This window comes from Heloderma suspectum, chromosome 2 (assembly GCF_057233095.1).
Source record: "Heloderma suspectum isolate Gila_16-S chromosome 2, 16-S_ref, whole genome shotgun sequence".
In the NCBI taxonomy this organism is placed as follows: domain Eukaryota; kingdom Metazoa; phylum Chordata; class Lepidosauria; order Squamata; family Helodermatidae; genus Heloderma; species Heloderma suspectum.
The window spans coordinates 350,396,231-350,468,087 of record NC_139459.1 but is presented as its reverse complement, the minus strand read 5'-3'; the positions used below and the strand labels follow the sequence as shown (position 1 = coordinate 350,468,087).

The 71,857-nt window shown below is 47.3% G+C and overlaps 2 protein-coding genes across 2 annotated transcripts in view; one reads left to right on the top strand and one right to left on the bottom strand.

The window, feature by feature from the left end:
- The first annotated feature begins 14,631 nt into the window (after window positions 1-14,631).
- On the top strand, window positions 14,632-37,076 carry LOC146355487 (vomeronasal type-2 receptor 26-like). The gene is made up of 2 exons (XM_084829901.1): window positions 14,632-14,785; window positions 36,106-37,076. The coding sequence occupies exons 1-2, from the start codon at window positions 14,632-14,634 to the stop codon at window positions 37,074-37,076; spliced, it is 1,125 nt and encodes a 374-aa protein (XP_084686027.1).
- A 28,033-nt stretch (window positions 37,077-65,109) lies between these two features.
- The window catches only part of LOC146355486 (vomeronasal type-2 receptor 26-like), an 11,112-nt gene continuing 4,364 nt past the window's right edge, over window positions 65,110-71,857 (bottom strand). Inside the window, exons 2-4 of the mRNA XM_084829900.1 lie at window positions 70,227-70,448; window positions 69,572-69,635; window positions 65,110-66,020 (exon numbers count right to left, since the gene is read on the bottom strand). Of these exons, the coding sequence (XP_084686026.1) occupies window positions 65,110-66,020; window positions 69,572-69,635; window positions 70,227-70,448 (1,197 nt within the window). The remainder of the gene's footprint in view (window positions 66,021-69,571; window positions 69,636-70,226; window positions 70,449-71,857) is intronic.

Sequence of the window (71,857 nt, the reverse complement as noted above, 5' to 3'; positions counted from 1 at the left end):
GGTCATTTGGCGGGCAACCTGCTCATAAATTCCTATGTTTCTGTGGCTGGAGGGAAGCTGTGCCTGGACCTTCTGCTCCCCCCAAATGTTAAGTAGATCCATCACTTCCTCGTACTTCCATGATACCCCATGCCCCTTTCAGGCAGACTTTGCTCAAGCCATGAAACCCTGGGTCACTTACATAAGCCCAGGAAGGGGCGGGGGGGGGGAGTGGCACAGTTATACTCAGTAACTGCAGGTCTGTGTAGTCTTTGGGCAGGCACTATTAATGCGGGAAATGCCTTCTGGAGAGGAATTCCCCTGCTCCAGCTTGCTAATGCAGTGGAAACTTCTGAGCAGAATTTGGGCGGTGCAAAGCCCAACTTTACACCCCTGCCATTGTGACTGTGGAGGTCCAAAGGCTCATGCGCTTGAACTTTCCAGCCCCTCAGCACTAGGGTTGGTGGAGAATTTCTCCCCGAAACTTCGGGGGGCCAAGCGCCAACGTGTTTGGCCCCCCAAACAAGTTTCGGGGAGAAATCCTCCAAACCCGCCCCCCGCACCACCCCCGGGACGGGACTTACCTTCGCCGAATGTCCCTCCCGGCGGCGGGTCTGGCTGGCGGTTCGGCGGGTGTTCGAGCGGGGCGGGAGCGGCAGCTGGTCTTTTGAATGGCTGCCGCCGCCGCCATTGCAATAAAAGAAAAAAACAAAACTCCCCCTGATAGGCTACGTAACGATTAACGTAGCCTATCACGGCTAGATTTGCAAAGTCAGCCGTGATAGGCTACGTCAATCGTCACGTAGCCTATCACGGGTGACTTTAAAAAAAAAAAAGTGTGTACGGATAATGGCGGCCCCCATAGGGAGCCACCATTCCCGTTCCTTATTTGGTCGCTGTAGTCTACGTAAAGATTTACGTAGACTACAGCGACTAAATAAGGAACGCGAATGGCGGCTCCCTATGGGGGCCGCCATTAGCGTACGCGCTTTTTTTTTTTTTTAAGTCACCCGTGATAGGCTACGTGACGACTGACGTAGCCTATCACGGCTGACTTTGCAGATCTAGCCATGATAGGCTACGTGAATCGTCACGTAGCCTATCAGGGAGGTTTTTTTAAAAAAACTTTCGCGTTCGCGGCCGGGCGAGGCGGGAAGCCTCCTCCCCGGCCTGAATTTCAGCTGGGCTGAGGCGGGAAGCCTCCCCCCCCGGCCGGAACTTCGCGGGGGGAGCAGCGAAGCGCCTCCCCCCCACCGCGAACGTCCTTCGAGGACAGGTAAGGGACTTTCGTCCACCCCTACTCAGCACACAGCAATCCAAGCTCTAATTTGGGATCATGTGAATGCACAGATGCGATATCCCAACAAAGCATTTTAGCACATGAATGATGGGCAGGGAGATCATACCAAACCAAGTGCAGGGGATGGAATATACCCCAAGAGGAGTGCAGCCAAGCCAAAGTAAGAAGAAAACTTGGGCTACAACAAGTCTCAGAAAACCCAGTTTTTTTGCAATAAGCTACAGGGTGGCTGCAGGATGGCCACGTTGTTGCGTATCTCTAATGACCCCCATGCACAGCCACCTCGGTGTTAATGGATTGTGGAGACGCCCCTGGGAGAAAGGTGAGGAGAGGAAAACTAACAGGGTTTAGGACCCTGGGGACTTCTTTCCTACAGCTCGCAACTCAGCTCACAGCTCTTCAGAGAAGACAGGAAAAAGGAACAGGAGTCCGAAGCGGGGGGGGGGGATTTCACTCTGCTTCTGAATCCCTCTTCCCTCCTGGAGGAGCAGTTAGCAGTGCCACAGCCCCAAGCAGTGTCACAAGGACAGTGCAAAGCTGGTGCTTGGGGCAGGAGGGCGGTGGATCAATGGCGAGCCAGAGAACATGTGAGAAAGGAAAAAAGGGCAGGCAGAACAATCAGCAGCTGGCACCGAGCTCTGGTCCGGAGAATCCCCCCACCCTATTTGTTCCTGGCTGGAAACAATGCACCAGAAGCAGAGATCTGGCAACCCTATCTAGGGAACTGTGGGAAATTTCAGTTGTTGGCTCTGAGATCCAGATCTCTTTTTTAAAAGGAGGGGCAGCAGTGCAGGAGAGACATGAGGGCAGAGTGGTCTCTGCATTCCTCAAACACTCCACTACCTGCATGGGGCAGCAAGGCACACCATCCACTAATATAGGAGGGCAGTTGCATGTTGCCACAGACAGGCATGTGGGAATAGGTCTAACTGCCAACCCAGCCACACGCCAGTGACGCTAACCTTGGCAGCCTTGAACTTCTCCTTTCCAGAAGATGGGAGAAGATCTTGTGGCAGGTTCCTCAGTGGTTTGGCAAGATCAGATAAGGTCTCCCTGACGTTGGCACTCTGTGGCATCAGCTCTGAGCTTAGGAGCATGAAGGCCTCATCCACATCAAGAGCACAACCTCCACTACATTGAATGTGTTTCTTCACCAACGGTCAGTCGAAATGTGCCACCAAACACATGAGTAATAACTCTTATATCCTAGATGGAGAGAATAGTGACTTTTATTAATAGGAAAGGATGCCCTCCTTTCCCCAAGATCCCTTTCAAATTCCTTGAAAATTATGTTAGTGCATGCAAAGCTTTGCAGGCATGAGTAAGACCTACCTCAGGTGAGGCCAAAGAATTAAATCAGCTCAATTTTCCAGTTGAGTATATTTATTCAAGAACCAAGCAGATGAATTCAGAAATGGTTGGCTATTTCAAGATAAAACTATACATAAAATGAACTCCAGAGATAATTCAAACTTTGTTGAACTACTCCATGCTGACCAATGAAACAGCTACACTACTGAGTTGTGCAAACATGATTTTCTCTGGATGCAAATCTACCCAGTCAGCCACACAGAGAGTCAACAAAGCTGAAGGACTGATTTTTGCTCCCTTATAATTAAACATATTTTATCGACATATTGTAACACTCAATACATGAAGAATCCGTTCCTTCCCTGAAGATCAGTTGAATTTTGCCACCAAACATGTAGGAACTCCTATATCCTGGAAACATGGGAATCCAGACTTTAGGGTTGTATTTATGGAGAAGGATATGTCCTTTGTCGAATACCTCCAACACCTTAAAAACCAGGTTAGTGCCTGCCAAGTGGTCCACGTGTGAGTAAGACCACGGTCAAGCTAAGCCAAAGAACTAAATCAACTCCAGTGTCCAATTGTGTATATTTATTCATGAATTAAGCAGAAAAAAGTTCAGAAATGGTCAGGTGCTTTAAAAATGTAATGAAATTTAAAGTTAACTTGCTAATATTTGTCAAAGTTTGCGGAACTGCTCACTCATTGAATCATGAAAGAGACTTACACTGGTGAATTGTACAAACATGTTTTCTCCAGATGGGCACTTGCCCATGGAGCCAGAGGGAGAGTAAACAAGTTTGCAGAAGTGATTTTTGCTCTCATAATTATAAAAATCATGGTTATTTGTTCTACTTCTGACCAAAGCTTGAGGGATTTTCATTTCCAAAGGCCACTTTTGAAACGGATGCAAGGAACCTCAAATCAAGAGCAATACTTGGTGACTCTTCATATCTGAACCCTGAAACACTGGCGCATAAATTGCTCCTGAGCCTCTGAGAGATTTGGGGGAGATGCAGGGAAGGCAGGGACTGGGCCCGTGTGAGGTTTCATATCATCCCCTTCTAGGGTAGCCAAGTGTTTTCCATTACAGAGGACAATCCTCTATTTTGGAGAGCTAGCAGAGGACAGTCCTTCATTTAAAGGTGAACTGTCCAGATTAAGCCCAGTTTAAAAATAAAGAACCACAAGGAGGGAGAGGACACAGGGGCCTTGATGCTCCCTAGCAATAGAACTAGCAAACTGAGCAGGCACACAGGTCACGGGGTCCATCTCTCCACTATGGTGGGATGTCTTATATTTCCACTTAAGCAATAGTTATTATTTCCGCATTTGCACCTATACCTCTAAAATTGCATATGCAAATGTTATAGAAATTGGTGTCCTCATTGGTCCTCTTTTTGGGCAGTGTGTATTTGGCCACCCTATGATGCTTTCAGAACTGAAGCCAAGCCAGACTACATCTTTATTAGTCAAGGTACTGCAGCTGTGAGAAAGGTTGGCTTCCAATTAGTTCTTCCTGAGCCCAGTTGCAGGCGTGTATGTGTCTATGTATGCATGCGCACATGAGAAACGGAAGGAGACTGTAGATGTCTTTTCCAGCATGCTGCTGCTGCTGTTGTTTATTCTGCTGGCCCACATTCCCTGTGGGATGCTGAAGACAAAATGCCCATTTGATGTGATAAGTGAACAGAACGACCCATTCAATTTTTACAGGCCAGGAGAGTACCTGATTGGCGTGATTGCATCTACGGCAAGTGCTGAATTTCAGCCATATGTTTTCGTGGAGCCTCCTGCTACCAGATTTGCCTCGTAAGTGATGAGGTTCTGAATTCCCATTCCCCAGATTTTCCTTTTTAGGAGAGGGGACACCGTGAATCTCTCCTTCCTGGTAACTCCCCTTTTCAGCAGGGTCTGTGAGCCTGGTAGTTCTCATCCCTGTTTTGTCCTTCTTTCCTTCGAGGGAAAGATTCTTGGGGGAAGATAAATGCTCAGGTACCATCTAGTTAACACACAGCCTGCCATTTCAAATGCTGGAAAAACTCTTCCCTGGAACACTGGAGAACTGCTTCCAGTCATTGTTGACAATACAGGGTTAGATGGACCCGTGGTCTGACTTAGGAAGCTTCCTATGTTTATAGCATTTTTTATCTTGTGCTGTCTCTCAGTGTTACTTCTGCAAAGACATGCAAAGGGATTGGGCGGAGGGGAGTTTTGCGGTGGGAAGTGCGAAGTGCAAAGGAGAAGATGTTTGTGTAGTAGTAGTAGTAGTAACTGTTATTATCATTGTGGGGGGGGGGTCCAAAAGAGTGTTTTTGTGTGGCTGTGTGAATCCCTGCTTCCCTCCCCCTCAGCATGATCTTAAAGTTCATGAGCTGCAGTTCCCCCTTTTTGTGGCATGGGGTGTTGGCTACCTGCCGGGGATTTAAGAGACTGCTCCATCTCTGGTGGCCCTGCTCTCTGGGACACTAGATCTAGTTAGCAACAGCTGCCACTCAGGAGTAATAATATGAGTACTTTATTGTACTGGAAGTGCCAGGAGAGAAATGAAGGGATTCCCCCCATATTTGGTGTAGCTACCGTGTAATATTCTGCTACATTTTATGAGAAAGAATGTGTTACACTCCGTTTACTGATGCACCTGCTTCAGAAGGAAGTATAGGAAGGTTATTGAGGAATAAATGAAGATGATATGGCAGATACGCAAGGAAGAGGTGAGTCTTCCGTATTGTTTATAGGGATGTACGAATCACTTACCTGGTTCCAGTCGGGGCATCTGCCGGGGGGGGGGGAGAGGCACTCCATTCCTCCCCCTGGAATCCTTGACGGCGGGGGAGGCGATCCAGTCCTCCCCCCCGGAATCCTGCCTTGCTGGCTCTGCTTCGCGGCGGCTCCGCAGAGCAGCCGGCCAGGGCCGTCAGCAGCCGGACTTCCGCCATTTGCAGAAACTTCCGCCGTTTGCGTCCTTCCAGGCTGCCGTGATAGGCTAGGTAAGTATTTACGTAGCCTATCACAGCATGCCCCCCCAAAAAACACGGCACATGCAAATGGCGGCGGCTACAGCAGCTGCCATTTGCGTTCTCTATTTTTCGCCATTCTAGCCTACATAAATACATGTAGGCAATTATGGCAAAAAAAAGGGAACCGCAAATAGTGTAGTGGGCGCTATTTGTGTTTCTTTTTTTTTACCGTAAAAGCCTACATAAATATTTACATAGGATAAAACAGCAAAAAAGAAGAAGAATGCAAATAGTGCCCAGTACGCTATTTGTGGTTCCCTTTTTTTTCTGCTGTAATTGCCTACGTAAATATTTACATAGGCTAGAACAGCGAAAAATAGGGAACCACAAATAGCCGCCGTAGCCGCCACCATTTGTGTATGCTGGTTTTTTTTGGGGGGGGTTGTTAGCCATGATAGGCTACATAAATTCTTACGTAGCCTATCACAGCTCGAAGGACGGCAATGGCGGCCGCAGCAGCCCGGCCGCAGCTGTCCAGGAGACCAGCCGCCACCGCTGCTGCTGCCGCAGGAACCGCCGCCAAATCCACTGCCAAATCTGCCGCATCTGCCCCAGGTAAGTTCCAACCTGGGGGCAGGGGGGCAGGAGGCTGTTCCGCCATGGATTCTGGGGGGCCAGATTCTCACTGGTATCCATGGCGGAATTCTCTGCCATCCCTAGTATTGTATCAATAGTTGGAGTAGGAGAGGGTCCGTGTTCGGGCAGTGATCTCTGTTCAAGAAATACTGGTGTTTTATGTATTTAGCTGTGTGACCAATTGCCTGTGAGCCGGTTGGGGAGTTGAGGGGTTTCTTTTTCAAATGCTTCCTTGACTCTGCTGAACCATTCTTTATCTATCTTTGGAGATTGGGTCTAATGCAGTTGTTAGGTTAGAGTGCTGGGACCAAGACCCACTAGACCCAGGCAGAAATCTTCACTCAGCTATCAATTTCACTGGGTCATCATGGGCCAGTCACCCTCTCCCAGTTTAATCATCCCCACATGGTTGTTGTGTTGATCAAAAAAAATTCAAAGTCTTTTTTTAAAAAAGGGGGGAGGTGTTGGGAGCCAGGGAATGGCCATTATGGTTCTACAGGGCAGAGGGAGATACAGAGCGGGAAGACAGTCACACTCTAAAGGCAGAGTGTGTAACAATAGGGTGCTGACTGTCCCTAAACTGTCCCCCAACTCAAATAACCTGGATGGCCCTGGCAACAGATCCCCTGGGCTGAAACTGCTGCTGCTGAATGCCAGGTCAGTGAATGGTAAAACAACTGCCATCCAGGACTTGATCCTGGATGAGCACAGTGACCTGGCCTGTATTACAGAGACCTGGCTGGATGAAGCTGGGGGCATTAATCTCTCTCAGCTCTGCCCTCCAGGGTCCTCTGACCAGCAGCAGGCAAGACCTGGGGGGCAGGGAGGTGGAGTGGCAGTGGTCTATCAGGATTCGATCCCCCTAACCAGGTGCCCTATCCCACAGTCTGCTGGGTTCGAGTGTGTGTATTTGAAGGTGGGTGCCCAGGACAGAATAGGGATTCTGTTGGTGTACCGTCCACCCCACTGCTCAACAGTCTCCCTTCCTGACTTAGCTGGGGTAGTCTCAGGGTTGGTGTTGGAGACCTTTCAGCTTGTTGTGCTGGGGGATTTCCATGCTCAACAGCCACGCTGAGGCTGCCCTGTCAGGAGCAGCTCAGGACTTCATGTCTGCCATGACAACCATGGGTCTGTCCCAGAAGGTATCTGGCCCCACCCATGCTGCTGGGCATACTCTGGATCTTGCTTTCTGTGCTGGATGGGGTGATAGTGATCTGAGACTGGAGGAACTTTCTATAGTTCAGTTGTCATGGACAGATCACTACCTGGTGGGGTTTAGACTTGCTGGCACTCGGAACCTCTGCAGGGGTGGATGGTCCACCCCAGAAGGCTGATGGATCTGAATGGTTTCCTGATGGCTCTTGGGAATTTTCCTATTGCCTCAGCAAGTGATTCTGTCAAAGCCCTGGTTGATCTCTGGAATGGAGAAATGACCAAGGCCCTGGACACAATCGCTCCTGAGAGTCCTCTCTCACAAAGTGGAGCCGCACCGTGGCACCCTGGTTTTCTAGGGAGCTGGTGGTGATGAAACGAGTGAGAAGATTACTAGAGCGTTGTTGGCAGAAAACTACCAATGGACTACCCCCCCGCCACCCGCCAAAATCCTCCCCAGAAAGGACCTACCTGGCGGCAGCAGCGGCAGCAGTGGCAGTGGCAGCTCCGGGTTATCTTTCAGCCACTGCTGGGCTGTGGCCGCAAATGGTGGCCACTATGCAGGCCGCCTTTTGTGTCCCTGCCAAGCCGTGATAGGCTACGTAAGTATCTACATACATTTGCGTCCCTGTCTTTTGCCGTGATAGGCTACGTAGATACTAACATAGCCTATTACGGCAAAAAGCAGGGGCACAAATGGCATAGCAGCCACCATTTGCATCCCTGCCTTTTGCCGTGATAGGCTACGTAGATACTTACATAGCCTATCACGGCTTGGCAGGAACGCAAATGGTGGCTGGCATAGCGGAAGTCCGGTTGCGGCCGGGGAGAATTCCAGGGGGGAGGGACAGATCGCCTCCCCCCCCACCGTGGACTGCCAGCTGGAATGGGGTAAGTGTTTCACACACCCCTAGATTGAACATGGGCTAGACCCTATTTGAAGGCCTACTCTGTGGCAATATGGCAGCAAAGAAAATATTTTTTCTGCTACTATTGCGTCTGCAAAGAGCTGTCCAGAGGAGCTGTTTTGAGTGCTTAGGGGTATTTTACACACCAGCCCGCAAGAGGATAATTTAAACTTCTTGACAGCCCACTGTGCACAATTTGTTCAGCACTTTGCAGACAAAATCGCTCAGATCTGCTCTGACTTGGACGCTATAGTTAATACAGACCTAGTGGATGTAACTTTGGCCCCTGCTTGTCCAGTGTTGTTGGATACTTTTCAATTTGTACAGCCTGAGGATGTAGACAGGATCCTGGGAGAGGTGAGAGCCAGCCACCCTGTGTGTTCTAGATCCTTGCCCTTCCTGGCTCATAAAAGCAGCCAGAGGTGGGCTGGCCAAGTGAGTAAGGGGAGTGGTTAATGCCTCACTTGGTCAAGGCAGAGTTCCAGCCTGCTTGAAGGAGGTGGTGGTAAGACGGTTGTTTAAAAAGCCCTCCCTGAATCCCACCATATTGGATAATTATTGGTCAGTCTCCAATATTCCATTTCTGGACCAGATATTGGAATGTGTGGTGGCCTCCCAACTCCAGGGATTCCTGGATGAGACAGATTAACTAGATCCATTTCAATCTGGATTCAGACCCAGTTATGGGACAGAAACAGCTTTGGTCGCCTTGGTGGATGACCTATGCCGGGAACTTGACAGGGGGCATGTGTCCCTGTTGGTTCTGCTGGACCTCTCAGTGGCTTTCAGTACCATTGACCATGGTATCCTTCTGGGCTGCCTCGCTGGGATGGGACTTGGAGGCATTGTTTTGCAGTGGCTCCATTCCTTCTTGGAAGGGCAGACCCAGAAACTGGTGCTGGGGAACTTCTGTTCGACCCCCTGGCCATTGGCCTGTGGGGCTCCTTAGGGTTCTGTTTTATCCCCCATGCTAGTTAACATATACATGAAACCATTGGGAGAGGTTGTCTGGAGTTTTGGGGTTTGGTGTCACCAGTATGCTGATGACACCCAACTTTCCATCTAATTCCAAGGAAGCTGTTGGGGTGCTAAACCGATGTCGGTCGGCGGTAATGGACTGGATGAGGGTAAACAAACTGAAGAGTAATCCAGGCAAGACAGAGGTGCTCCTGGTCAGTCGAAGGGTAGATCAGGGGATAGGGATTCAGCTTGTGCTGGATGGGGTTACGATCCCCCTGAACACACAGGTTCGCAGCTTGGGTGCACTTCTGGATTCAGCCCTGGGCCTGGATGCCCAGATTTCAGCAGTGGCCAGGAGTGCATTTGCACAGTTGAAGCGAGTGTGCCAGCTGCGCCCATTCCTTGAGATGTCTGACTTGGCCACAGTGACACACATCTTAGTTACATCCTTTTTGGATTACTGTAACGCGCTGTACGTGGGGCTGCCTCAGAAGAGCGTTCGGAAACTTCAGCTATTCAAAGAGCTGCTGCCAGACTGTGGACTGGGGCTGGCTACAGGGGGCATACAACTCCCCTGCTAAAACAGCTTCACGGGCTCCCAGTCTGTTTCAGGGCACAATTCAAAGTGCTGGTCATGACCTATAAAGCCCTATATGGCTCGGGTCCAAGTTATCTGAAAGACGGTATTCTACCCTATGAGCCTACTCATGCCCTGAGATCTTCAGGGGAAGCCCTTCTCACCGACCCGCCACCATTGCAGGCACACCTGGTGGGAACACAGGAGAGGGCCTTCTCAGTGGCTGCCCCAAGGCTCTGGAACGCCCTTCACAGGGAGGCAAGAGTGGCACCCTCCTTGATATGCTTTTGTAGGCATGTAAAAACTTTTTTGTTCCAGTAGGCCTTTGCGGATAACTAGTCTGGACCTGTGAAAATATGATGGATAGATACTATTGTTCCTGTTGTCTTTTAATGTTTTGATATTTTTACAATTTTAATATTGAGAATTTAATTATATTTTAAACTTTTGTACACTTGTATTTTTATTTCTATTTATAGGTTTTAACTGTATAAGTTTTAATGTTGTAAAGCCACCTTGAGTCCCAGTATTGGGGGAAAAGGTGGAATATAACAATAACAATAACAATAACAATAACAATGGGAAGAGGGACCATGGGCACCACCTTGAACTCCTATGAAATAAAATAGAGAAATGGTTGTCGCCATAACCTGATTTTATTTATTTATTTATTTATTTATTTATTTATTTTATTTGTAATTCACCATTCTCCCCATAAAATGCCACTCAATTTTACTGACAATCATTGGTAAATAAAACTTGATTAAAACAATGATACAACAAATACATTCAAGCAAAATTAAAAATGCAAGCATAATGGAATAAAAACAGCATCCAACTGAAGAGACCTGCAGACATGCCGAACGCCTATTCGAATGAAGATGTGTTTGCCTCCCACGATAAGGACAGCAAAGAGGGAGCCAGCCTGGGGCCTCTTGGCAGGGAGTTCCACAGCCTGATTTTGGAATTGACTTACCAGTGTCAATGTGTCTGGGAAGAACACAGGTTGCGCATGAGGAGAAACAACTTGCCTGGCTACTCTTCTTCTAGATTGGAAACTGATTGCTCCCTTTCATATATGTTCCCGAGAAATACCACCTACAGTAAAGCAGCACCACTTCCTAGAACAGCACCCCATCTTCTCATAAACTAGTTCAACATATATTTTGATCAAATCTACAGTGCAATTGTTATGCATCCTTACTCAGACATTCATCTCACTTTGCACAATGGGGCTTACTCCCAGGGAAGGATCTTTATGATTTCAGTCTAAGATCTTTGATGCTTCTGCACGGCCTTCTCCAGCACTTGACTGGACATCTACCCTGGCATTGTTATTAAGGGCCTCTTGTTTGCAAATGGTTATGTGCCTTGTCATTAGGAGAACTCCTTTCTACAAACCCAATAATGCTGGGGTCATCACGTATGTTGCATGAGGCTTAAGGCTGGAATTAGCATGTAGGCCAAACTTATGTAAAATGAAATGCAATTTTTTGCATCTCACATCCACATTTTTAGGAAGATCAATAAATGCCAGGGAAGGGAGACTAGTTGGTACATGACTCCAAAGGGAGAGGGAGGGAGAGTGCAAACATTACCCTCTCTGTCATGGTCCTAACAGAAACTATACTCCCCCCCCCCCAATAAGGCCCTCTGCATTGGAAGGGAAGTTCCCATTGGTGTTATCAGGAATCTAGTTCCAAGAGTAAAAAGTAGAGATTCCTATTGCCTAAATCATGTAAGAATTGTTAAATGTTTTAAAGGAATAAAGGTTACAAATCTGATGACATCTGTATTTGTTACAGTATGAGAGAAATGAGGTACAGGTCCGTCCTGCCCTTCTTGTTTGCCATTCATGAAATCAACCAGAATCTGAGGCTCTTGCCCAATGTCACCCTGGGATACAATGTGTATGAGAACTATTTCAGTGGAAGAATGACTTACGAGGCCATGGTAGACCTGCTGTCTGTTGGGGAGCAAAGTGTTCCAAACTTCAGCTGTGGAAGACAGGATAACCTGCTGGCGGTCCTTGAAGGGGCCGACTCCGAAATCTCCACCAAGATTTCAACCCTGCTGGACATCTACAAGATCCCCCAGGTATGTGAATGGGGGCGAGGGATGTAGGCTGCATCTGCTTCTGCTTTGCCGGAGGAACCCAGATGGTGGCATTTTGGGTTTTAAGTTTGGGAGATAGGCAGTACCTTCAAAAGAACTCAACATGGTTTGAAAGAGGTTTTACTATCCTTATTTCTTTTGTTCCCCTGTCACCTCTGCACAGGGGAGTTTGAAACAGTACAATGAGTGCAGTGAGCTTTCAGTGTTTGATAATGGGTTGAATCCGAACTAAGGGTGCTTCCAGATGGAGGGCTCCTAACAGTAGCACTCCAAAGTCATTCTGCAGCTATTTGGACTGTTTTTTACTTAACATATATCATGTAGTTCAAAAATAATAAAAACGAGAAGAGTTAGGGAAACATGGGAGGGTTACAAAATGAAGGCATTCATCACTGACAAAGCTGGCCCCATTCTGTTTGGACTGATTTGGAGCCAGTCTGCTATGAGTAATTACAGAATCCTCATCCAGGCTGGGGAATCTGAGGCTTCCTGCTCCCACTGACTATCATGGATATTTGTAGACATAATAGCACCTCAGGAGATGTTTATGCCTGTCAAGTGCGAGAAAAATTGGTGCAGGATTTTCTGTGCTCCTCGTCTCTCTCTCTCTCTCTCTCTCTCTCTCTGTGACTTTTGGTATTTCTTTCTATCAAATGGGAACTGCCAGAATTGGTTTATTCCTTGGCAGATATAGATGAGTTTTGCAGGGATAGTTGCTGCTTCAGAAAGGATTGAACACATTTGGACATTGTGCAAAAGTAGCCTTGACATTTTGAGGTTAGCCCTATGATATCCACCGATGAGAAAAACAGGACAGCTATGCTGAATCACAGCAAAGGCCTATCTAGTCCAGAAAAGGCCTTTCCAGTCCAGGCCAACCAGCTGTCTGTGGGAAGCTGACAAGAAAGTTGTGATCACAACACTCTGCGCTCATATTCCCAAGCAACACATATGCACAAGCAGCCTGCCTCACTACTGGAGGTCATAACTAGGGATGTACGGACAGTGTAAAATTTGCTCCTTATGTGTTTCGCAGATTGCCAGGTACCTTTTGCTCCATCGTCTGCCCACAGACAAATGTGGATTATTTTTGTTTTGTCATGCAGAAAAATCTGCAAATAATTACGTAAGCATTTACATAAGTATTTACATAATTTACCTCAGTACATAACATTTTGCGTATTGTCCCCCATTCCATTCAACATTTTCCTGTGAATATATATGTGTAAATTTTGAGAAAGTTAAAAAAAATCATCCGAACGTCCATGGACTCCATGTGGCCTGAGGGGGGTTGCTCTGCAGCAGATTCCGCAGGATGGATTCTTAGAAATCTAAGCTCATTTTAGTCGGTCTCATATTTCTCCAGCATCCCTAGTCATAACTAGATGTCATGATTAGTAGCCATTGATAAGTTATCAGCCATTAATTCATTTAATCCCCTTTTAAATCCATCTAAGCTCCTGACCAACACAACATCTTGTGGTAGTGACATCCATAGTAAAAGTACATTGTGTGAAAAAGTAGTTTCTTTAATCTGTCCTGAATCTCCCAGCATTCGGCTTCATGGCATGACCCTCAGTTTCAGCAATATGGGACAATTTTTCTCCCTATCCATTTCCTCCACAACATGCATAACTTTTTACACCCCTCTCACCTCACTCTATAAACACCTTTTATTCTAGGCATATGTAAGGCCTTGGGCCTGAACCAAGCTATCAGTAGTTTTAGAGGGGCTTAGATGATCCATAATGCTCTCTGACTTTGGTTCAGTTGGCTGCTGTTTTCCCTAACAGGCCTCTTGATTAACCAGGATGAGTCAAAAGTCGATAGTGCAGCCTCAGCACATTCCATACTGATGAGCTGGAGTGTCTTATCAGGATGTGCTTGGGAAGTGAAGCTTGTTTGCCCTAAAGCTGCAGGTGTCTATGCTGGGAAAGTTGTAGATGAATGCTAAATAATGCTTGCTGTTGTCATGCTGCCTCACTGCTAACATGTATGGTATGAAACCCATTTTACCCCATGGCTCTGGGTTCAGAGAAGCTGTCTGATCCAACCATTGGGTACACTTGTGTGCTGATTGTACTCAGTAAAGTACTCCTTGTAAGTAAACCTGGATGTGATTTATCACTATCTTCGCACCTCTAAATGAAGAGGCTTACTGCAGGAACATACAATTGGCACAGCAAGCAGGGTGCCAAGAATATTGCTATGTTCAGATTCAAAGGGAAGGGGGATGCATTCGTTGGCATGTTAAACTGACTCCCAGGCTGTCCATAGTTGGAGCTGTGGAGTCCGGTCGCAAAGCCATCGGCCGTCCTGAGCGGACTGGGAGCATGCCCAGAGGTCAAGAAGGACTGCATGCCAGTGGCTCTGGAAACTGCGTTCAAATCTCTGCAGCTGGAAAAGTGGTCAGCTAAGGAGGTGCAGAGTGCAGGAGCTCTGTCATGGCTTGTGCTAACAGCATTGCAAACTGTCAGGCAGAAGGAGTTGGAATGGAGAGAGGAAGCAGAAAAGCTCAAGGACGAGCTGGAGAAAGAACAAGATTTGAAGATGTTAATTAGAGAAATGTTGAAAGACAGTCTGGCCTCCAATGAGGCATGGGAGTGTGAGGCTGAAGATTTAGCCATTAGACTGATACGCTGAGCTCAGAAGAATTGCCCAAAGACTGCTGCAGTGTGCAACATCATCACCTCACCTGATCGGGATGAAATCCCTAAGAAGTGGAAATGGAAGATGAAGACCTGGGAGATGAGGTCGAGGAACAGGATGAAGATGAAGAAGCAGCATCAAGGGCATGGGCTAGACCCCTCTTACAGTGGAAAGCACACCAGAGGACGGTCCCAAAGCAGAATGAAGCAGAGCAACCATGCTGAAGATCTCAGTCAAGGTAACAGTGTTTAGCTTTGCACCATTCTAGACTTTCATAGAGCCTGTAGCTGCTGAGCATCAGCTATATGATTTCTGAGCAGTGTAACCAATAAGCTTTTGCCATGGGATTCCCTGCAATAAAGAAATCTCATGGATTTGGGTGTCCAGTGTTGGACTGCCTGAGTGTGTTCGGTGCACTGAAGAGATCAAGAAACTGCACAGCGTATTCCTGGCAAGCCAAAAACGCTACTACAATGCTCCTGCAAGCTACAACAAACCGTGTAAGCTGGGAGACCTAACCTGTTTGAGAAGAAAAGAAACTATTGTAATAGCTGTCCTCAAAAAAACAGCGAGATCTGCATAGCTGTCTGGCTGATGCTGTGAATTATGTTACAACTGCAAAACGAAGACTGTTTTCCTGTTTGAGACCCCAGCGGAAAAAAGCTTTTCCTGAGTCATTTGTTGCCCCTGACAAGGCAGAGATTTGGTTGCCCTGTACCTCACCGTGTCTTGTGTCAAACCTGGGATTTACAAATACAAACGAACTGTGAAGCTCCACTTTCAAGTCCTGCAAATCTTCCTGCTGCCTCCCAAAGAAGATGGAGGGCTGCATGAAGAATGCAAGTATGAGGCGACCCCCATCTCCCTGCAGCATCCTGAGTTTGGGCACTTTGTTTCTGTGTGCCAAGTTGAGGGAGAGGGAGAAGAAGGGGGGTGCCATGTTGTGAATCCCTGGCTAGCCTATTTAGTGATGGATAGCCGCAAGAGTTTTCCCCTCACTCAAGCCTCAGTTTTCTTGGTCCTCGTTTGAGAAGCATTAAAAGTACAATTGTTCCCTGGCTGTTAAGAGCCTGGCAGTTCAGAACTGCCCTTTAACTGTAAGTTTACTTTTGCAAAGGGGAGGGGATCATAGCCGATTATAGTGTGTAAAGCCACCTGAACAGCTTTAAGAATGAGAGCCGATATAGATCTCTGCTTTTCTCCTTGCAAAAGAGATGGTTTTGTTGTTTTTAATGTGTGAAATAGCTTAGATTTAGATTTCCAAGGAGACCCATTGAAAGCTCAGAAGCACTGGCAATGTCTTTGCAAGCTCCCTAGTTTAGACAGTCACTTCCCCTCAGCGATCTCCGAGCAACCACACTGAGAAAGTGTGAGGGGAGGGGAGTACATTTTTAGAGTAAAGAGGCACTATGAGAGCAAAAATTAGGGGTGGACGAAAGTCACTTACCTGTCCTCGAAGCTTGTTCGCGGTGGGGGAGAGGCGCTTCGCTGCTCCCCCCGCGAAGTTCAGGCTGGGGGGGGAGGCTTCCCGCCTCGCCCGGCCAACATTCAGGCCAGGGGGGAGGCTTCCCGCCTTGCCCGGCCAAAATTCAGGCCGGGGAGGAGGCTTCCCGCCTCACCCGGCCGCGAACTCAAAAGTTGTTTTTTTTTTTTTTAAACGCCCCCTGATAGGCTACGTGATGATTAACGTAGCCTATCACGGCTAGATCTGCAAAGTCAGCCATGATAGGCTATGTTAATCGTCACGTAGCCTATCACGGGTGACTTAAAAAAAAAAAAAGCGCGTACACAAATGGCGGCCCCCATAGGGAGCCGCCATTCGCATTCCTTATTTGGTCGCCGTAGTCTACGTAAATCTTTACGTAGACTACAGCGACCAAATAAGGAACGGGAATGGCGGCTCCCTATGGGGGCCGCCATTACCCGTACGTGCTTTTTTTTTTTTTTTAAGTCACCCGTGATAGGCTACGTGACGATTAACGTAGCCTATCACGGCTGACTTTGCAGATCTAGCCATGATAGGCTACGTTAATCATCACGTAGCCTATCAGGGGGCATTTTTTTTTTCTTTTATTGCAATGGTGGCAGCGGCAGCCGGTCGAAAGACCGGCTGCCGCTCCCGCCCCGCACGAACACCCACCGAACCTCCGGCCGGACCCGCCACCGGGAGGGACATTCGGCAAAGGTAAGTCCCGTCCCGGGGGGGGGGCGGGGGGCGGAGAATTTCTCCCCAAAATGTGTTCGTGGGGCCGAACACGTTGGCGCTCGGCCCCCTGAAGTTTCAGGGAGAAATTCTCCGCCATCCCTAGCAAAAATAATGTCAAGGCCCAGCTTCAGTAATGCAGTGAGGCCTTGTAAGTTATAGCCATGATTTGATTAGAAGTAGCCTGGAAAGGCTTAAGCGTATTCAGTTTTTAGAATGTCAGAGTCTGTGTGAGCTTATCTCTGTTAGTGTTCTCAGAGCGGAGCCAGGGGGAGTCACCAAACTCCCTGTCTGCTGCTGGTCTAGCCTTGGCAGGAAGGGAGGCTGGAAGATGTCTGTGTGAACCTGACAGAGGCAGAGTGGGATTTGTGAAAAGTTGCCCAGGTTGAAGCGTCACTGCTGGAGAGCTGAGCAGTGCTGCTCTGTTTAGACAGAAGCTTTGCTGAAAGGCTAAAGGCCCTTGTCTGTCAAAGGATATGGAAGGGATGTACAGACACATTTTCTCTGTTAACCTGACGCAGACGCATGGAGCCTTTGCTGGAAACTAGGGATGGACGGAACACTTACCTTCCGTTCCATTCTGTTTCCGCTGGGGGGGGGAGGTGCTCCGTCCCTCCCCCTGGAATCCTCAATGGGGGGGTGGTGCTTCATCCCTCCCCCCCAGAATCCTGCCTGGCCAGGTCTGCTCCGCGGCCAAGCCGCGGAGCCACTGCCCGGCTCCCGCAGCCTGCAGCTGGACATCCAGCCGCTGGGCAGCCTGCAGGGACACAAATGACAGCTGTCGTAGCCGCCACCATTTGCGTCCTTGTACTTAACCATGATAGGCTACGTAAATATTTACGTAGCCTATCACAGCAAAGTAAAAAACAAAACAAAACGCGTACGCAAATGGCGGCGGCTACAGCGGCCGCCATTTGTGTTTGCTATTTTTCGCCATTCTAGCCTACGTAAATATTTATGTAGGCTAGAATGGCTAAAAATAGCGAACGCAAATGGCGGCCGCCATAGCTGCCGCCATTTGCGTACGCTGCGCCCAGTCGGGAACTTTGGACTGTTAAAGACTTGCCATGAAAGTACTGTAGGGCTTTTCATAGACTTGAACACTCGTTGCTGTGGATTGTGCGTCTGTGTTTGTAGTCAGCTCAGCGTATGGCAGGCTGGGTTCGATCTATGACTTTTGGACTTCCCTCTTCCAGAACTCATGCACCGTGGAGTTGCCGATGCGAAAGTGGTGGCCTAGAATTCTTTGCATGTGTGAGCATGCCCTTCCTCTGATCTTGATGGGCCCAGCCGGAGGAGCAATACGATTGCTGGATCTGCTCCATCATGCCTCACCATGCAAGAAGTGTTTTCCAGTCATAGTGTCACATGTCCATAAAAGTTTGTTGTGTGCATTTTATGATTTCTTAAATACTACATGTTATTTGCAAACGTCTTTACTGTCAGTTGCAACCCCAAATGACACTGAGTGTGGTTCCCAGTAGTTTTGATGTTAGTGCGACCCATGGACAGAGCCTTCAGAGTTAACACACAGAAGGCAAACTAATCCATGAGGATCAGAGAGGGGTTTGAGCAACTACATGGTAGGATGGCTTACCCCCTTAAAGGTGTATGCCCCAACATGGCCATTAGTGTGTTGGGAACAAATGAGACACAACAGAGTAGCACCATGCTTTCAACAACAAGTGGGGTTCAGTAGCGGGTGCCAGACCATACATGCATGCCCTGGTGACAATGCCCATGGATGGGTATGCACAAAATGGGAATGAGCGCATTACCTGGCATTAACTGGGCTGCCCTGAAAAGAAAAAGCATGGCCGTGGTTGGTCCCAGGGTGGATTGGAAGATGCTCCCTGGGACTGCTGTGGGGTCCCTATGGGTTTGTGAATACCTTGCAGAGCCCTGCAGTAGGTAATTACAGAGCTTGGAGGGTGAAATGGCAACAAGACCCCTTCAGTCCAGCTGATTATGCCTGGAGCTTATTACCTGGGGGTGGAGTAACCACAATAATGTACAAAGTGAACATTTTTGGAAGGGTGATGAACAACACTGCTGAGGCACTAGAAGCCGTTGAGTAGGGATGGTGGAGAATTCCACCATGGATTTCAGTGAGGCCGAATGCACTGGCATTTGGCCCCCCAACACCCATGTCGGAACGGCCTCCCACCCCTCACCCCCCCCACGGAATCCCCCCGCTTACCTGGGGCGGATGTTCCGGCAGCGGGAGCTCTGGCGGCGGCTCCGGCAGCAGCAGCAGCGGCAGCTGGTCTCTCAGCTGGCTACTGCGGACCAAAATGGCGGCCACCACGCCATTTGTTTAGCTGCCTTTGCCATGATAGGCTACATAAATACTTACGTAGCCTATCACAGCAAGCAAAAACAAAAAACCGCATACGCAAATGGCGGCGGTTACGGTGGCCGCCATTTGCATTCCCTTTTTTCCCGCTGTTTTAGCCTACATAAATATTTACGTAAGCTATTACGGTGAAAAAAGGGGAACGCAAATAGTGCAGTGGGTGCTATTTGCGTTCCTTTTTTCCCCGCCATAATAGCTTACGTAAATATTTATGTAGGCTAAAACGGCGGGAAAAAGAGGAACGCAAATGGCGCCCACTACACTATTTGTGTTCCCCTTTTTTCCTCCATAATAGCTTACATAAATATTTATGTAGGCTAAAACAGCAAAAAAAAAAGGGAACGCAAATGGCGGTGGCCATAGCCGCCGCCATTTGCATACTCGGGTTGTTTTTTTTCCGGAAGGCTGCCCAGCGGCCGGATGTCCGGCTACGGGCAGCCCCGGCTGGCGGCTCTGTGGAATCTCTGCAGAGCAGAGCTGGCCGGATCAGGATTTCGGGGGGAGGTGTAGAGCGCCTTCCCCCCACCGCGAATCATCCCGTCAAAAAGGTAAGTGACTTTCGTACATCCCTACCATTGGGATGGAGATGACAAGCATGAGGACTGCTGTTTTGCAGAACTGTTTGGCCTTAGACATGATTACAGTGGCCCAGGGCGGTGTTTGTGCCATGCTGCAGCAGCAATGTTGCCTGTATATTCCAGGACAAGGAAAGTGTGATAAATCACAGTGTCAGGGCTTTGTATGCACAAAGTGAGAAGATGCGTCACCTATATGGGGAGTCACTCTTTGACCCGATTTCAGACTAGTTTCAAGGAATCGGGGGAGGGGGGAAATGGGTGGTTGCAATAATTCTGACTGTTATTGGCTGCTTTATACATTCAAGTAGATATCAACCCCCTGGTGATCAAACGGCAGGGCAAAGAAGATCCGGCTCTCTGGGTAAGAAGAGATTGTGACATGCAGATTTAATTGCCCTTTAATCAGCTGGAGTGGTGGAATGTAACTCCTCAGGCCTGAACCGAGCTATCAGTAGTTTTAGAGGGTTTTAGATGTAGGGGTGTACAAACCCCACTCACCATTCCAGGTGGGGGTGTCTGCAGGGGGGGGATGTGATCCGTCCATGACCCCAGAATCCTGCGCAGCCGGCTCCACTCTGCAGTGAGTATGCAGAGCCGCCAGCAGGGCCCATCCGCAGCCAGACTGCCATCCACTGCCGGGCTGCTGCAGCTGCAAATGGCGGCCGGAATAGCAGCTGCCATTTGTGTCCCTGTGTTAGGCTGTGAAAGGCTACATATATATTTACATAGCCTATCACAGCAAAGACCAGGGATGCAAATGGCATAGCGGCCACCATTTGCGTCCCTGCGTTAGGCCGTGATAGGCTACATATATATTTATGTAGCTTATCATGGCAAAGAGCAGGGACAAAAATGGCACCTGCTACGCCATTTGCGTCCCTGCTCTTTTCGTGATAGGCTACGTAAATATTTACATAGCCAATCGTGGCCAAGGGCAGGAACGCAAATGGCATCTGCTATGCCGGATGCCATTTTGTTCCACAGCCTGGCAGCAGATGGCTGCAGAATGAAGATGACAACCTGGAGCAGCACCCACAGCCAGGTAGGGTCTGTCCCAGGGGGATTTCACGGGGTGGCGGGGGGTAGTCCGTTCTGCCACGGACTCCGGGGGGAGTCTTTAGATTCCGGCATCATTGGAATCTGTGGCAGATTTCTCCACCATCCCTACTTAGATGATCCATAATGCTCTCTGACTTTGACTCAGTTGGCTGCTGTTTTCCCTAACAGGCCTCTTGATTTACCAGGATGAGTCAAAGGTCAATAGTGCGGCCTCAGCACATTCCATACTAACAAGCTGGAATGTCTTATCAGGATGTCCCTGGGAAGTGAAGCTTGTTTGCCTTAAAGTTGCAGGTGTCTATGCTGGGAAAGTTGTAGATGAATGCTAAATAATGCTTGCTGTTGTCATGCTGCATCACTGCTAACATGTATGGTATAAAACCCATTTTACCCCATGGCTCTGGGTTCAGAGAAGCTGTCTGATCCAACCATTGGGAACATCTGTGTGCTGATTGTACTCAATAAAGTACTCTTTGCAACTAAACCTGGATGTGATTTATCACTATCTTGGCACCTCTAAATTAAGAGGCCTACTGCAGGGGCAATACAGCAAAACAGCCCCAGATGTTATAATCTATCCTCACAGACGACTTACTCCAGCCCATTCAGTTGCCCTTTTCTGCACCCTTTCCAACACTACAATATAATTTTTTAGGTTAGGCACCCACCATAAATTTTCAGTAGCACATTATGATATTGGGTGTTCTATTTACAGTAACATTTTCTAATTATGGAAAACAGAGAATGTTCCTTTTTCACAGCAGACACATACTGGATCAGCATTTTCATCAAGCTGTTCACCACAGCCCCAAGACCTTTTCCTTAGGGATGGCGGAGAATTCCGCCACGGATCTCGGTGAGGCCGAATGCCAGTGCATTTGGCCCCCTGAAATCCATGGCGGAACGAAGCCCCCACCCCTCCACCCCACGAAAGGCATACAGAACTGAGTCCCCAACCCATGAAAGGCCCGTGAAATGGTGCACTTACCTGCTATCATCGGCGCTGACTTGTGAATGGCGGTCGCCCTGCAGCCACCATTCACTTCCTGATCATAGCCGTGATAGGTTACGTAAATACTTACATAACCTATCACGGCTAATGCAGTGATGCCTTCTGTGTCCCTGCGGAGGCCGTGATAGGCTACGGAAGTATTTACATAGCCTATCATGGCAAGCAAAAAAAGAAACAATGTGTATGCAAATGGTGGTGGCTACGGTTGTCGCCATTTAAGTTCTCTATTTTTCGCTGTTTTTATCTTACATAAATATTTACGTTGGCTATTACGGTGGGAAAAAAAGGGGAACACAAGTAGCGTCCACTATGCTATTTGCGTTCCCTTTTTTCCCCCCACCATAACAGCCTATGTAAATATTTACGTAAGATAAAACAGTGAAAAATAGGGAAAGCAAATGGCGGCCGCCGTAGCCACCACCATTTGCATACACTGGTGTGGGGGTTTTTTGGCCTGCCATGATAGGCTACGTAAATACTTACGTAGCCTATCATGGCAGCCTGGCTGAATGCAAATGGCGGCCGCTATGGCGGCCGCCTTTTGTGTCCGCAGCAGCCTGTCCGTGCCCGGAACTCTGGCTGTGGACAGCCCTGGCTGGCTGCTCCACGGAGCCGCCATGGAGTGGAGCCGGCCAGGTAGGATTCTGGGGGGAAGGACTGGATCGCCTCCCCCCCGTCAAGGATTCCGCAAATCACATCCGTGAAAAGGTAAGTGACTTTCGTACTTCCCTACTTTTCCTCTGTCAAGCAAAGCTACCTCAAATCTCAGCAGCAGATGTAGGTGTGGTTTGCCTAGACTGGTGTGGAGGGTGTGGAAACTGCAGTTCTGCCTTTTTATGTGTTTCTCTAACCATCACCAATTCCATTTGTTTGCTTTGAGGAGCAAAAATGTGACTTGGCATACAGACTCCATCTGTGCCTGCCTTGTACATTTGTAGGCCAAGTTAGTTTTCTCTGAGCCAGATCATTTTACCTTCTGTGAAATGGGAAGGGGTGGCAGAATAAGCATTTATCGAGCTTTTTGAAATGCTCCAAAAATCCAATTGAAACCATCTTCTCATTTCAACCCATTTTGCAGCTGGTTGAAATGGGGAAATTTAATGTATCAGTGTTTATTTCCCAAAGAAATTCACTTTAGCCCAATAGATTAAAGTATGGAAATGCATATTATTATTTTTTAAAAACACCCCTCTCTCTCTTTCCTAGGTCAGTTATGGGTTTGTCAGTCAAGTTCCCAAGGACAGACACAACATCCCATTTGTATACCGGATGGTCCCCAAACCAGAACCTCCTTACCTGGGGATTGTCAAACTGCTCCTGCATTTCAGATGGACTTGGATCAGTCTCCTGGCTCCAGGCAATGACCATGGAGAAAGGTTCATGATAACCTTTCCACCTGTCCTCATTAAAAATGGAATTTGCATTGCCTTCTCAGCAAGCATCCCAGTGCTGGATAAGAGAAAAATGAAGTTCAGCATAATTTCCTATTTTATGGACACTCGGGTCAATGTAGTTGTTTTTCCAGTGGACTCTCAGATCATAATAACTCTAGTATTAATCATTCATAGAGTTGAACAGATCACAAAATCAACTGTGGGGAAAGTTTTGATTGCAACAGCTCTGCAGGACCTCAGTGTAAACTTGTTGTCCAAAATGGCTGATCTCCAGAACACCCATGTTTCATTGTCCTTCGTAATCAAAAAAGCCAGAAGGATACAACATGGCAATTTGGACTCATTTTTCATTGCTATCGAGCAGTTTGGGGAGACAGTATTTCATTGTTTATATTCAAGGGAGATGTTGTCTGTGAAAGCCTGGAAAAGATGTAGAGAAAAGGAGAACTGGGAGAACTTGCCCCAGGATGTGATTGAAAAGATCCTGTCTCAAGATTCCTACATTATTTACACTTCTATCCAGGCTGTGGCACAGACCTTACATGCTGCATTCTCATCTCGACTGAATGGTTTGAGGATGGTGGGTGGAGAGAAGCAGGCACTTCAAAGGGCACAGTCATGGCAGGTATTCCTTTTCCTTCACAGATGTTGCCTTCACCTGCATTTATCCCTCAACTTTCCTCCAAGGAACTCAGACCCATTTTTTTTTTTGTCCTCACAACAGTCCTGTAAGTTAGGTTAAGCTAGTGAGCTTCATAGTAAAAACATAGTGGAGATTTGAACTCAGCTGTGCGCAAGGATGTGGCAGTGGACATACTGTGGTATGTTGGGTGCCTCAGTCAGAAATCATTCTTGTTTTCAGCTTTTATTTTGAAAAGGTGTCCAGGAGTAAGCAGGGATTCCATGGCTGTATCACACAGACCACTACTCAGTGATCTGCCAATCTGGGCTAGCTGGGGTGGTATCAGATGTGGTGTTGGAGTGTCTTAAGGTCATTGTTTTACTTCAACATTCATGGAGAGGTTGCCGTGTTTGGACCGATTTAGGTCTTCATAGATGTATCCAGTGGAGGCTGGTGGCTAATTTGGCCGGGGGGGGGGAGGCAGAGGACAGATCAGCAGAGGTGGAACCAATGGGTCATGGGAGGTGGAACCATCTTTGTATCCCCAACAGCCAGCAACCCATATCACAGAAAGGAAGAACTGTACATGCAAGATAAGGCTGTATATGCTAAATAAGGGGTGGGGAAATCACAGCCACACAAAAGCACTATTTTGTACCCACATTCTCTTCTTCTAGAAACAACTCACATTCCACCAAGAATGATTAGTGAACAGTGCAGGGCAGGGGTGTTGTCACACAATCACATAAAATCATGATGCTGCCACGTCAAATGATGATATTCTCTGATCTGCACAGGCACAGCCATCTAGGGATGGCGGAGAAATCCACCACAGACTCCAATGAGACTGGATTCTTTAGAATCTGCCCCCCCCGGAGTCTGTGGTGGAATGGACTACCTACCAAACCCCATGGAATCCTCCCCCCTGGATGGAATCCCCTCTGGTCTTTGGCCGTCCAGTCTGTCCTCAGCTGCCCCAGCCATCCGCTGCCCCGTCTGCAGATGCAAATGGCAGCTGGTGTAGTGGCCACCATTTGTGTCCCTGCCATAGGCCATGATTTATTTATTTATTTATTTATTGCATTTATACCCCGCCTTTCTCCCTCTCGCAAGGAACTCAAGGCGGCTTACATTATCCTCCTCCTCACCGTTGTATCCTCACAACAACAACCCTGTGAGGTAGGTTGGGCTGAGAGTCTGTGACTGGCCCAAAGTCACCCAGTGAGCTTCCATGGCCAAGTGGGGACTAGAACCCGGATCTCCCGGCTCCCAGTCCGTCACTCTCACCACTACACCACTCTCACCATGAATTTCATGATAGGCTACATAACTATTTATGTAGCCTATCATGAAAAGAGCAGGGATGCAAATGGCACAGCAGGCGTCATTTGTGTCCCTGCTCTTTGCCGCGATAGGCTACGTAAATACATAGCCTATTGCGTCCTAAGACAGGGACACAAATGGCGGCCGCTATGCCAGCCGCCATTTGCGGCCTTAGCCCGGCAGTGGTTAGAAGTCTGGCTGTGGCTGGCCCTGGCCAGCAGTTCCGCAGCCTTGCCGTGGAGTGGAGCCAGCCAGGGAGGATTCCGGGGGGGGGAGGGATGGATCGCCTCCTCCCCCAGTGGACACCCCCCAGCATATTGGTGAGTGGGGTTTGTACACCCCTACAGCCATCTAAAGGACATGATGGGCCCCAGGGTGGCCGTCTGCAGTGAGCCTCTTACTCTGCCCTGATACTGAACACATACACAACGCACAGAGAGAGAGAGAGAGAGAGATCCCTCTGTTTTTCAGTTTTGTATAATGGGATGATGGTGACCTGGGAGTGGTGGGAAAATTGTGTATTTGTCATGTAGAGATTAAGGATGGGGGAGAATTTCTCCCCAAAACTTCGGGGGGCCAAGTGCCAACGCATTTGGTCCTCCGAAGTTTCGGGGAGAAATTCTCCGCAAATAGCGTTGCCCTTATTTTTGCCGTAGTCTACGTAAATCTTTACATAGACTATAGGGACCAAATAAGGAACGCGAATGGCGGCTCCCTATGGGGGCCGCCATTTGCGTACGCGCTTTTTTTTTTAAAGTCACCTGTGATAGGCTACGTGACGATTAACGTAGCCTATCACAGCTGACTTTGCAGATCTAGCCATGATAGGCTACGTAAATCATTACGTAGCCTATCAGGGGGCTTTTTTTTTTTACTTTTCTTTTGAAGTTCGCTGCTGGGGAGACGGGGAGCTTCTTCCCGGCCTGAATTTCGGCCGGGCGAGGCGGGAAGCCTCCCCCCTGGCCTGAATTTTGGCCGGGCGAGGCGGGAACCCTCCCTCCCCGGCCTGAACTTCGGGGGGAGAAGCGAAGCGCCTCCCCCCCACCGCGAAGCAAGCTGCGAGACCAGGTAAGTGACTTTTGTACATCCCTAGTAGAGATCACAATCTGGTTGGATTTAGACACTCACATGAACCTGCAAGGCCGGGAAAGACCATGTATGCACATTCACTTGAATGGCCTGGAGGAGTTGCTGCAGATTAGAGGTCCACCTATGCAGAGCCAAGAGGTACAACAAAATTTCCTCTTTACCAAATGTGTGTTTTTCCCATGTCATTCCAGCTTCACCCTTTCCTGAGAATTTTCCAGCTTTACAATAGTTCCATGGATGGAGCTTATTTGGATGAGAATGGGGAACTGGCATCCGACTTTTATATTGTGAACTGGGTGGTGTTTCCCAACAAATCCACTGCTAGAGTGGAAGTTGGGAGTATAGAGAAACAGGCCTCCTCTGAGATCAAGTTCACCATTGATCAGAAGGCCATTGGATGGCCCAAGTTGTTGAACCAGGTGGGAAAAGCTATTTGTTTCCATTGATGCCTTTTAATGTCTCTTCCCACACAATCCTATACAGGTCTAAGGCAAAGTATGTCCCATTGAGTTCAATAATATTTGGTCATTAAGTTCAGTGGAGCTTACTCCCAGGTACGTCGGCATAGTATTGCAGCCTTAAGCTCTAACAGTTCATTAGCTATTGTACATAATGCTTAAATAATGTGTGATTTCCAAATCCATTAATTTATACTGAAATAACATAGTGACTATGAATAGAAAAGGTTTAGCATGAGCATGTGGAACCCTTGGAGTCCTGCTGTGAAGTATGCTAGGCCAGCGTTCCTCTAACTAGGGATGTCAGAGAATTCCACCACGGGTCTCGGTGAGGCTGAATGCCAGTGCATTCGGCCCCCTGAACTCTGTGGTGGAATGGCCTGCCACCCCCCACCCCCCCCGCGGATCCCCCCCGGGTACGAGACTTACCTGGGGCGGATCGTCCGGGTGGTGGCGGCTTCGGCGGTGGTGGCTGGTCTTCTGACCGGCTGCCGCCGCCGCCATTTATCTTGTAAAAAACAAAAAATGACGCGATAGGCTATGTAAAGATTTACGTAGCCTATCATGGCTGGGTTAAAAAAAAAAAAAAAAAACGTGATAGGCTACGTAAAGATTTATGTAGCCTATCATGGCTGGGTTAAAAAAAAAATGATCTGGGGGGAAAACAAACAAACCGCGTACGCAAATGGCAGCGGCTACAGCCGCCGCCATTTGCGTTCCTTATTTTTGGCCATCTTAGTCTACGTAAATATTTACATAGACTATGACGGCGAAAATAAAGGGGAACGCAAATAGCGTAGCTGGCGCTATTTGCGTCCCTTTTTGATTCGCTGTTTTAGCCTATGTAAATATTTATGTAGATTAAGACAGCAAAAATAAGGGACGCAAATGGCGGCGGCCGTAGCCACCGCCATTTGCGTACGCGGTTTGTTTTTTTTCCCCCAGAACCCTCCGCGGCTGGAAATCCGGCTGCGGACGGCTCTGGCCTGGCTGGGCCTGGCTGGCTGCTCCGCGGAGCTGCCGCGGAGCACAGCCGGCCACGGAGGATTCCGGGGGGGAGGAACGGATTGCCTCCCCCCCGTTGAGGATTCCTGGGGGAGGGACGGAACGCCTCCCCCCGCACCATCAGCATAATCTGCGGAAAGGTAAGTGACTTCCATACATCCCTACCTCTAACTCTTTCAGGGAATATTTGAAATGTCCCAAACTGTTGTGGGTGTTGTCAAAATATGGCACCCATGAGGGGGGTGCCCATTCACAAAATCCCTGTACTGGTGAGCATGGCCATCACGAAACACACATTGCACAGAACATAGAGGAGAGACTAGGAAAGCAGGATAGTGAAGGGATCGATCCCCTGCCTCCTATCGTGTATGCTGTTGTATGGCAATGTTTGCGTCTCCTGTGTAGGTCCTGGACCCAACATTGATTTAAGGCATCAGTGTCCTGTGTGAATGTGGTGGCTCTGTGTGTGTGTGTGTGTGTGTGTGTGTGTGTGTGAGAGAGAGAGAGAGAGAGAGAGATTTAAGCTTCTCTCCCCCCGCCCCGGCTGTCTTGAGTGTACTTTGCAATTGTTTTTGTTATATCCACCCTATAATACTTCATTATTTTACAACCCCACGACCCCACACTCTCATCTTTGCAGGTATGCTTTCTCATACTTAATCCTCTGTGCAATGGGAATCACTGTTGGAACAGGGGAATCTGGGTTGAAACCAAAGTAATATTTTTGTGTGGATTGTTTCTGTTGTTGTTGCAACATACAGAAAGGTGGATTAGGGATGATCTGAGAATTTAATCCTCCTCCTTCTCCTCATTTTCTGTGACTGTGTCCTTCTCCCACCCCACTGTTTTGCATCTTTGATTTTAAAGTCACTTCAATCTCTGTGCAATGGGAGTTGTTGCTAAATCAAGAGAACACGATTCTGAAGGTGTGCTTTTGTGTGGATATGGGAATCCCCACCTACCCACCCACCCACCCACTTACTTAGCACTCATTATCTTAACGTTCATATGCTTCAGTTTCCCATTCCTGTAGATTTGGGTTGCTGGCTTTAATGATTCAAAAGACTGCTCTATCTCTGATAGCCCCCTGGCTTTGACTACGGCGTCCCTGCTCCCCACAACTCTCCCAATGTTTGTAGGAGGCACCAGCCTCAACTGACTGAAACGAAACGAGTTCTGGCTCCATCTCAGCATTCAGAAAAACTCAGTTTTTCTGAGTGCTGCTATGGACACTGGACCATACCAAGCTACCATACTGTTGGTCAATCCATCCTATTATTGTCTGTTCTGACTGGCAGTGATGTTCTCAGACTTCAGGGAAAGATATTTAACATCATCTGCTACATGATATTTTTGATTGGAAATGCCTGGTCTTGAACATGAGACTTTCTGCATGGCCAATATGGACTCCACCACTGAGATAAAATCTCTCTGCAAGATCTCTCTCCTTTGTCTTTCTTTCCCTCCTCAGGTGGAAGTATTGGACTATGCCCCAGTTTTCAGTTTTCTGAATTTAATCACCTCTTCACCCTCCTTAATTTTTATCTTTATTCTGGTATAATGTTTAACTAACAGACCAAATTTTCCTTTTATGCTTTTTCCATCTATACAACCAGTTTCAACCAACTTAAATATAACTTCCAGACTAACTAATTTTGGGGGGATGCTTCTTATCTCCTTGGATAGACTGTGCCATTTTCTAGATGTACTGAGAATTGTCAACCTGGATTTGCCAAGATGATTAAAGAAGGAGAGCCCATTTGCTGCTATGCTTGTGCCCCATGTTCAGAAGGAACAATCTCTACTCAGGAAGGTAGGAGATTCCAAAGCAAAGAGCTGTTCTTTGGGAATAGGGCACATATGCACTGACATGTTTTAGGGTGGGTTGTTGAAGGCACTGGTTCCTTTCTGGCTGTTCATATAGTTACTGATTAATGTGTTCACTAACTAATTTAACAAAGGGAGTTGAAAGAAATATCCTGAAGTACTGGAGTACCGGGGGGAAAGCAGCCTGCTTCCAAAGAAACCTTAAGTGCAGCCCCACATGAAGCTCACTGTAGTAATCCAGTTTTGTGGATACCAAAGCATGGAACACTATGGTCAAGCTACCCCTTTCCAAGAGTTGCCATAACTCTCTTACCTTCCAGAGCTGGTTTTAGGCACACCTAGCCACTGAAGACAACTGTGCCTTCATTGACAGTGCTAGTTCAATGCGCACTTTCAGACTACACAGCTGCTTCTTCAAGGGGAGGGTAACCCCATCCAGAGCAGGCAACTGGCCACATTACAGGACACAGGAGCCACTCACCCAGAGAATGACTTTGACTGGCATAGAATCCAATATCTCAGGCAAGGGCCTTTCCTGGATCTTCTTTATGGGATTCTTTTTCATTGGTGATGCACTGGGCTGACCTTATAGCCTTCTCCATTCAAAGCATTTTTCCAGTCACTGAAAACAAGGAGAGCCATGTTGGTTGACACCAATGGACCATCAAGTCCAGCATCTGTTCCCAAAGGGGCCAACCAGGTAGCTCTGAGAAGCTCACAACCTGGACCTGAAGGCAACAGTCATCTCCAGCTTTACTATAAGCAGCTGGTATGCAGAGCCAGCCTGCCTTAGTATCTGTAGGAGGTATGTGAGCATTTATTATTGTTTAATCAAACTATTTTGATCCTCCTCATCAGCAAGAAGAAAAAAAAGGCTCCCAGAGCAGCTTACAATGAATCAGGGAAATGTGGAAGCCACCATATAGCCATCTTGATTACAAGATACCAGCAGACCTAACCTGGATATGCAGCTGCACCGGGTGGATCCTGAGCCTGCTTCTGCCCCCGCCCACAGGTACTTAAGGCGGAGCTGCCAGAGGCAGCGCCTCGGCGTCACGCCAAGTGCGACGCTAAGTGCACACTTAGCATCGCACTTGGAGTCGCGTAGGATCTGAAGACCTACCCACCTGCCTCTCCAGAGACACCAGCAGCCACAATACCAGCAGCAAATAGCAGCAGCGGAGGGCAGCAGCTTTAAAGACAAGGGGAAAGGGGCAAACGTGGACTTTATCTGCTCCTTCTTAGCTGCTATTCTCTTTTATCTCTAATCTTTTATATTCTTTTAAACTATTGTGCATTTTATACCCTAACATTTTAATATGTGCCTGGGAGGACTATTGGGCAACTCAGGGGGTCGGGGAGGTGCTACCATAACTGTGGTCATGGGCAGGGGGAGGTATGGCATTGGGGGATTAACAGGCCAGCTGAGGAGAAGAGGGGCTAGACACCTTACAGCTGTCCCCTCTTCTGGTTCTTCCCCCAACCTGATGGTTCCTGGCAGCCTTACCAGTCTGCCCTCAGGTCTGGTGGTGCTGCTGCTGAATGCCAGGTCGGCCCAAAATAGAATCTCCCTCATCCATGATTTGATTGTGGATGAGGGGGCTGACCTGGCATGTATTACTGAGACCTGGATGGGAGAACTGGGAGGGGTCACTCTCTCCCAGTTGTGCCCTCCTGGGTACACGGTGCAGCACCAACACCGACTTGAGGGTCGGGGAGGGGGGGTTGCCGTGGTCTATAGGAATTCAATCTCCCTCTCCAGGCTTCCTGCTCATTCAAGTGCAGATCTTGAGTGTTTGTACCTTGTGTTGGGTATAGGGATGGCGGAGAATTTCTCCCCGAAACTTCGGGGGGCCGAGCGCCAATGTGTTCGGCCCCCCGAACAAGTTTCGTGGAGAAATCCTCCGCACCCCCCCGCACCCCGCACCCCCCCCCCGGGACGGGACTTACCTTCACCGAATGTCCCTCCCGGTGGCTGGTCCGGCCGGCGGTTTGGCGGGTGTTCGAGCGAGGCGGGAGCGGCAGCTGGTCTTTCGACCGGCTGCCGCCGCAGCCATTGCTATGAAAGAAAAAAAAAAACGCCCCCTGATAGGCTACGTGACGATTCACGTAGCCTATCACGGCTAGATTTGCAAAGTCAGCCGTGATAGGCTACGTGAATCGTCACGTAGCCTATCACGGGTGACTTTAAAAAAAAAAGAGTGTACGGATAATGGCGGCCCCCATAGGGAGCCGCCATTCCCGTTCCTTATTTGGTCGCTGTAGTCTACGTAAATGTTTACGTAGACTACGGTGAAAATCAGGGCAACTCTATTTGCGTTGCCCTTATTTTCGCCGTAGTCTACATAAACATTTACGTAGACTACAGCGACTAAATAAGGAAAGCGAATGGCTGCTCCCTATGGGGGCTGCCATTCGCATACGCGCTTTTTTTTTTTAAGTCACCCGTGATAGGCTACGTGACGATTCACGTAGCCTATCACGGCTGACTTTGCAGATCTAGCCGTGATAGGCTACGTGAATCGTCACGTAGCCTATCAGGGGGCTTTTTTTTTTTTTACTTTCGCGTTCGCGGCCGGGTGAGGCGAGGCGCCTCCTCCCCAGCCTGAATTTCGGCCGGGCGAGGCGGGAAGCCTCCCCCCCGGCCTGACTTTTGGCCGGGCGAGGCGGGAAGCCTCCCCCCCGGCCTGAACTTCGCAGGGGGAGCAGCGAAGCGCTCCCCCCCACTGCGAACGGCCTTCGACGACAGGTAAGTGACTTTCGTCCACCCCTAGTTGGGTACCCGGGACAGATTAGGGATTCTGTTGGTGTACCGCCCACCCCGCCGCCCATCAGACTCCCTGCCTGAGCTGACGGAGGTGGTCTCGGACTTGGTGTTGAGGACCCCTAGGATGATGGTCCTGGGGGATCTCAACTTCCATGCCGAGGCCGCTGTATCTGGGGCGGCTCAGGACTTCATGGCCACCATGACAACCATGGGGCTGTCCCAACATGTCATCAGCCCAATGCATATAAAAGGACACACGCTTGATCTGGTTTTCTCGACTGGGCAGGAGGATGGTGATCTGAAAGTGGAGGAATTAACATCTGTCCCTTTGTAATGGTCAGATCACTTCCTGCTGAGGTTTAGACTTCTGGCGGCCTTTCCCCTCTTCAAGGGTGGGGGACCCTCTGCAAGGGTGGGGGACCTATTAAAATGGTCTGCCCCCAGAGATTAATGGATTCCGATGGATTCCAGAGGGCTCTGCGGGATTTTCCTGCTGGTATGGCTGGTGCTCCTGTCGAAGCCCAGGTGGCTCTGTGGAATGCAGAGATGACTCGGGTGGTTGACATGATCGTGCCCAAGCGCCCTCTCCCTCTGAGCAGAGCCCGGCCAGCTCCTTGGTATACACTTGAGCTGAGGGCAATGAAGCAAGGGGGAAGACGGCTAGAACGCAGGTGAAGGAAAACTCGTGCTGAGTCTGACCGAACACAGCTAAGAGCCCACTATCGAGTCTACTCTGTGGCGGTGAGGGTGGCAAAGAGACAGTTCCTTTCCACCAGCATTGCATCTTCTCAGTGTCGTCCAGTGGAGCTTTTCCAAGTGGTTCACAGCTTGTTACATTCTGGGCCAGGGAGAGAGATGGTGGAACCCTCGGTAGCACGCTGTGACAAGTTTGCGCGGCACTTTGAGGATAAAGTCGCTCAGATTCGTCATGAATTGGACACTACCATTAATGCAGTTCCATTGGTAGAGGCGTTCAGAGCACCGTCTGGTCCAGTTTTATTGGATGAGTTTCAGTTACTGAGGCCTGAGGATGCGGACAAGGTGCTTGGCCAAGTCCGATTGACCACTTGTGTGCTTGACCCTTGCCCTTCATGGCTTATTAAATCAAACAAGGAGGGGTTGTCTGGCTGGGTCCAGGAGGTTGTAAATTCCTCCTTGAGAGAGGGAGTGGTGCCTGCTGCTTTAAAAGAGGTGGTAATTAGACCACTCCTGAAAAAGCCTAACCTGGACCCAGAGGATGTTAACAATTATAGGCCAGTGGCCAACATCCCCTTCCTGGGCAAGGTGCTTGAATGGTGGTTGTAGGACAGCTCCAGGCACTCTTGAATGAAATGTATTATCTAGATCCATTTCAATCGGGCTTCAGGCCTGGTTTTGGAACGTAAACTGCCTTGGTCGCCCTGTGGGATGACCTCTGCCGGGAGAGGGACAGGGGGAGTGCGACCCTGTTGATTCTCCTGGACCTCTCAGCGGCTTTCGATACCATCGACCATGGTATCCTTCTGGATAGGTTGTCTGGGTTAGGAGTTGGAGGCACTGCACTACAGTGGTTCCGCTCCAACTTGGATGGCCGATTCCAGAAGGTGGTGCTGGGGGATTATTGCTCTGTGCCATGGCAATTGTGCCATGGGGTTCCACAGGGCTCTATTTTATCCCCCATGCTGTTTAATATCTACATGAAACCGCTGGGGGAGGTTATCCGGAGGTGTGGGCTGAGGTGCCATCAATATGCGGATGACACCCAGCTCTACCTCTCTTTCTCATCAAAACCAGGTGAGGCAGTGGCTGTTCTGAATCAGTGCCTGGGAACGGTAATGGCCTGGATGAGCGCCAATAAACTGAAACTCAATCCAGACAAGACGGAGGTACTGTTAGCGGGTGGTGCGTCTGCCTGGCTAGGTGATATTCAACGTGTTCTGGAGGGGGTTGCACTCCCCCCAGAGCACTTTCTATCAGCTTAGGCTGGTATACCAACTATGCCCTTATCTGGACAGAGATAGCCTAGCTACAGTTATCCATGCTGTGAGAACTTCTCGTCTGGATTACTGCAATGCGTTATACGTGGGGCTGCCTTTGAAAACGGTCCGGAAACTTCAGCTGGTCCAAAATAGGGCAGCAAAATTATTAACAGGGACTGGCCTGCGAGTTCATATTACGCCAGTACTTTTCCAGCTGCACTGGCTGCCAGTCCATTTCCGGGCCTGATTCAAAGTGCTAGTGTTAACATTTAAAGCCCTTAACGGCTTGGGGCCAGGTTACCTGAAGGATCGCCTCCTCCCATATGTGCCTGCCTGGATCTTAAGATCATCGTCAGCGGCCCTTCTCCGTGAGCCCCTGCCAAAGGAAGTGAGGCGGGTGGCTACTAGGAGGAGGGCTTTTTCTGTTGTGGCACCCCGGCTCTGGAATAAGCTCCCTAGTAGGGATGTCAGATAATTTCTCGCCGAAACTTTGGGGGGCCGAGTGCCAACGTATTCGGCCCCCCGAAGTAGTTTCGGGGAGAAAATCTCCACACACCCCCACACCCCGCACCCCCCCGGGATTGGACTTACCTTTCCCGAATGTCCCTCCCGGTGGCGGGTCACAGCGGTGGTTCGGCAGGGCTTCGACAGGGGCAGGGGGAGCAGACAGTCTTTCGACCGGCTGCCGCCGCCGCCATTCCAAGAAAAGTAAAAAAAACAACATGCCCCCGTGCTAGGCTACGTGATGATTAACGTAGCCTATCATGGCTAGATCTGCAAAGTCAGCCGTGATAGGCTATGTTAATCATCACGTAGCCTATCACGGGTGACTTAAAAAAAAAAGTGCGTACGGCTAATGGTGGCCCCCATAGGGAGCCGCCATTCGCGTTCCTTATTTGGTTGCTGTAGTCTACGTAAAGATTACATAGACTACAGCGAAAATAAGGGCAACTCTATTTGCGTTGTCCTTATTTTCGCTGCAGTCTATGTAAAGATTTACGTAGACTACAGCGACCAAATAAGGAACGGGAATGGCGGCTCCCTATGGGGGCCGCCATTTGCGTACGCGCTTTTTTTTTTTAAGTCACCCGTGATAGGCTACGTGACGATTAACGTAGCCTATCACAGCTGACTTTGCAGATCTAGCCATGATAGGCTACGTAAATCGCCACGTAGCCTATCACGGGGGTGTTTGTTTGTTTTTTTACTTTTTATTTCGCGGCCGGGCGAGGTGAGGCGCCTCCTCCCCGGCCTGAATTTCGGCCGGGCGAGGCGCCTCCCCCCTGGCCTGAAATTCGGGGGGAGAAGCGAAGCGCCTCCCCCCCACCACGAAGCAAGCTGCGAGATGAGGTAAGTGACTTTCAAGCACTCCTACTCCCTAGTGAGGTTCGCCTGGCGCCTACATTGTATTCCTTTCGGCGCCAGGTGAAGACCTTTTTATTTTCCCAGGCATTTTAGCTTTCTAATTTTTTATCTTTGCTGTTTTAAATCTGTATTTTAGACTCCTGCACTGCTGCTAGATTTTATTGTGGTTGTATTGTTATATTAATGTTTTAATGTTCTATATATTTTAAATTGTTTTATTGTGTGTTGTTTGGTTTTAATTTTTGTGAACTGCCCAGAGAGCTTCGGCTATTGGGCGGTATAGAAAATAAATAAAAATAAATAAAAATAAAATAAAAATACTGAAATCTGTCATATTCTCTTTCCTAATTCATCTGATTTTCCCAGTCCTGGTCTCATGTTCGTCTTATGGCATATTGGATTTTACCAACTAACATATCTTTTAAACCAAGGATGGGCAGGAAGTAGATCTCCACATTGTTGGGACTTCAGTTTCTAGAAGAGTCAGCTAGCATGGCCAATACTCAGGGATGCTGGGAATTGTAGTCCAAAAACATTTTCAGGGCACTACCCTTTGGATGAGACAGGATTAGTGATGCTGCACCTGCTCTTCTCTTTTTCAGATGCAGATCATTGCAACAAGTGTCCAGATGATCAGCATCCAAACAAAGACCGAGATCAATGTGTTCTTAAACGTATAAACTTTCTCTCCTACAAAGGACCCTTGGGGATCATCCTAGCTCTCTGTTCCATTCTCTTGTCCCTAACCACTGGTCTGCTTCTAGGAATCTTCATTAAATATCGAGAAACTCCAGTAGTCAAAGCCAACAACTGCGACCTCACCTACATGCTCCTCATCTCCCTCCTGCTTTCCTTCTTGTCCTCCTTCCTATTCATCGGTCAGCCCCAGAAGGTGACCTGCCTTCTCCGACAAACTGCCTTCTGCATCATCTTCTCAGTTGCCGTCTCTTCTTTGTTGGCAAAAACTATCACAGTGGTGGTGGCATTTCTAGCCACAAAACCAGGAAACAGGATGAGGAAATGGCTGGGGAAGAGTTTGGCAAACTCCATGGTGATTTGTTGCTCCGGTGTTCAAGTGGGCATCTGTATGCTCTGGCTGGGAATCTCCCCTCCATTCCCAGACTCCGACATGCATTCCCAGGTTGGCCAGATCATCCTGCAATGTAATGAAGGGTCTGCTGTCATGTTTTATATTGCCCTTGGCTACATGGGCTTCCTGGCTGCCATCTGTTTCACAGTGGCTTTCAAAGCCAGGAAGCTGCCTGGGACATTCAATGAAGCCAAGCTGATCACCTTCAGCATGTTGGTGTTTTGCAGTGTTTGGGTGTCCTTTGTGCCCACCTACCTGAGCACCAAGGGGAAATACATGGTAGCTGTGCAGGTCTTCTCTATCTTGGCCTCCAGTTTGGGGTTACTGGGTTGCATCTTCATCCCAAAATGCTACATTATTGTACTGAGGCCAGATCTAAATAAAAAGGAGCATCTAATGATGAAACAAAAGGATTCCATATGATTGAAGTATACTTATTTTGTACAGCATGGTGACAATGCAAACCAATGTTCTTCCCTTGGGTGTGAATGTCTTTTCTGTACTATTCTACCAACTGTGTCTTCCTTCCAAATATACTGCAAAAATAATCTAGCTATTGTAAGAGATGGCTGGTTGGGCATTGCTCAGATTTGTCCAGCATGTCTGGCACTTCACCAATGTGGGGAAGGCTGATTTAGAAAGTGTAGAGTGTGACAGATTTGTTCTTGTCCGGCGATATCATGCTATAGGAGTTGGGTATCTAGTGATTACAGATCAGCAGATAATCATCCTATGCATATTCCAGGTCCAAAGGTGTGATCTTTGAACCATAGCTTTATTGGACAGCTAGACTGGTGGGGACGAGGGAGAGGGCCTTTTCTGTGGTGGCCCCCACTCTGTGGAACTCCCTCCCTAGGGAACTCCATCATGCCCCCTCTTTAATGAGCTTCCATCATGCATTAAAAACGTGGTTGTTCAGGCAGGCATTTGGGGTGGGTTAGGGTATTTTAGAAAATGTTTTTATTGCAGAATTTTATTGTTTTAAACTGTTTTATTGTATGCTGTACATCGCCCAGAATGGCTGGGTGACCAGCCAGATGGGCGATTAATAAATGTAATAATAATAAATAAATAAATAAAATATTGTAGTCCTGGTATTCAGGCACAGATTTTAGAAATTCAGGCCTCTGAGAGCAGGCATACATTTCCATTTCTTACGTCAAAATCTCAAGCCGTTTCTACATGAGTTACATCTTGTGATATAAGGGCATGGAACAAATACAAAAATACATTGTAGTTGCAAACAAAACAGAGTTTAAGCTCCTTAAGAATTATTAAGGAGCATTCCCTTTAAAGCAAAATATCTTACCCACATGGCATTTCTGAGCTGGGGGCAAAGTATTGTAGAGAAGTCATCTAGGGCTGCTGCCATTGTCCTTTGAGGACAGATATAACATCCTGTGAGAACTGACGTTGGGTTCTTTGAGCTCAGCTGGAATCACCTCTAGTTTGTGCATTTTGCCTATCATCTGATTTCTTATCAACTGGTGATTTACGTTTCTCACAGAACAGGAATTTCTTTAACATTTTTGTTTGTTTGTTTTTCCACAAATTCTCAGCTATGCTTTTTGTAGGGGTGTTGGTCTCCAGCACCCTGGAGACTGTGGCGGAAGAGACTACCCCGCCCCGTCACCCCCCGAAATCCCCCCGAGACGGACCCTACCTGGCGGCGGATGCTCCAGGTCGGGTCGTCCTCCTTCCGCAGCTGGCCTGTGGAACGAAATGGCGGCCGTCATAGTGGCCGCCATTTGCGTCCCAGCCCGTGGCCGTGATTGGCTACGTAAATGCTTACATAGCCAATCATGGCCACGGGCAGGGACGCAAATGGCAGCCGGTGTAGTGGCCGCTATTTGAGTCCGGAGTGCGGCAGCAGCGGTCGGAAGTCCAGCTGCAGCCAGGGAGGATTCTGGGGGGGAGGGACGGATCACCTTCCCCCCCCAGCAGATGCCCCAACCAGAACCAGGTAATGAATTTGTATATCCCTAGCTTTTTGGAAGTCATCTATTTATTAGGGATGTACGAAAGTCACTTACCTTTTCGACAGGGTGATTTGCGGTGGGGGGGAGGCACTCCGCACCTCCCCCCGAAATCCTAATCTGGCCAGCTCCCTCCGCAGAGATTCTGCAGAGCTGCCAGCCGGGGCCAACTGCAGCTGGACATCCGGCCGCTAGGCAGTCTTCCGGGAAAAAACAACAACAACAGTGTACGCAAATGGCGGCGGTTAGGGTGGCCGCCATTTGCGTTCGCTTTTTTTCGCTGTTTTAGCCTATGTAAATATTTACATAAGCTATTACGGAGAAAAAAAGGGGAACGCAAATAGCGTAGTGGGTGCTATTTGCATTCCCCTTTTTTTCACCGTAATAGCTTACGTAAATATTTACGTAGGATAAAACAGCGAAAAAAAGCGAACGCAAATGGCGGCTGCTGTAGCCACCGCGATTTGCGTACTCTGGTTTTTTTTTTTTTTTTAGCTTGCCGTGATAGGCTACATAAATACTTACGTAGCCTATCACGGCAGCCTGGCCGAACGCAAATGGTGGCCACTATGGTGGCTGCCATTTGAGTCCGCAGCAGCCGGCTGAGGGACCAGCTGCCGCCGCTGCCGCCAGAGCCGCCGCCAGAGCCGCCAGGAACTGCCGGAACATCCACCCCAGGTAAGCTTCATCCCGGGGGGGATTCTGCAGGGGGGTGGGGGTTGGGAGGCCGTTCCACCATTGTTTTCAGGGGGGTGAATGCCAGTTCCTTCGGCCTCACTGAAATCCGTGGCGGAATTCTCCGCCATCCCTACTATTTATTTCATTACTTGTCAGCTTTGCAGAGCAACATTTCCTTAAGTCTTCTAAATATATATGTTAAATATCAGTATGGCTGGATGCCCCTGCCCCCATCGTGGTGGTCTGGGCAACTGCCTGCAGTATTGTGTAGATGGGGCCTTTACAACTGCTCTATGGACAATATTAAATTTACGGAAGTTTCTGAGTCGCATATTTTTTTACAAAATTGTGACCATGGGAATGAAGGACACTTGTGGTTGCTCAGGGTAGGCTAGGGCGGATTGGCAAGCATGGGGTGATGTGAGCAGGGGCAACAGCTCAGCAGACGTGTCCCAAAGGCATGAATAATGGGGACTCTGTCAGACTCCCAGACTCAGCTGGGTCCCCACACCACCCCTAGTTTGATATACAGAATAAATTCTGACAGAATACTTGGATAATTTCTCCTCCTCCTCCGCTTCCTCCTCCTCCTCCTCCCATTACTCGTTCTCCTCACCTTCATGGGGCACAAGCCCTTGCTTGGGTTGTAAAGAGAGAAAATCGCAGTTTTCATTTCCATTTTCAAGAGACCTCTTTCTTTCTCCTCCTCAGTGGAAGTGAGAGACAGCAGGATTTTAGCATCCCTGTGATGGGACAGTAGGTGTCGCTTCACAAATCAAGATGTAGCAGCTGCAGCAAAGACATGTGCTGCTGCACTTCTGAGCTGAGACCTTCTGACTTTAGCCAGGGCTGAGCTCTTTCTTACTTGTAGGCCATGCCTGAGGTGCTGCCTCGCTGTTTTGCAATTTGATGCATGAAACTTCCTGCCTTCCCACCTTTCCACATTTTCAGATGACTTTTATGCTTCTGGGTTTTTTTTCTATTCCTTCCTGGCAAACAGTTCCTGTTTTGAGTGTTCCCTTGGCAAAGTGCCTTCTCTTGGATGCTCTCCTGTGTTGGTGGAGGGGACTGACAAGCTTATCTGGCAGCATTGGAAGATGGAGTAGGAGACATGCTCCGAATCACCAAAATCAGTAGCATAGTGGCAAATTCAGAAGTGCAGGCTCCCTTCGTGACAGTCACAGCCACGCCCCCTCACAGCCACGCCCCCTTCTAAGTTTGTACAACCTTGTAAGATATGCAACCTTCAGTTGGGATCCAAAAACAGTGCAGCTTGGAGTAAGGCAGTGGTATTACAACTGGACGTCTGAGAAAAAATGCAAGGGTGTTAGAATCTTTTTCACCCACTCATTCAGTCACTCACTGAAACACAAGCATTTTAGGTTTTCAAAATATGATACTCAATGGAAGATTCACCCTCTGAACTCAGCCCTCATGGACAGATCCCTTCTCATTTAAACAGCCCCCTTCCACACTCCTTTAGTGCCCCAACATTACCCATTAGTCTTCTCTAAGCCCCTTCATTATATCTCCCTCCTCCCCCAACAAAAACATCCACACACCCAGCTGGATTGGAAGACACACACACACACCTTTCTCCCCTCCACACAACTGATTTTTTTTATCTGTTTCCCTCCCCTCCATAAGGGTTTGTTTGCCCAGGTACATGCCAACCTTGTACCAAAAATGGTAGCTGATGGAACAGGTTGCATTTGGCAGTCCTGCTTACTGTAGAAATTAATGTTCAAGAATTAACAGTGCAATCCAATGGGTGTTTATATCAAATTAAATTTACAGAGATCTTGGGAAGGCAGCTAAGGCTGCACACTTACCTGGGAGCAGGGGCATTATTAGAAGAAGGCTCACCTGGGCACAGGCCCTGGATCTTTTGAGCTATGCCCCAGATCTTTTGACCTGTCTTTATTGCCATTTTTTTAAAACATTTTCCCATTGACTTGCATTGGAAAACCAAATGGACATAACTTTTTGAAATTGTATGATAAATGCATAAAGTTTTGAGGCTTGTTAGCCCTCATGGAGCTAATTGCATCTGCCGAATTTCAGGCAGTTAGGTCCAGTGGCTTTTGTGCTAGTCAGAGGTAAAATTTGCTATTTTCAAGAAAATCTGTCAAAGCAAAGAGCTATATTTTTTTGTGCTTCCACATACATGCATGGAATGTGGGGGCCTGCCAGCTCCCATAGAGATGGCTGAGCCTGCCAAATTTCAGACAGTTAGGCCTAGTGGCTTTTGTGCTAGCCACAGGTAAAATCTGCTTTTTCCAAGAAAATGTGTCAAAGCAAAGAGCTATAATTTCTTTGTTCTTCCACGTAAGTGTATGAAATTTGGAAAACTGGCAACCCCTGTGGGAGCTGATGGAACCTGCTCAATTTCAGGCAGTTATGTCCAGTGGTTTTTGTGCTAGTCACCGGTAAAGTTTGCTATTTTCAAGAAAATGTGTCAAAGTAAAGAACTATAACTTTTTTGTGCTTCCATATAATTTCATAGAATTTGGGAACCTAGCAGGCCCTATGGAGCTGACTGAACCTACCAAATTTCAGACAGTTAGATCCAGTGGCTTTTGCGCTATCCATGCATAAAGTTTCCTTTTCTCAAAGTCGAAAACAAAAAGTAAAAACTGTCAAGTCATCCAGGGGATTAGAGATCCTAATCAGAAGGTGTTTAAGGTGACCATTAGGAGGTCACTATCCCTAATCTCTGATATAGGTGTTTTTTGAGGTGCAAAAAACCCCTCTCCCCCTACTTTTCTGCTCTTGCATGCCCACTGTTGGGAGCTTGCATGCAATGAAATTTTGAAGAGGGAGACGGAAGAATGCTCCATGTGAAATACTGGTATTTCACACAGCATCCGATTTTACTGCCCCAAACTGGAACCTCTGGCTTCTGCAGAAGTTTAGTAGCTTCAGTTCAGCAAAGGATCCAATCAGCCTCCACAGACTTCTTTCTCTCACTCCACTTTATTTCTCCTAAATACCTGTAGGATTCAAATTATTCCAAAAGGAGGGTTAGGACTATGAGGCATCATGATCAAGGAACTGCTGAGGTTTTTAAATAGGTTCTACAGTTTTAAAAAAGCTAGAAAAAGCCCTCAGCCACCTCACCTAATAAAGTTCATTTAAGTACGTTCAATCCTTGCAAACCCTCCAGAGCCTCCTTAATTCTTCTGAAGTACTACCTCTCTGAAAGGAGCCACTTGGCTTAGGGAATTCTCTCTACCACCCACCCCCATGCACATTTCCAACCACTATTCCTTTTTCCTTCTTCTCTCCACTCCACTCCACTCCACTCCACTATCCTGTTCATTCTTTCTCTCTCTCTCTTTCTCTCTCTCTCTCTTCTTTATTCCACCCAGAGCATATCATGGGGAATTCTTAAAGAGAATTCTCTTCAGTGGGCAAGAAAAGTTCTGAACTGAATTTGACTTTATAAAAACAGACAAGAGGGTTGGTTTTCCTCTTTCTCACTCAAGCCTTTGAGAAAAGTGGGTTCACGTAGGGATGTCAGAGAATTCCGCCATGGATCTCGGTGAGGCCGAATGCCAGTGCATTCGGCCCCCCGAAATCCGTGGCGGAACGGCCTGCCACCCCCCCCCGCCACCCCTGTGGATCCCCCCCGGGACGAGACTTACCTGGGCTGGATCTTCCGGGTGGCAGCAGCTCTGGCGGCAGCTCCGGCGGCGGCTCTGGCAGCGGTGGTGGGCGGTCTTCTGACCGGCTGCCGCTGCCATTTCCAGGCTTGTGGGGAAAAAAAAAAAAAGACGTGATAGGCTATATAAATCTTTACGTAGCCTATCATGGTTCGGGGTGGGTTAAAACAAACAAACAATGCGTACACAAATGGCGGCGGCTACAGCCGCCGCCATTTGCGTTCCTTCTTTTTACTGTCTTAATCGACGTAAATATTTACGTAGACTATGATGGCGAAAATCAAGGGGAACACAAATAGCATAGTGGGCGCTATTTGCGTCCCCTTTTGATTTGCCGTTTTAGCCTACGTAAAGATTTATGTAGGCTAAAATGGTGAATGAAAAAGGGACGCAAATAGCGCCCGCTACGCTAATTGCGTTCCCCTTGATTTTCGCCGTCATATTCTACGTAAATATTTACATAGATTGAGACGGTCAAAAAGAAGGAACGCAAATGGCGGTGGCTGTAGCCACCGCCATTTGCGTACATGGTTGTTTTTTTTTGGGGGGGGGGTTACCCAGAGCCTTCCGCAGCCAGAAATCTGGCTGCAGATGGCTCTGGCCTGGCCGGGCCGGGCCTGGCCGGCTGTTCCGTGGAGCTGCCGCAGAGCACAGCCGGCCGTTCGAGGATTCCGAGGGGAGGAACGGAGCGCCTCCCCCCGGCCAGGATTCTGGGGGGAGGGACGGAACGCCTCCCCCTCCACCATCAACATAATCCGCAAAGGTTAAGTCACTTTCGTACATCCCTATGTTCACATGGTTGCAGAGAAACAAATCTGCGGCTGCTTTTTTGTCAGTTGCCATTATCCAGCAATAGGAAGGGCTGTAGCTCAGGGGTAGAGCAGATGCTTGGCACGCAGAAGGTCCCGGATTCAATCCCCAGCATCTCCAGGTAGGGCTAGGAGAGAATCCTGCCGGAAAACCCTGGAGAGCCGTTGCTGCCAGTCAGTGTCAACAATACTGTGCTAGATGGGCCCAGGGTCTGACGCAGTACAAGACAGCTTCCTATGTTCCTCTGAACAGAAATCTTTAATAAAAAATAGGAGTTTGGGGTTTGTTTTTTAAGTAGAGGGGAGATAAATACTGCTCATTTATATAAACCTATATATGCCTATTGAGAAGTCCCATTATGTCTAATGAGGCCTACCCTCAGGAAAGTGTGCATAGGATTCCAGCACAAGTTACTTTTGCAGGGAGGTTCACACCTTGATGTTCTGCATGTTTACTCAGAAATAAGTCCTGAGTTGTGAGCATGGTACTGCAGGCTTAATACAGTGCCTACCAAATTCCGTCTAATGAATTGACTACCTTTCAGCTCAGTCCTATGCATGTTTTGTGATTTGTGGGTTTTCTTTGCATGAACTTTAGCTTCAGTGGGGAGGGAAAGACAGTGCATGCTCAAAGTTTCTCCATAACTGAGCCCTAGTTTTGAAAACAGACTCAGTGGCTGAATCCTGGTGAAGTCTTGGCACAAATGAAGTTATGGGGAGGAAGATACAATGAGAGGTTGTGCATAACAAGGAGGAGGTAGAGAGGAGTTGCACAAAACAAGACATCTGTTTTTATGAAGAGTTGCTGGAGGATGGTAGGATGATGAGGGATGGTTGCATGGAGGGGAATAGAATTGATAGGAGGAGAATGTAAGTGCTCAGTGGTGAAAGAAAAACATTCTGCACATGCTCAGAGGCACTATCTATTTAAGAACTTAAGAAGAGCCATGCTGCATCTAGTCCAGCATTCTGTTCACACAATGGCCAACCAGATACCCATTGGAAACCCACAAGCAGGACATGAGTGCAATAGTTCCCACCCATGATCCCCTGCTGCTAACATTGATGAAATGTAAATAAATTCTAGTAATTCTAAATTATAATGCATATATATCCTTCAGAAACTTTGCAGGTTTCTTGCCTGATGGACACCTCTAATGACCTGTGCATTTTCTTACAAATTTACCCCAAAACTATCGGGGAGAGGGTGAATGGAAGGGAAAGCAAATCACTCCCTCCCCCAAACTGGAGAACTCCCTTTCCACATGAACTGCTATACCTGTCCTTCTGAAACTTTGCTGGTTTCTTACTTAGGGACAACTGTAGTCTGTCTGTAATTTTCAGAACAATGAACCAAAAAGAACATAGGTAGGTAAGTATGTCCACTTTTGGAGACCTCAAAATGTCAAGGCCACCCTTGCACAAAAACCCTTGGGGCTAGCATTCTGAAATTCGACAGACATGATCTCCTCTGATGGAGCAATGAATCCTGAAACTTTTATCCAGTTCTTCCAAGGAGTAAAAAATGTTATTGGCAGTTCCCTTTAAAAGAAAATATAAACCCTGCACCTATTTTTTCTGACATTGGGCAGGGGTAATCCCCTTCTAGGGGGCTACTATGCCTGAAATTATCCACTTCTGACCAAGAGAAAAAAGTTACAGTTTTTTTTCTAATTTCCCATGGTAGTCAACAGGAAGCATACAGACTCATTTTTCCAAGCCTTGACTCAGGTTTGGTGCTGAGCTGAAGTGGTCCGACTACAAATTAGCTAGAGCAGAAGTGGGATGTTTTCCAAAATGCTGAATCAGGGTCTGAGTTGAAGTGGGGTGGGGGGGTCAGTGCATACTTTGTATGTATGTATATATGTAATCTAGCCACACATGCAAGCACACTGCATGCACACACACAAACACACACACACACACACACACACATATATATATATATATATATATATATATAAATTAGACAAGCGTTTAGACTGGCGTGTGTGTGTGTATGCACAAATTTGTGTTATGGGCCAGTGCCCCAGATCTTTTCAGACCCTAGCAACACCCCTGCCTGGGAGAAAGCTCAATTGGCAGTTGAACATAGTGGGACTGACTTCTGAGTAAACATGCATAGGATTGTGTGAGAAATCCTAAAATCTGGCACAAATCAACTCTTACAATGAATATTAATAATAAGAAGCAGAGACATCACCTTGCCCACAAAGGTCCGTCTAATCAAAGCTATGGTTTTCCCAGTAGTAATGTATGGCTGTGAGAGCTGGACTATAAGGAAGGCTGAGCGCCGAAGAATTAATGCTTTCGAACTGTGGTGCTGGAGAAGACTCTTACGAGTCCCCTGGACTGCAAAGAGGTCAAATCAGTCCATCCTAAAGGAAATCAACCCTGAGCGCTCATTGGAAGGACAGATCCAGAAGCTGAAGCTGAAATATTTTGGCCACCTAATGCGAAGAGAAAATTCACTGAAAAAGACCCTGATGTTGGGAAAGACTGAAGGAAGAAGGAGAAGGGGACGGCAGAGGATGAGATGGCTAGATAGCATCACCAATGCAATGAATATGAAGTTGAGCACACTCCGGGAGAGAGCGCAGGACAGGAAGGCCAGGGGTGCTATGGTCCATGGGGTCATGAAGAGTCGGACACAACTGAACGACTGAACAACAACAAAGCTGAACAAGACATCATCTTGCTTCTCATTTGCACCACCCATCTGCCTCCCTGTTTTTCATGTTCATCAAGATGTGAAATAAACTTTTCCATAAAATTTCTCCCCCCCCCCACTGTAAAGCACCAAAAGGCAGCAATCCTAAACACACTTGCTGAGGGACCTGGTGTGTCGCTGTGGCCCTGTTCTCCTTTCCTGCCCTAGAATTCTGGGAGTGGGATAAGATGGTGTCCTAACTGGCTCTGGCTGCTGCTACTGGGGTAAAGTTTGGAGAGCTGCCAAGAACAAATGTACCATGAGGAGTTTTTAGGGTGTTGCAGTAATGACCGCCCCCCCCCCCAACAGAACTCAGTTAAGGGTATGTAAATCAGCTTTCTGTGTGCTTTCAAATAAAAGGTACAAAACAATGGCTGCATATTTTCAAGAGAAGGACGTGGGTCTAGGCCATTCACATCTCCACACCCTTACTTCCTAAAAACACATTATATCTAAAACGTGTGAAGAAAAAGGAGAACATAATAATAGTTTATATAATAAAAAATTAAGTTTCAAACAGCTATGTAGCTTTAGATTACAAATCAAATTGAAATTTAGATTGTATGCTTCTAGGAGCTAATCTGAGAGTAGCAACAGTGGCTGCTGTGCTGCACTGGCCCTGTGTATCTCTGTGTTCAGTTTCCACCACACAGGCAAGGCTCAGGACGGGTCAGGTCAGTAAATTAGGCAAAGAGGTATCAGCAGGCAGCAGCACGACCAGGCTCTTCCGTGCTGAAGAAGCTCCATTCTGAGGGAGGCAACACCACCGTGTGCTGTGCACGCCTGCCCCGCGGTCTATCTCCGCTCTCCATTTTCCTGCAGCACAGGTGAGGCCCAGCCAGGGGAGGTCAGTGAATTAAACAGGGTGTCAGGGTGGGATTCCATTGAGCTCAGTCGAGGATGGCTGCAGTGCGAATGGCAGAATGTGGACCTGGAAGGAATAGTGAGGCCAGCTTTCTGGCAGGCCCAGCCAGGCAGCGCCAGGGCCTCGTAGGCCCTCGGTTTGGTAGCCTGTGTGGCAGTGCCGGCCTCGTAAAGCACATAGGCAATATGACGGGCTCCTTCCCTCACTGACTGTGCCTGTGAAAATCACTGACTTGACTTCCCTTCCTGTCCCATCTGGCTTAGGCCCCTGGTTGAGTTCACTTAATTGAAAGTGAGTTATTTTCCAGACCAGAGGTGAGGTGAGGGGTGTGTGTGTGTGTGTGTGTGTGTGAGAGAGAGAGAGAGAGAGAGCACAGAGTTGTGGTCCATGCCCACTGGTTTCTGCTGCTTCCCTCATCGTAGCTTTGTACTTGCTTGCCTGTCCCTCCCTCAATGCAACTGGTTGAGCTTGTGGGGCGAGTGAACGGCAGCAGCATCCTGGGTCTTCTCATGTGTGCCCCCCTCCTCCAGGTTGTCTATGTATGGGATTGTGTAGTGCTCCAGTGCTGCACTACAAAGGGGACGCAGTGGCTCAGTGGTTAAGACGCTGAACTGCAGACCGGAAGGTCGGCAGGACAGCAGTTCGAGTCCCGAGTGCCGTGTGATGGAGTGAGCTCCCATCTTTAGTCCCAGCTCCTGCCAACCTAGCAGTTCGAAAGCAAGAAATTGCAAGTAGATAAATAGGTACCACCTCGGTGGGAAAGGTAACAGCGTTCCGTGCTCCTTGGTGTTCAGTCATGCCGGCCACATCACCACGGAAGCATCTTCAGACAGCACTGGCTCTTCGGCTTAGAAATGGAGATGAGCACCACACCCTAGAGTCGGACATGACTGGTTGGGGACACCTTTTTACCAGTGCTGAACATCAGTCATCTGTTTCTATATGGGACCATTTGTGTGCCTGCTGGGGGGGAGTTCTGGAGGGCAGGCTCACATACTCAGCCCAATCCAAGGCATGTTTACACAGGAGTAAATCCTATCGTATTCAATGGACTTTTCACCTAAGTAAGCTGTAATAAGGATCTTCTAGCTAATCTTAAGAATACCTTCACTCAAAGTCATTTCCATTGAATTCACAGAGGATAACTTCTATTCTGAAGGAAGTGTTCACCAGACTGCATCCTCTTACATTTCTATGGGGCTGGTATGATGAGGACAGGTTTTTAATGTAGATGTTGAGGTTGGAAGGTGCTTTTACATGAAGGGGAACTTTTTCTTTTCTTTTTTTTGCCCCATACTTTTTCAAAAAAATTCAATTTTATTGTCAAGTAGTTGTGCATTGGATTTCTCCTTAAACTTGATCCTATACATGTTTGCTCAGAATTAATTACTTCTGTCTTACTTCCAAGGAAGTGTGAGATTCCATCACAAGGGAAGATGCATTCCTTAGCTACACTGGCTTTCCATGGCTTAACATGCTTCATCGCCCAGTAAACTTGCATAGGATTGGGCTGCATGTTGGTATGTGACAGCACTTTATAACCCTATGCTTTTGCCCCAAAAGGATGGTGCTGAAAGATAATGTAAGGGAAAGGGAGAGAAGGCTTACAGTCACATTATAAGGATTCCAAATTCCATCCATGCTGATTCATCCATGGTTAATATTGCAGGTTTGGAGACAGGAGTCAGTCTGAAGCAGAGAGTATTTTAGAACAAACAGAGGCAGAAAGATTTTTACAAGTGGATATCAGGAAGTTCACAATGAAGCACAAATTAGATGAAACAGAAACGTCATTGAAAAGAAGAAGAAATGAGAGCCACAGTACCAGCTCCCCTTCAGGTTCAACAGCAACAGCTGAATGTAGTCAATGTAGTCAGGGGGATGATGATATTGGATTGTATGCGAATTCATCTGTAAAATTAACAGATGATCTGAAACATGAACTACTTGTTGTTGTTGTTGTTCAGTCGTTCAGTCGTGTCCGACTCTTCGTGACCCCATGGACCATAGCACGCCAGGCCTTCCTGTCCTGCGCTCTCTCCCGGAGCGTGCTCAAGTTCATATTCATTGCATCCGTGATGCTATCTAGCCATCTCATCCTCTGCCGTCCCCTTCTCCTTTTGCCTTCAGTCTTTCCCAGCATCAGGGTCTTTTCCAGGGAGTTTTCTCTTCGCATTAGGTGGCCAAAATATTGGAGCTTCAGCTTCATTATCTGTCCTTCCAATGACCACTCAGGGTTGATTTCCTTTAGGATGGACTGATTTGACCTCCTTGCAGTCCAGGGGACTCGTAAGAGTCTTCTCCAGCACCACAGTTCGAAAGCATCAATTCTTCGGCGCTCAGCCTTCCTTATAGTCCAGCTCTCACAGCCATACATTACTACTGGGAAAACCATAACTTTGATTAGACGGACCTTTGTCGGCAAGGTGATGTCTCTGCTTCTTACTATGCTGTCTAGGTTTGCCATAGCTTTCCTCCCAAGGAGCAAGCGTCTTTTAATTATACTGCAGCAAAGCCAGTGTGGTGTAGTGGTGAGAGTGTTGGCCTGGGAGCCGGGAGAACTGGGTTCTAGTCCTCACTCAGCCATGGAAAGCTCACTGGGTGGCTTTGGGCTAGTCACAGACTCTCAGCCCGACCTACCTCACAGGATTGTTGTTGTGAGGATGAAATGGAGAGGAGGGGGATTATGTACACCGCCCAGGGTTCCTTGGAGGAACAAAAGGTGGGATATCAATGCAATAAATAAATAAATACATTGATAAAATTATGATTTCAAGAAGGATGCAAAGGGATCAGGCTATTTCCGGCCTGTATGGTTAACCCAATATGCATCATGGTTTGCTTACTCCAACACCCGAAAGGAGCATTTTGTAAATATTGCACTATTTTTTGACAGCCTGTTCTTTGTGGGGTACAGGGAGCCTTCATCATTGCACCTTGAATGAAGTACAATGATTTTAATGGAATTGCAAGAAAACATATTGCAAGTACTTGGTTGGCACAGGCATGCGCAAGTAGAGGCATCCACTGTTTTGACCATCAAAAACAAACCTGAGATGAACATAGAGCACCAAATTGACAGTGCTGTGAAGCATCTAGTAGAGGAAAAGAGGAAGAAATTATATCCATTCTTGTCAATGATTATTTTCTGTGGCACACGTGACATTGCTTTACATGGGAAAAGAAGCACAAGTGGAAATATACAAGTTCTCTTTGAGTTTCACATCATAGAATGGTCTGAATCATAGCACTGAATCATAGAATCATAGGGTTGGAAGGAGCCTACAAGACCATCAAGTCCAACCCCCTGCTCAGGGCAGGAAGCCTGATTCCCAGGCAGTCTCCCATCCAAATACTAACCAGGGCTGAGCCTGCTTAGCTTCTGAAATCAGAGGAGATTGGGCACATCCAGCCCTTTGCTCATCTGCCATAGAAGCAGGAGAGGAGACACTACGGTCACATTTGGAAAATTCTCCAGTTACTGCTCGCTATAATCTGTCTGTGTGGAAAATGAACAGATTAAACGGATTATGGTGAAATTATCATAAGAGAAGACATTATTTCTTCAGCCAACATTTCAACTGGATTTTCAGTCATTGCTGATGAAAGTGCTTACATATGTGGACAGGAGCAATTGTCACTTCTGTACGTTTTGTTGATGCAACTGGTTTTGAAAACATTATCTGAGAGGAATTCCTTGCTTTTGCAATGCTAAATGAATTAGATGCTACCTCAACTGCCAATACAGTTATTAGGGAATATACAAAATTTGGCTTAAATCTAGAAAAACAACATGGCCAAGGATGTGATGGTTCCTTTACAATGGTTGGAAAGGAAGGTGGTATTAGGGATGGCAGAGAATTCTGCCACGGATTTCGCTGAGGCCGTATGCCAGTGCATTCGGCCCCCTGAAATCTGTGACAGAACGGCCTGCCCCCCCCCCGCAGATCCCCCCCGGGACAAGACTTACCTGGGGCGGATCTTCTGGGCGGTGGTGGTGGTTCTGGCGGCAGCGGCAGCAGTGGCTGCGGCGGCTGGTCCTCCGACTGGCTGCCGTCGCTGCCATTTGCAGTTGTTGTTTTTTGCACAGATGTGATAGGCTACATAAGTTTTTACGAAGCCTAAAACGTCTGGGTAAAAAAAAAAAAGGCGTATGCAAATGGCGGCGGCTACAGCCACCACCATTTGCGTTCCTTATTTTGGGCTGTCTTAGTCTATGTAAACAAACAAAAACCACATACGCAAATGGCGGCAGCTATGGCCGCTGTCATTTATGTTCCTTATTTTGGGCTGTCTTAGTCTATGTAAATAATTACATAGACTAAAATGGCGAAAATAAGGGGAACGCAAATAGCGTCTGCTACGCTATTTGCATTCCCCTTATTTTCGCCATCTTAGTCTACGTAAATATTTACGTAGATTAAGATGTCAAAAATAAGGAACATAAATGACAGCGGCCATAGCTGCCGCCATTTGCGTATGTGGTTTTTGTTTGTTTTTTTCCCAGAGCCCTCCGCAGCTGGAAATCCGGCTGCGGATGGCTCTGGCCTGGCTGGGCCTGGCCGGCTGCTCCACGGAGCTGCCGCGGAGCACAGCCGGCCACCGAGGATTCCGGGGGGGAGGAACAGAGCGCCTCCCCCCCCGTCCAGGATTCTGGGGGGAGGGATGGAACCTCTCCCCCCCACCATCAACATAATCAGCGAAAGGTAAGTGACTTTCATACATCCCTAGGTGGTATGCAAGCTCCAATAAAGTATCCATCTCCCAGAGCTGCTTTTGTCCACTGTGCTGCACAGTAACGCAATCTGGTTTTGAATAGCCATTTACACCTGTACTATTGTGCAGATGGGGCTTTACGGTCGCAATGTGTGCAATATTCAATTTACGGAAGTTCCTGAGGTGCCATTTTTCCCTACAAAATTGTGACTGCAGAAACGTCGGGCACTCGTGAATGGATCAAGCTAGGTGCGGGCAGCTCAGCAAGTGTGCAAAGGGATGTGAGTGGGGCAGCAGCTCAGTGGGCACAGCTCAGAGGATGGGGGATACGTGGCTCAACCACACTACAAGCGAGAAGGATCTTGGAATTGTCGTCGATCACAAGCTGAATATGAGCCAACAATGTGATGTGGCTGCAAAAAAGGCAAATGCTATTTTGGGCTGCATTAATAGAAGCATCGCTTCCAAATCCCGGGAAGTACTAGTTTCCCTCTACTCAGCACTGGTTAGGCCTCATCTGGAGTACTGTGTCCCCCATCTTGTAACTGTGCATTTGGTTTCTTTTTCCTAGGTGCAGAACTTGGCATTTGTCCCTATTAAATGCCATTCTGTTGTTTTCTGCCCAGCACTCCAGTCTATCCAGATCACTTTGAATTTTGTTTCTGTCTTCCAAAGTATTAGCTATCCCTCCCAATTTGGTGTCATCTGCAAATTTGATCAGCATTCCCTGCACCTCCTCCTCCAAGTCATTAATAAAAATGTTGAAGAGCACTGGGCCCAGGACTGAGCCCTGCGGTACCCCACTCGTTACCTCTCCCCAGCTTGAGAAGGTCCCATTCATAAGCACTCTTTGAGTCCGATTCTGTAGCCAACTGTGGATCCACATGATCGTTGTTTCATCTAGCCCACTTCGAGCAAGTTTGCTCATCAGGATATCATGGGGCACTTTGTCGAAAGCTTTGCTGAAGTCGAGGTATATGATGTCTACAGCATTCCCACGGTCTACAAGGGAGGTGACTTGATCAAAAAATGAGATCAGATTTGTCTGGCAGGACTTGTTTTTGACAAATCCATGTTGGCTTCGAGTAATCACGGCATTGTTGTCAAGGTGCTTCCAGATGGATTGCTTTATGATCTGCTCCAGAATTTTCCCAGGGATTGATGTCAGACTGACTGGTCTGTAGTTCCCAGGTTCCTCCTTTTTACCCTTTTTGAAGATAGGGACAACGTTAGCCCTCCTCCAGTCATCTGGCACTTCCCCGGTCCTCCATGATTTCTCAAAGAGAATAGACAGCGGTTCTGAGAGTTCTTCTGCCAGTTCCTTTATTACTCTAGGATACAGTTCATCTGACCCTGGAGATTTGAACTCATTCACCCGGAGTATTTTTCGTTCCCTTTCTATCCCTCTTCTAACTACTGGAAGGATGGATGAGAAAACTATCTGGGCCCCAAAGTTCTTGAGTTTCCTTCCCAAAGCTTCAAAGTCTGACGTGATCTCTTCGTAGCTCCGCTTGGCCGGCGGAGAATTTCCCAACCAACTTCGGGGGGCCGAATGCGTCGGTGCTCCACCTCCCGAAGATTCAGGGAGAAATTCTCCGCCGTCCCTAGTAATCACTGCATTGTTTTCAAGGTGCTTCCAGATGGATTGCTTTATCATCTGCTCCAGAATTTTCCCAGGGATTGACATAGGGATGTCAGAGAATTTCGCCACGAATCTCGGGGAGGCCGAATGCCAGCACATTCGGCCCCCTGAAATTGGTGGCGAAACAGTCTGCCACCCCCCCGCCCTCCACGGGATGGGACTTACCTTCGGCAAATCTTCCTGGTGGCGGCGGCTCCGGCAGCATTTCGGCGGCGGTTCAGCGGTGGCGGCGGTTCCGGCGGCTGGTCTTCCGACTGGCTGCTGGCGCTGCCATTTCCAGTAAAAACAACAACAACAACAACAAAACGTGATAGGCTATGTAAAGATTTACGTAGCCTATCAAGCCTAGATTTTTTAAAAATACCGTGATAGGCTACGTAAATGTTTACGTAGCCTATCACGGCTGAGTAAAAAAAACAACAACAACTGCGCGTATGCAAATGGCGGCGCCCATGGGTGCCGCCATTTGCATTCCTTATTTTGGCACGTCTAGTCTACGTAAACTTTTACGTAGACTATGGCAAAAATAAGGGGAACGCAAATAGCGTAGACGCTACGCTATTTGTGTTCCCCTTATTTTCACCGTAGTCTACATACATGTCTTTGTTTTACTCAGCCGTGATAGGCTATGTAAACATTTACGTAGCCTATCACGGCTGACTGCAGGGACGCAAACGGCGGTGGCTACGGCTGCCGCCATTTGCGGGCCCAGCCGGCCAGGATCCTGGGGTGGAGGGACAGAGTGCCTCCTCCCCAGCCAGAATTTCGGGGGGGAGGGACGGAGCGCCTCCCCCCCGGCCAGAATTTTGAGGGGAGGGACAGAGCGCCTCCCCCCCACCGCAAATCAAATTTCGTTAAAGGTAAGTGACTTTCATACATCCCTAGATTGACGTCAGACTGACTGGTTTGTAGTTCCCAGGTTCCTCCTTTTTACCCTTTTTGAAGATAGGGACAACATTAGCCCTCCTCCAGTCCTCTGGCACTTCACCCGTCCTCCATGATTTCTCAAAGAGAATAGACAGCAGTTCTGAGAGTTCTTCTGACAGTTCCTTTATTACTGTAGGGGAAGTTCATCTGGCCCTGGAGATCTGAACTCATTCAAAGTTAGTAGGTGTTCCTTGACCATATGCCTATCGATCTCAAGCTGCAATCCTGCCCCTTCAGCCTGAACTTCGCCTTTGCCAGGGGGGTCATAGACCCTCTTTTGGGAGAAGACTGAGCCAAAGTAGGAATTGAGCACCTCTGCCTTTTCTTTGTCATCTCTTATCATTTTGCCATCCTTATTTAATAGCTGAACAACCATTTCTTTCCTCTGCCTTTCACTGTGCACGTAGCTGAAGAAAGCCTTTTTGTTGTTTTTAGCATCCCTCGCTAACCTCAGCTCGTTCTCAGCTTTAGCCTTCCTGATGCCATCCCTGGAAATCTGTGCTACCTGCCTGTACTCTTCCTTTGTTGCTTGGCCTTCCTTCCACTTCCTATACATGTCCTTTTGTTTTGTTTTGTTTTCAGGTCCTATCTAAGCTTTTTGTGAAGCCACATTGGCTTCTTCTGTTGTCTTCCACCTTTTGTTCTTGTTGAAATTGTTTGTAATTGTGCCTTAAGAATTTCCTTAAAAAAAAAAAAATTAAGAACATTATTGCCATGCTGTACAGAATAAGTGTACTTCAATCACATGCAATCTTTTGGTTTCATCATTAGATGCTCCTTCTTCTTTAGATCTGGCCCCAGTATGATAAAGTAGTGTCTGAGGATGAAGATGCAACCCAGTAATCCCAAACTGAAGGCCAAGATAGAGAAGACCTGCACAGCCACCATCTTCTGCCTATCTAAAATCTTTTCCCATTGTCTGGAAAGGAGACATTCAAGGCAGACAAGGTTAGGATCACTAGTGTAGGGATGGGCTGACAGCTAGGCCTATTCCCACATGCCTGTCTGTGTGCAAAGACACAACTGCCCTAGTATATTAGTCAACAGTGTGCCTTGCTGTCCCATGTGACAGCCCCATGCAGGTAGTGGAGTGTTTGAGATAACACAGAGACCTTTCTGCCCTCATGGCTCACCAGCACTTCTGCCCTTCCCTTTAGAAAAGTGATCTGGAACTCAGAGCCACCTCTCAAATCCCCAGTGTCCTAATTAGGGTTGCCAGATCTCCATTTCTGGCCCATTATTTCTGGCCCTGGCCCTTTTGTCTCTGGGCAAGAACAGAGTGGGAGTAATTCTTCAGGCAAAAATTTGATGCCACCTGCTTTTTTTTCTCCCTGTCCTTTTTTCTTTTTAACACGTTCTCTGGCTGGCCAACACTCCACTACCCTCCTGCCCCAACCACCACCTGTGCACTGTGCACCTAAGTCCTCCTCCAGGAATGGAGAGGGATTCAGACACACTGTGAAATGCCACCCCCCAGGCCTCTTCTCCTTGCTTAAGACTCCCATTCCTTCTCCTATCTTCTTGGACGAGCTCCCTCCTTTCATTTCTCCTAGCGCTGCTCTGTTGGGTTGAGGCCGAGGCAGCAGTGGCACAGGAATGCTTGTTCTTGTTCTCTGCTCTTTCTGGAAAGAGTCTAACAAAGGCATTTCTTGCTCCTTTCATCTTACTTGCTGGTTCCCTGCCCCATCCCTGCAAGTGTTTTGGACAGCAAAGGGCAGGGAGGAAATGCCATGGGTCCTAAACAGGCCTTTGCTCTCCCCTCTCATTTCTCCTAGCAATTAGGATGCATCTTTCCAACTTCTCCTGGAAGATGTGTCCTGCATATGCTACACAGGGGCTATTTGGGCTTATGCTAAAGAATCTCCCCCTCCCCACTGGCAACCCCGACTCCTGTGCAAACTTTACGAAGAGACTGAGGCCTGTCTCCTGCTGTGCAGGAGCTCAACTCCAAGCCTTCACTGAGAACTCATACTCTAGCTGGCTTCCAGTGGTGCCATGTCACCCTAGCAAGTGTTCTGCGGAGGTCGCCCCCTCAAACAGCTTTTAAATGGTTGAAAAACCTTTTCATCTTCCCCTGGAATTATAAGGGGAAGCTAGAGTACTATCTGCATAAGATCTTGGAAGAACCCCTCCTTTTGCGAAGTGGTAGAAGGACTAGGGATGTCAGAGAATTCCGCCATGGATCTTGGTGAAGCCAAATGCCAGTGCATTTGGCCCCCCAAAATTCATGGCGGAACAAAGCCTCCCTCCCCCACCGCCCCACAAAAGGTGCGCGAAATGGGACACTTACCTGGTGCCATTCGCGCTGCATTGCGAATGGTGGCCAAATCTGCGGCCACCATTCGCTTCACTATTTTTGCCGTGATAGGCTACCTAAATACTTACGCAGCCTATCACAGCTAATGCAGGGATGCCATTTGCATCCTTGCAGAGGCTGTGATAAGCTACGTAAATATTTACATAGCCTATCACGGCATAAGACAGGGGCGCAAATGGTGTAGTGGCCGCCATTTGTGCCCCTGCCTTTTGCTGTGATAGGCTACATAAATATTTGCATAGCCTATCATGGCAAAAAACAGGAACGCAAATGGCGGAGGCCATAGCCGCCGCCATTTGCGTTCCCATTTTTTTTTTTTTTTGCCGCAATAGGCTACGTAAATATATATGTAGTCTATCATGGCAAAATACAGGGATGCAAATGGTGGCAGCTACAGTGGCCGCCATTTGTGTCCCTGTGCAGCCCAGCGGCCGGATGTCCAGCTGCGGGTGGCCATGGCTGGTGGCTCTGCAGAGTTGCTGCAGAGTGGAGCTGGCCGGGGAGAATTTTGGGGGAAGGGACAGATCGCATCCCCCCCTGTCGAGGATTCCGGGTGGAGGAACAGATTGCCTCGCCTCCCCCCCCCCAGCGGACCCCCTGTGGATGCAGGTAAGTGGGGTTTCGTACACCCCTAGCTAGGGATGTCGGAGAATTTCTCCACAAATCTCTGGGAGGCCGAATGCCAATGCATTTGACCCACCGAAATTGGTGGAGAAACGGTCCGCCACCCCCCCGCCACCCCCTGGGATGGGACTTACCTCGTGTGAATCTCCCTTACGGCAGCGGGTCCCGGCGGCAGTTCGGCAGTGGTTCAGGGGCGGCGGCCGGTCTACTGACTGGCCGCCGCCACCGCAATTTCCAAGTTAAAAAAAAAAACAAAAAACGTGATAAGCTACGTAAAGATTTATATAGCCTATCACGGCTAGATTTTCAAAAAACACCGTGATAGGCTACGTAAATCTTTACGTAGCCTATCATGGCTGACTTTGAAAAAACAAAACAAAAGCGCGTACACAAATGGCGGCGCCCATGGGCGCCGCCATTTGCATTCCTTATTTTGGCACAGGTAGTCTACGTAAAGATTTACGTAGACTACAATGAAAATAAGGGCAACACAAATAGCAAATTCAGGAAAAATAAGACCTGGAGCTGACTGTGACTCAGATCATGAGCTGCTTCTTGCAAAATTTCAGCTTAAATTGAAGGATGTAGGAAAAACCACTAAACCATTCAGGTATGACCTCAATCATATCCCTTATGAATATACAGTGGAGGTGAGGAATAGATTTAAGGGATTAGACCTGATAGACAGAGCGCCTGAGGAACAATCGACGGAGGTCCGTAACATTGTTCAGGAGGCAGCAACTAAATTCATCCCAAAGAAAAAGAAATGCAAGAAAGCAAAGTGGCTGTCTGATGAGGCTTTACAAGTAGCTGAGGGAAGAAGGGAAGCAAAAAGCAAGGGAGAAAGGGGAAGATATACCCAACTGAATGCAGAGTTCCAGAGAATAGCAAGGAGAGACAAGAAGGCCTTCTTAAATGAACAGTGCAAAGAAATTGAGGAAAACAACAGAATGGGAAAGACTAGAGATCTCTTCAAGAAAATCGGAGATCTCAAGGGTACGTTTTGTACAAAGACAGGCATGATAAAGGACAAAGAAGGCAGGGACCTCACAGAAGCAGATGAGATTAAGAAGAGGTGGAAAGAATACACAGAAGAACTATACAGGAAAGATCTGAATGTCCCTAGTAGCCATGATAGTGTGGTCACTGAACTTGAGCCGGACATCCTCAAGAGTGAAGTCAAGTGGGCCTTAGGAAGCATTACTAACAACAAAGCTAGTGGAGATTACAGTCTTCCAGCTGAGCTATTTAAAATCCTAAAAGATGCTGCTGCTAAAGTGCTGCACTCAATACGCCAACAAATTTGGAACACTCAACAGTGGCCACAAGTCTGGAAAAGGTCAGTTGACATTCCAATTGCAAAGAAGGGCAACGCCAAAGAGTGTTCAAACTACCGTACAATTGCACTCATTTCACATGCCAGCAAGGTTTTGCTCAAAATCCAGAAGCTAGGCTTCAGCAGTATGCGAACCGAGAACTACCGAAAGTACAAGCTGGTTTTCGAAGAGGCAGAGGAACTAGAGATCAAATTGCCAACTTTCGCTGGATCATGGAGAAAGCGAGAGAATTCCAGAAAAACATCTATTTCTGCTTCATTGACTACGCTAAAGCCTTTGGTGTGGATCACAACAAACTCTAGCAAATTCTGAAAGAGATGGGGGTACCAGACCACCTTACCTGTCTCCTGAGAAACCTGTACGAGGGTCAAGAAGCAACAGTAAGAAGCAGACATGGAACAACCGAGTGGTTCAAAATTGGGAAAGGAGTACGACAAGGCTGCATATTGTCCCCCTGATTATTTAACTTATATGCAGTGTACATCATGAGAAATGCCGGGTTGGATGCATCACAGGTCAGAATTAAGATTGCCGGGAGAATTATCAACAACCTCAAATACGCAGATGATACCACCCTAATGGCAGAAAGTGAAGAGGATCTCAAGAGCCTCTTGTTGAGGGTGAAAGAGGAGAGTGCAAAATCTGGTTTGAAACTCAACATTACAAAAACGAAGTTCATGGCATCTGGCCCCATCACTTCCTGGTATATAGAAGGGGAAGAAATGGCAGCAGTGACAGATGTTATTTTCTTGGGCTCCAAGATCACCGCAGACAGTGACTGTAGCCATGAAATTAAAAGACGCTTGCTCCTTGGGAGGAAAGCTATGGCAAACCTAGACAGCATAGTAAGAAGCAGAGACATCACCTTGCCGACAAAGGTCCATCTAATCAAAGCTATGGTTTTCCCAGTAGTAACGTATGGCTGTGAGAGCTGGACTATAAGGAAGGCTGAGCGCCGAAGAATTGATGCTTTCGAACTGTGGTGCTGGAGAAGACTCTGACGAGTCCCCTGGACTGCAAGGAGGTCAAATCAGTCCATCCTAAAGGAAATCAACCCTGAGTGCTCATTGGAAGGACAGATACTGAAGCTGAAGCTCCAATATTTTGGCCACCTAATGCGAAGAGAAAACTCTCTGGAAAAGACCCTGATTCTGGGAAAGACTGAAGGCAAAAGGAGAAGGGGATGGCAGAGGATGAGATGGCTAGATAGCATCACTGATGCACAATGAATATGGACTTGAGCACGCTCCGGGAATGAGCGCAGGACAGGAAGGCCTGGCGTGCTGTGGTCCATGTGGTCATGAAGAGTCGGACATGACTGGACGACTGAACAACAACATCACTGGGTAATTCTTTGATGCCAATAACATGTAGATCTGCTCTTCAAGTGAATGCTTACAGTTGGGAGATTCTATTTGACAGGATATTATGAGAAGCTTGCATTGCAGTCTCTTGGGCTGATACCGAATCTTGCATGTCATTAACTTTCAACTCTGTCTTTTGCAAAGGGGTATTAATTAAGTCCACAGCCCCTTGAAGGGTGATAATGGAATCTTGGATTGTATCCAATCTCTTAGCCTGTTCTGACAGTTGAGAAGACTTAAGTTTTTATCAGAGCAAGTTCCATCATTTCTAGGAGCCTTTGCCAAGGGAAGTGTGTGCGGGGGGGTCGGCGGTAGCCCACCCTCTTTTTCCTTCCCCTTGATGTTGCCCTCCTCTTTAAATAAATGTTTCAGGTCCTCAAATATCGTTAGTATTCTTTAATCCAGAAACACTAAAAGCTACATTTGGAACTTGTCAGCCCTGTGTTCTCCTAATTAGATAGGAGTTTCAAAACAGCTTTGAGTAGGTGTCTTTGCTCTGGAAAACTAACCTTGAAGTCCAGCCCTTCTGCTGCTCCACAAAAAGAGCTGTTCTTCCAAGATTTCATCCAGGTGGTACTCTTGCTTCCCCTTTTAATTCCCGGGGAAGAACAAAAGGTTTTTCAATCTTTTAAAAGCTGTTTGAGATATCATCTTATGAAGCCTCCGCAGAACGCTGCCAGGGCAACACTGGCTCTGACTGGAAGTGCACTTCTATAGTTTGGAATGGTTAATGTATACAGATATGGGCCTGCAGTGATTCTGTTATGATTTAAATTATTATATTTAGTACAGAGTAATGGAGAGTAGGTTTTCTTTGCAACCGTTCTCAAATATTGTAGATCTAAATCTGTTAGTCTTTGAACTAGAAGAGAGTGGGCCTTCTCAAGCCCACAATTGCCCACAACTTCCACAGAAGAGTCTAGCTGATGTAATTTCTTCTCCATCACTCTCATCCAGCAGGTAACATAAGAATCTGAAAGCACTAAGGAGAGATAGTTGCCAGGAACTGCTAAAAATTTAAACATAACCACCACTTAAAGGCATCAATCCAAACCTCGAATTCAACTGATCGGATACCCACTTCTTGATTGATTGCTTCATTTCCAACACAAGAAGGAGGGCCCAATAGCATCCTAAGAAATACAGGCTGGACCCTTTCCATTTGGGAATTAAATCCCCAAATCCATATAGGGATACCATAAGTGAGTTGGGCCAGAGTTTTAGCTTTGTAAATTGCAAGTGCAGAGGGAATGAATTGTCCACCATGCATAAAGGAAGATCTTAAGGTCAGCTGCTGGCTAAGGTTTGCTGAATCAGTTGCCTGCCTATGTTGTTCAGACCAGAATCCAGTGGTCTGCATTTGAATGCCTAAGTATTTTACATGAAAGTCTTGCTTAATGATATTACCATTAAAAGTCCACTTATTTTGTTTATGGGCTTTTGAGAACACTGAAACTTTAGACTTGCTGTAATGGATAGTCAAACTATGCTTGGAGCAAGAAGTCCCAAATGCAGACAATAAGCGATTTAACCCAGTTGTGGAGAGCGACAGCAGTACAGTATCACCAATATTACAGACATAAGAGGCCAAATCATTTAGAAATAAATTGAAAAGAAAAGGAGTCAAAATGCAACCCTGTCTTTTTCACTTTTTATAGCAGAGATTGGATTAGGAACTTGTCCCTGCTGCCCACATCTATGTTGACTAGAAGTCTGATTATACAAGCATTCAATGAGAAACAGTAGTCTCCTGTCCATAGAATTTTATGTAATTTGGACCATAACAATTCCCTCGAGACCAAATCAGAGGCAAACTTAAGATCAATAAAAGCAGTGAAAATCTTCTCACTAGGAACTGAGGGATATTTCTCTGCCAAGTGAGCTAACCCAAAAGTAGGGATGTTCGAATTGTACCTTTACCATTTGTTTTCAGGTCCGCGGCTTGTGTTGTCTGCCCCATTCTGCCGTCCATGATGCACCCATTTTTTTTGGCTCCCCAAACTTACAAAAATAATTCTGTACATTCTGCTGAAAAATCCTTTTCACGCGCCCGCTGTCCGTCTCCATAATTCATGGTCTGATGGCTCTGTTTTACGGAAAAGTTTCCGGTTTACGAAACATTTCCATAAATGCTTCCAGGTTTTCAGATGGCAGGAATCCCCCACGTAACTTCCGTTCCCCTGACCTCACCTGACCTCAATTCCACAGAAAATAACCTCCGGTCACCTGACCTCACCTGACCTCACCTCCACAGACCATAAACAACATTGATGGAGGATTTCTGTGCACTTCGCAACTCAGCCCCAGCAAAAGAAAGCTGTGCGGTCCCAGGGAAAATGACTATTTATCATCATAAAAATGATATTTTCCCCCTGATTTTCAGATTTCTTTTCGTGATTATTTTCGTAAAATCCAGCAGACAAAAAAGAAAGGGTCCACGTAAGCTCCGGTCAGAGTCAACCCGGCCGCCCCGTTCCGAGGAGGATTCCGTGGGATGGATTTGTCAGAATTCCATTCCATTTAAAATTCATGCAGAATTCTGTGACATCCCTACTCAAAACTATGATCTAAAGTTGAACGGACGGCTTTACACCCAATCTGTTCCTCACCTATTATACTATTATCCTCCATCCAAGTTAATAGCTTACATTTTAGAGACCTCACATACAGTTTACCAATAACTGAGAGGTGATTAATGGGATGGTAGTTACCTGGATTCATCCTGTCACCTTTCTTGAAAATAGGAACTATGATCGCTTTACTCCAAATATTGGGGATCATTCTGGAGTTATTAGTGAAAGCAAATAAAGCTGAAAGTAAAGGAGCCCACCATTCTGAGTTAGATTTTAGAAGACTGTGGGGAGTGGATAGAATCTGGCCCTGGAAATGGAAAGCCAGTTTTTAGTACATCTTTTTTTCTTAGATGTGGCCCCCGTACAATTCTGCTACAGTGTGCCCCATTGCCCAGCATTGAATCCTGGTTGTGCCTCAGTGACCTTGCAGTGACATGGTCAAGGAGTGGGGACGCCTTTCCCCAGCCCTTCCTCCTCCCCCCCCCCATCGTTTCCTCTTTTTCCCCATTCAAGGCAGGGCACTTTTGGATGCAGGCTTAGAAATATTTTACTCTGTTTCAAACTTTCACTATATCGCAGTTGTTCTGTTTTCCCATTCTCACTATAAAGCCTAGCGCAGTAGATGCATTACCCATTTACCATGTGCACCCCGATTTTCCCATTCATAATAGCACAGTATCTTTGAATCTCGCACAATATCCCAATGGTGGATGAAAAGGGAGAGGTATGTGGCAAACTACAGGGATGAAAACTTCCCTGAGATAAGGGTGTGGACAGGGGTGGGGAAGAAGCCTCTCTCATTCACTGAGCAGAACCCACACACTGATGATTTTCACTTCTACTGGCTAGACACAGCCCACTCAACAGCGAAGTATGGCGGTTTCAAATCTGTGACATGTGAAATTGGGTCTTTAAGTAACTTTTGCTCTGCTTTTCTTACTTTATGCGCCCCAGGCAGACCAAAACCAATTTCGTGAAAATCCTAGGGATGTACGAAAGTTCTGCCATGGAACTCGGGCAGGCCGAATGCCAGCACATTCTGCCCCCCGAAATCAGTGGCGGAATGGCCCGCCCCCCCCCCCCGGGATGAGACTTACCTTGGGTGGATCTTCCTGGAGGTGGCGGCTCTGGTGGCAGCTCCGGTGGCGGCTCCGGCGGCGGTTCGGCTGCAGCAGCTGTGGCGGCCGGTCTTCTAAACTGGCTGCCGCCGCCATTTCCAAGTTAAAAAAAAAAAAGTGATAGGCTACGTAAAGATTTACATAGCCTAACACGGCTAGATTTTTTAAAAAACACCATGATAGGCTACGTAAATCTTTACGTAGCCTATCACGGCTGACTTAAAAAAAACAACAACAACGCACGTACACAAATGGTGGCGACCATGGCCGCTGCCATTTGCGTTCCTTATTTTGGCACGTCTTAATCTACGTAAACATTTACGTAGACTAAGACGGCGAAAATAAGGGGAATGCAAATAGTGTAGACGCTACTTATTTCCGCTGTCTTAGGCTACGTAAATGTTTATGGAGACTAAGACATGCCAAAATAAAGAATGCAAATGGCCACCATTTGCATGTGCGCATTTTTGTTTTTAAATCAGCCATGATTGGCTACGTAAACATTTACGTAGCCTATCACGGCTGACTGCAGGGACGCAAAAGGCGGCGGCTATGGCCGCCGCCATTTGCATCCCTGCTAGCCAGCAGCTGGATGTCCGGCTGCTGGTGGAGCCGGCCGGCGGCTCCACAGAATTGCTGCGGAGCACAGCCGGCCGGCCAGGATTCCGGGAGGGAGGAACGGAGCACCTCCCCCCCCGGCCAGGATTCCGGGGGGGAGGGATGGAACGCCCCCCCCCCCATCAACATAATCCACGGAAAGGTAAGTCACTTCCATACATCCCTAGAAAATCCATATATGACATGGAAGCACTTCTCATACCGTTTACATGTTGATTGGCCCCTGGATTTTCAAACTCTACTTAATGCTGAAGGTGATGTGGGCCACATCCTCTAACGCACACACTCTAAATCAGCCTTCACCATCCTGGCACCCCTAGATGTACTGGACACCTATCAGTCCCACCCAGACAGCTATTTGTCAAATTTGCTCTTTGCTCTTTGCTCTTTGTCATTTCTTCTTGAATGAATTTGGAAAGAAGAGCTTTGCTAGAATACCATACAAATGAAGTTCACTCCAAAGGCAGGTAGACTGGTTTTTATTACCACCGTGCTGTACAAAATAAGTATATTTCAATCATATGCTGTCTTTTGATTTCATCATTAGATGCTGCTTTTTATTCAGATCTGGCCTCAATACAATAATGTAGCATTTGGGGATGAAGATGCAACCCTGTAATCCCAAACTGGAGGCCAAAATGGAGAAGACCTGCACAGCCACCATGTCTTTGCCTTTGGTGCTCAGGTAGGTCGGCACAAAGGACACCCACACACTGCAAAACACCACCATGCTGAAGGTGATCAGCTTGGCTTCGTTGAATGCCCCAGGCAGCTTCCTGGCTAGGAAAGCCAACATGAAACAAGTGACAGCTAGAAAGCCCATGTAACCAAGTGTGAGATAAAACATGATGACAGACCCTTCATTGCATTGCAGGATGATCTGCCCAGGTTGGGAAAGCATGTCAGAGTCTGGAAATGGAGGAGAGATTCCAAGCCAGACAATGCAGGTGCCAACTTGAACACTAGAGGAAGAGATTACAATAGAGTTTGCCAAACTGCTCCCCAGCCATTTCCTCATCCTGCTGCCTGGCTTGGTGGCTAGAAATGCCACCACCACTGTGATAGTTTTGGCCAACAAACAAGAGACGGCAACCGAGAAGATGATGCTGAAGGCAGTTTGTCGAAGAAGGCAGGTCACCTTCTGGGGCTGACCAATGAATAGGAAGGAGGACAAAAAGGAAAGAAGGAGAGAGACGAGGAGCATGTAGGTGAGGTCACGGTTGTTAGCTTTGACTACTGGAGTTTCTCGATATTTAATGAAGATAACTAAAAGAAGGCCAGTGGTGAGGGATAAGAAAAGGGAAAAGAAGGTAATGATGATCCCCAACATTTCTTTGTAGGAGAGAAAGTTGATCAGCTTAGGAACACATTGATCTCGGTCCTTGTTTGGATGTTGATGATCTGGACACTTATAGCAATTGCCTGCATCTGAAGAAGGAGAAGGAGAAGAATTGGAGGAGGAGGAGGAAAGACTAGCTGCAGCATTATTATAATCCAGCCTCATCCAAGCGGTGGACAGAAAATAGATCTCCAGATGTCTTGGAATTCAAATCCCAGCTTTCTCTCCATTGTCCATGTTAGCAGGAGCTTCTGGAAGTTGAACTCCAAACATTTGGAGATCTACTTTCTGCCCACCCCTGCCCTGTAAGATATGTTAAGGGTGAAAGCATAGATGCCATGAGAGGAAGGTGAAACCTGGATGCATGAGAGAGCAAAAACTAACAAAATGAATGAGGGTTGAAAAGGGGGCAGATTTCAGAATGCCATGCCACAGTATATGGGGCTGGCCTGTAGCATTGGACAAAGATTAGATACATTCTGGGAGGTCTATCAATACCTTGTGATCATGGTGCCTATATGGTCGCTTCCCCATCCCTTTTTTTCGTGTGCCATGCCTTTTTATAGTTTAAGCCCATCAGCAGGGACCATCATTTTTTATCAGTTGTAGGCGAATCAGGGAGCCTTGCTTTGCTGCTTAGCAGGATGAAAATACTTGAATAAACCAATAATTAATAAATATGTACGTCCTGCAGATAGAAAACCAGTCTGCGTCTGCATACCAGTTCACGTTTGTAACAACAGGAGAGAGCTAATGCCTTCATCTCCTGCTTATGGGCTTCTCAGAGGCACCTGGCTGGATGCTTTGGGAACAGCCTGCTGGACTAGATGGTCCATTGATCTGAACCAACAGGGCTCTGCTCGTGTTGACTGGTAGGGGACATGTTTTGCATGGAGAAGTTTGCAGGTTCAGTCCTGTGCATCACCACCCTAAAAGGGTCCCAGAAAGAAGGTCCAGGACTCCTCTTGCCCGAGATTTTGCCCAAGATTCTAGATTCCCTACCAGTCAAAGTCACTCCATGGGTGAGTGGCTTCACTGTCCAGGAACGTGGTTAGTTGTCTGCTCTGCATGCAGTTACTCTTCTCTGAAGGAGCAGGAGTGTTCTCTCAAAACTGGAATTCTGCAATGCATGTGGGCCTGCCTTCAGGTGGCTGTGCAAAATAGGGCTGTGCATCACTTCAATGCTAAATCCAAATCCCAACGCTAATTGGGGCACTTCAGGGTACCTCCGTGTGATTTGAAGCAAATCAGAACAGCATCGAGGTGGTCCAAAGTGAAGCAGGTCTGTAAATATTTACATAGCCTATCACGGCAAAAAAAAAAGGTAACGCAAATCGTGGTGGCCACGGCGGCTGCCATTTGAGTTTCCTTCTTTAGCTGTGATAGGCTATGTAAATATTTACGTAGCCTATCATGGCCATTCGAAAGACGTGGATGGCGGCTGCAGATGCGGCCGCCATTCGAGGAGCACCGGATTGGCCGACCCATTTTGTGGGGTGGGGGTGGGGGGGCTTTGTTCCGCCACAGATTTCGGGGGGCTGAAGTCGCTGGCATTCAGCCTCACTGAGATCTGTGGTGGAATTCTCCGCCATGCCTAGTTATAGTGGTAGAGGTGGGTGGGTGGGATACCGGATATATTGGAGATCAGCCTGCATTTGTCTCACCGTGGGGGAGAGAGCTACTGCTTACAGTTAGAGTGAGCTGTGTCACTTAGTTGGCTGGATCTCTGGTGTGTGTGTGTGTGTGTGTGTGTGTTGTACTGAAGCGTTGCTCTTATTCTTTCCCACCCAGCCCTTTTCAATTCAACCATTCCCTTGCTTTATTTTCTTCATAATTTGTTTAGAAAACCAGAAACATTACTTTCCACCATTCCTTACCTTGTTCTTTGGCTTCACCACCACCACCCACCCACGCCACCCTACCCTACCCTACCCTTCTGAAATATTCAACCACCCTTCTGAAATATTCAACCATTCTTATTAGTTTTGTCTGTCTGTCTGTCTGTCTGTCTTTCTTTCTTTCTTTCTTTCTTTCATTATTTTCTTTCTTTCTTTCTTTCTTTCTTTCTTTAAACAAGAAAAAATTAAGAAATACCTTTAGTTTCCTTGCCTTGTCCTTTGGTTTCCCCTCCCCCAACATTCTCGATTCATACCTTCCTTTGTAGTTTCCCCTGTCTTTCTTGCTGGATCCTGTAAAACAAAGTTTGTCTGTCTGTCTGTCTGTCTATCTATCTATCTATCTATCTATCTATCTATCTATCTATCCATCCATCCATCCATCCATCCATCCAAACACACACACACACACACAAACATACTCACACACTCAGACACACACAGTACTTCCCCTCCTTTCCTGGGGAACAAAAATACAGAAAGGAACCCATACCTAAAACAACCCTTCCCAGAACATGTCAATACATGTGGGCTCTGTTCAGAAAGAGCAGCTCTTGGTTCTAGCGTCACCCACCTTCCTGAGTGGAGATTGTTCCTTCTGCACATGGGACACAAGCATAGCAACAGAGGGGCTGTCCTTCCTTAGTCCTCTTGGCAAATCCAGGCCGACAACTTTCAGTGCATCGAGAAAAAGGCACGGCCTATCCATGAAGAAAAGGAGAATACAGGAACATTTCTTAGTCTGAAAGTTTTATATATATCGGTAGAAACTAGTTATACTTTTGCATGACAGGGAACTTTTAGTTAGTGCCCCTGACTCCTCTTTGGTGGATGTTCTTCTGTTGATGGAACAAAGGCAGAGGCAACCTGAATCTGGTGCTTGAGACAAACAATTGAAGGCACAATCCTATGTATGTTAAGACAGAAAGATGTTGTTCAACTCTCACCACCCCACAGCCAATATGGCTGTCAGAAGCATCCTGGGAGTTGGAGGAACCTTTTCTGTCTACACCTGCATGGGATTGTGCCCTTAAAGCATCCCTAATCCACCCCTTGCACATTGTTACAAAAATAAAAATAATCCCAGAAAGATATTCCTTTGGTTTGGGCCCAGATTCTCCTGTAACAACAGCAACTCCCATTCCACAGAGAATCAAATGACTTTAAAATCATGAGTGAAGAACGGTGCAGGCCAGCCACACAAGAAGAAGAGGAAGAGGAAGAGGAAGAAGAAGAAGAAGAAGAAGAAGAAGAAGAAGAAGAAGAAGAAGAAATGCTCAGAGCCACATAGAGTGTTTGGAACCCAGCAACTAATTGTGAGATTGTCTGAATTCCACCTCTTTTAATGACCTCAAAAAATCACCTGCCATATTAAAGAGTAACAAATTCACTTTGGGCTATGTTTTGTAGGCACCGTTCATCAGATACAAATGGAACCCCTGTTCATACCTATTCAGAAATAACAAAGAGAAGTGGCACAGTACTAAAATTCATCTTATAATTGTGTCCTCACAGGTAAAGAGGACTGGATTACTCAGGACTAAGTATGGGAAAGCATGCCTGCAAACCTGTGTGGTGGGTGGTGGGGTAGTATAATAATGAAGGATTTGGGGGGATATTTAACAAATCAATTTGCAAAAGGCATTAAAGGCAGGGTTTAAAAAATATCCAAAATGAAGTGAACAAAGACATTGTAACACTTTCAAATATATACAGAAATCTCTCTCACTCTCATTCAGACACACATACAAACTGATCCACCCCTTTTACACAGAACACCCATGCCTTAAAGCAATTCAGGGCCAACACCTGCACAGGTGACAGAGACATTGTCATACAATGGCACACATGATGTGATGCAGGGGGATCTTTCCCTATATGGACCTGCTTCCCTGTCCCCTCTGCTGCCTTCTGTGAAATGGGTAATTTATGATGGCCATGCCCACCAGAACAGCCATTACACGAATGGGCACCCCTCATCATGGAAGCCATTTTGTGACAGCCCCCACAAGAGTTTGCAACATTTCAAATATGCCTTGTAAGAAAGAGGGGAACACTGGCCTTGCAAACTTCACAGCAAGCCTCCAAGCATTCCTTAAAATGATGCTAAACCTTTTCTATTTATACTCACAATGTTTTTTTATACATTAATGGATTGGGAAGCACATTCCTAAAGTGCTATTTACAATAGCGAACAAACTGATAGAATTTAAGGTTGGAATCCTATGCCCACTTACCTGGGACTAAGCTCAACTGAACTTAATGGGCAAGCCTTATTGAACTCAATGAGACAAATTTTGCTGTAGACATATATCGGATTGCCTAGGAAGGTGTAGAAGTATAATAAATAAACAAATAAAGTATTAAAGGACATCAAATGAAATGAGTAGTTTCTCCTACCTGGTGCTTGGGCCACACAATGGCATTCTGATCGATGGTGAACTTGATCTCCATGGAGGCCTGTCTTTCTATGCTCCCTATGTCCACTCTAGCAGTGGACATATTGGGAAAAACCACCCAGTTGACTATATGAAAGTCAGATGCCAGTTCCCCATCCTCATCCATATAAACTCCACCCATGGATGCATTGTGAAGATGGTACTCCTTCAGGAAAGGGTGTAACTAGAATGACAGAGAAAAAAGAAAACACTTGAGAATTCCTGGAAAGTCTGTTGTACATCTTGGGTCTGACCATTTGGAGCTCTAGTCTACACTGATTCTTCCAGGCCACTGAGCTCTGTTTAATTATTATGGCTGGAATATGGTATCTTAGCCTGTATGCAGAATTCCCATTTGCTAGGTGAATTTTATTTACAGTCAAGGAAATGTGGGTAGATCTTTTCTTGAGGCTATGTGACACAAGGCAAAGTGGGCAGTTCTTGTAAGTCTCTAAATCCATCCAGGTAGTGATCTCAACATGACAAATAGACAATGCTCTGTACCTCCATACCATATCACCAGAATAATATCATCTGGTACCGCTACGAGGATATAATGCACACCCAAGAGGGCTGCTCCTGCATGGATGATGAAGTGACTCAATAATCTTCTCTAGGAGACCCCAGCATTACCAACAGACACCCCACGTCCCCGGCTAGCTCATGTTTGCACATTGTTGAGGAGCTGAATAGGAGGTACACCCAGGGAATCCCCGTATGGTTGTGTACAGATTTTCAAAAGAATATTGACAGAACAAGGGAAGGATTTCTGACTGGGACACCTGATACACTAGCTCTACCTCTCCATTCCTGCCCCCATGTGGGTTCAAATCCTCACTATGGTTTCTCTAGGAAGCTCACTAGATTGCCTTGGCCAGTCACAAGCACTCAGCTTACGCTAATACACAGGGCTGTTGTGAAGACAAAGATGGGGAGGACGACATGTGTGCCATCTTGAGCTCCTTGGAAGAAAGGGGGGGTACAAGTGTAATCAATGAATGAAATGTGTGAAGGAGAAGGAATACCTGCCATGGCTGGAACTTTTGAAGCGCCTGCTTCTCTCCGCCAGCCATCCTCTTTGCATTTGATTTGGACAAGTATGCGGCATGTAAGGTCTGTGCCACAGCCTGGATGGAACTGTAAACACTGTAGGAGTCTTGAGATAGGATCCTTTCAATCACATCCTGGGGCAGGTTCTCCCAGGTCTCTTTTTCTCTGCATCTTTCCCAGACTTTCCCAGACAGCACATGACTGGAATATGAGCAATGAAATGCTGTCTCTACAAAATGCTTGATAGCTAGGACAAATGATTCATAATTGTCATATTGTGTCCATCTGTCTTTCTTGATTATGAAGGACAAAGAAACTGGGGTGTGCTGGAAATCAACACCCAGGTTACGGTGCATGGTGTACATCAAGCTGATACTGAGTTCCTGAAGAGCTGTTGCAATCCAAACTTTCCCCACAGTTCGTTTTGTCATCTGTTCAGCTCTATGCATTATGAATACTACTTTTGCAATGATCTGAAAGTCCACTGGACAAACAACTACATTGACCTGGGTTTTTATTAAATATGAAACTATGTTCAACATC

What these genes read in the sequence shown, in the direction of transcription:
- LOC146355487 (XM_084829901.1), top strand. Translation starts at nt 14,632, where the DNA reads ATGAAGACCTGGGAGATGAGGTCGAGGAACAGGATGAAGATGAAGAAG. An exon ending in TGCTGAAGATCTCAGTCAAG is followed by an intron (nt 14,786 to 36,105) that starts GTAACAGTGTTT and finishes AAACATTTTCAG; the next exon opens with GGCACTACCCTTTGGATGAG.